Genomic DNA, 72,089 nt, shown 5'->3' with positions numbered 1-72,089 from the left:
GGGAACAATTCACGGCCTGAGCCCATGTGGCCACTTCAGGCAATTTATTAATGTAAAAGAAAATTTACATAAGCTTCTCTCATGAACGGTCACCCTACAAATGACCCTCCATGCTCTTTAAATAGAGATCATGGACCAATTGGATGTTAAGCCACAAATCAAGTGTCGGTAATACCAAGGAGAGAATGAACTGTCGGATCACTTCATGTCTAGAAAATTTCGTGACCGTTGGATTGTAAGTTACAAAAGTACATAGTAAAGAAACACACTTTACCTAACTCTGCACTAGACCAAGTTATACTTAACTATTTCCTATGTGTCAGAATATGCTAACATCCCCACTTAAGAACAAGTTGGGATAGGATTGAAGGATGTACAAATATGGCACAATAGGAGAAGGAAGGAGGCATTAGAGCCTATCCCCCTTTAGTGACAACTTATTGTACTCCAACCATAAGTCAAAGTTTAGTAAACTTCAGTTCTATGAGAGCCTTTGTAAAGATGTCTGCAACTAGATCATCTGTTGAACAATATTGCACTTTAAGAATATGGTTGTGAATGGGATTTCTGATGAAATTCATGTGTAGTTCAATGTCTTTGTTGCGCTGATGTTGGACTGGATCTTTTCATAGTTGAATGGAACTTTTATTATCACACCAAAGTGTATTCGGATGTTTCTGTTGAAAGCCAAACTCTGACATGATCTGACAAAGCCACAGGGCTTGCTTACTAGCTTTTACGGTGCCACAATACTCTCCTTCTACTGAAGAAAGAGAAATGGAACTTTTTTTCTTACAAGCCCATGTAACAGGTCTATAACCAAGAGTGAACACATAACCTGCAGTAGACTTCTGATCATCAAGGTCACCCGCCCAATCAGAATCAGTGAAACCAACCAATAGAGCATATGTTTCTACATTGTAATGAATCCCAAATGGAATTGTACCCGAACATAACAAATTATACTTTGAGCTGCTTTCCAATGACTTTCATGTGGGTTTGGCATAAAGAGAGTAATAAGGCCAACAACAAAGGAAAGGTTAAGACAGGTATGGGTCAGATACACAAGTTTTCTGACAAGCTGATGATATAAGGTAGCATCAACTTTAGGGGATGGACAAGTGATTGAAAGTTTGGCTCTAGAATGAAAGGGAGAACGGGATGGCTTATAATCTTCCATGTGAAAGTTGCGTAGAATATCACATGCATACTTGGACTGGGAAAGGGAAATGCCTTCCTTGGATTGCAAGACTTGACGACCAAGAAAATAATGCAAGTGTCCTAAGTTTGTCATTTCAAACTTCTTTTTAAGGTTGGACTTCACATGGTTTATAAGGTTGGGATCACTACCAGTAAGGATAAGATCATCAACATAAAGAACAAGAATGATAAGAGACTTACCACTTTCTTAGTGTAGATAGTATTGTCAGAATGACACCTAGAAAAGCCAATATATAAAAGAAAGCTATCCATTTTGGCATACCTAGCCCGAGGGGCTTACTTGATACCATAAAGGATTTCTTAAGCCAAAATACAAGGCTGGAGTCTGTTTATATAAAGCTAGGACGTTGTTCCGTATAGATTTCTTCATGTAAGTCCCCATACAAGAACGTAGATTTAACATCCATCTGATGGACTTCCCATTTGAAAGAGGCAGCAAGGGAAAGAATAAAGCAGATAGAGTTCATTTTGGCAATAGGGGAGAAGGTTTCAGTATATTCAATGCCTTCAACTTGTAAAAAACCCTTAGCAACAAGATGAGATTTAAGTTTATCAACTTTTCCATCTAGTCCAAACTTGGTTTTGTAAACCCATTTTCATTTAACAAGTTTTCGTCCCTTTGGAAGAGGAACAAGATCCCATGTATCGTTTGCTAATAATGAACGATATTCTTCATTCATAGTTTTTTCCCAATCTGGATGGCCTGAATCTTCCACAAAAGTGTCAAGATCATAATCCAATGAAGCTTGAGCCAGTAAGAAGAGGCTCTATCAAACTGAGAACGCGTATGTTGCTGATTTGTAGGATCACCTGCAAGAGCACTTGCTGCATCCCGAGTAGCATGGATCCATTTTGGAAGCTGAGGAGCTAAAGGAGGATCTTGAGAAGGTGGGGGAGGATTGTCATCCTCGCTGTCATCATCTAAAGAAGAAATATTTTCAGAAGTAGAAGGGATAGAGAGAGGTGGCACATCCACCGAACTAGGCTCATAGGCCGATATATTTTCAGCAAACTTTACATCTCTTCTAATGATAACATTTTTGGACTTAGGTGAAAGAAGTATATATCCTTTGACATCTTCAGAATATCCAACAAAAATACATTTTTCACTCTTAGGTTCTAAGGCTTTATGCTTCTCATCTGGAATATGGGCCCATGCTTTACTTCCAAAAACACGAAAGTGATTTACATGTAGTTTAATTGAGCTCCATGCTTCTTCTAGAGTGATATTCTTTAAAACCTTAGTAGGAGTGTGCTTTACTATGTAATTTGCATAGTTAATTGCTTCTGCCCAAATATTAAGGATAAGTCCTTTAGATTGAAGCATGCAATTAGCCATTTCTTTTAAGGTGCGATTCTTCCTTTCAGCTACACCATTTTGTTGTGGAGTATATGGAATAGTATGTTGCATTTGAATTCCATGCTCAATGCAAAAGTTGATGAATTTGTTGTTAACATATTCTCTGCCATTATCAGATCTTAGCTTAAGAAATTGATGTCCAAATTGTTTATCAACAAAGGCCTTAAAGGCTATGAACATGTTAAATACTTCACTCGAGTTTTAAGAAGTATACCCAAGTGTGTCTGGAGAAATTATCAATGAAATTTAAGAAATACTTATAGCTAGAGAATGAAACAACTGGAAGTGGACCACATAAATCACCATGCACAAGCTGTAAAGGGGTTGAGGCGTGCCAAGAGGCAAGCTTTTCAAAACTGTCCCGATGATGTTTTCCGAGTACACATCCAGCACAAAAACCATCTCACCAAGATACCATAGGAAGACGTGTCACCATATTTTCTTTACATATATTTTGAAGGGAGTGATAGTTTGAGTGACCAAATCACTCATGCCAAAGTTTGATCACTTCATCATTATGAGCAACAAATATCGATGGAAGAGTTGATGAACCAAATTTGTTAAACTTATACAACCTTGTAGAATCATCAGCAATGCGAGTAGCTAAAACCTATCTAGGGTCTCTTAGGTCCATAATTACAACATTGTGAGGTGAAAATTCAATGGTTTTACCTTCACCTGAATGAGTTATCTGATATATAGATAGAAGGTTGTAGGATAATTGGAACACATAATACATCATTAAATTGACCATTGTCTAGATGAATAGTTCCAGTCCCTACAACACTAAGAGATCTATCATCACCAACATATATATTTTTGGTGTTACAATCATTTAAAGAAGAAAACATGGCTCTTTTTTTTTCCATGTGATAAGCAGCTCCAGAATCAACCAGCCACTCATAAGAATGAGAAGACAAAGATACATTTAGTGCATAACAAGACCGAGATGCTTGACAACCACATGCATGAAGTGTTATTACTAAATATGAAGTTGAAGTTGAAGAGTGTTGCAGATGGATGTTATGCTTCTTCATTGCTTCTTCCGAGGCTTCCATCTTCTTAAAGCATTTGGATTCTAAGTGGCCATCTCGATTACAAAAGTTGAAATGCCTATGAGTATTCTTCCCTTTGTTTTTATTTGCCTTATCACCTTCTTGAATTGATTTTTTCATTTAGAGACTAAAATTGCTTAGGACCCTTATTTGGTTTAGGACCATTCTTTTTAGGATACTGCTTCTTAAGATTCTTTGAATTTGGTTGTTACTGGGCGGCTAAGGATTTTTTAGAAGAGTTTCTAAGATTAGGAATACCAAGATGTAAGATTTTTCCTTGTTCTCTTATTAAATAATCACAAAAGGCATCAAAATAAGGGGACTTGTAGTCTTGTCCTTGAGAAATAAAGGATTCTCTAGTAGAATGGAAGGTGGAAACAAACATAGAGTAGGTTGGTACCAACTTAGTAAGAATGTAATAGATAAGACTACCATCTTCTTTCTTAACATTAACACCTTCCAAGAGAACTCTAAGGGTCTTGAACTTGGACAAAAAAACTTCAATGGAAGAAAAATTATTGGGGTCCAACATAAGAAACTCATTTTCGAGTTGATGGGCTTTAATTTTATTTTTAATTCCAAAAAATTTAGTGAGCTATTTCATTGCTTCATTAGGGGTATCAAGTTTTGTGAGATAGAATATAAGGTCTGGAGAAATAGACATCCCTATCAACCCAAATGCTTGATCTTGCCTATTTTCCCATTTGGCTACGTTATCTTCATCTTTAGGTTTATTTTCTTGGCGTAAGGCTATTCTGTAAAGACATTTACTTCTAAGTAAATCCAGAATGTAGGACCACCATTGGAAGTAGTTGGTGCTGTCAAGAATAACTTGGCATGGACTTTCCATTTTAACAAAAACTGAAGTTGTAGATGTTGAAACTAAGTGTTCTAATGGAAAGATCTTGAAAAATTAGGCCGATTAAAAAAAACAGCTCTGAAAACGGCTTCCGGATGAAGAAGTTATGGCTTTTTGAAGAAAATTTATTGATAATGCTCACGAAGTGCGTGAATGTGCGAAAGTGAATGATAATGTTATATTTTAAACCACCCCCCCCCCCTCCAAACTTAATCTAATTAGCTCACTTTTAAAAAAAAAATAATGTGGCCCATTTTTATAAATAAGTGAAAGTCACATTTACAATGGTACTTTATGGGCTATCCACTAAATTGTAACTCAAATAAAAGATAAAAAGACTTTAGAATTATAAGTGACTCACTTTTTATAATCGGTGAGAACAATTTTACATAAAATAACTTTAAAACATAAGGTACATGTGTTTTTTGAAAAAGTATCTCAAGAAAAAGAAGACTTGAACTCAAGACCTCTATTCTCATAAAGTAACTTTGGACCAAGTGAGCTAGCTTAAAAGGCTAGTAATTTTTGGAAAAGAGGAAGGATTTTTTTTTTTTTTTTTAAACCACTGAAGCTTTGGGGTGCATGATTACTTGAAAAAACCCTTTTTCCCTACAAAACAAAAACCCACACAACCCAACACGGACATACAAAAAAAACAAACCTTATGGCTTGAAGTTAGCTTTCGTCAGAAACTAAATATTTTCCTCAATGTTTCTTATTTTTTGAAATCACACTAAGGCGCGGCGGAAAAGAGCATACGCATGACAAAAATCCTTCCTTTTTGTTTCTGATTTTCCCAAATCGCACAGAATCACGGGGTAAAGAGCATACAAAGAAATGAAAGGTCTAAATCCGGTAATAAAAATAGAGAGATAAATAATCTTAAATAAACAGAGAGATAAATAACTAAAACTGCAAATTAAGATTGTATACTTCTAGATCTTAGAGATGATGTAGCTAGGGCTACCAGAAATCTTTTCATGTGAAACGAAAGGGGTTCCTCACTGGAACAGATTCTCCTAACACAGTAGAGCAATCTTCTCAGCCCGAAAGTGGTCAAAAACAATAGATCTAGGAAACGACAGTCGGATGCAGTTGTACCGGCTTTCGATTTGGATCACCAACGACTGCGGCCCTCAAATAGCTCTGATACCATGTAGGAATTTATAGGGTAAGTTCCTCATATAGAACACCAAAGGACACCGCTTACAAATAGATCACAGATCAATACCAATATTCTTGATGTGGTTAGAACCCTCAAAGATGGAAACAATCCACGCTCTTAGCCAACGTGGCCACTTCAGGCAATTTATTAATGTAAAAGAAGGAAATTTTACTTAAGCTTCTCTCATGAATGATCACCCTACAAAGACCCTCCATGCGCTTTAAATAGAGATCATGGAGTAATCGTTTGTTAAGACACAGATCAAGTGTTGGTAATACCTAGGAGAGAATGAATTGTCAGATCACTTCATGTCTAGAACATATCGTGACCATCAAATTGTAAGTTACAAAACTACATAGTAAAGAAACAAACTTTACCTAACTCTACACTAGAAAAAGTTATACTTAACTATTTCCTATGTGTTGGAATATCCTAACACTTGAGAACTTATTAGATTTGTAGTGATAGGGACTACCTTGGATCAACGATGAGAAGGAGGATAGAACTAATGGGACATATGGTAGTAGATCGCATGGTGGTCATAGATCAGATAGAGATGACACAATCAGAGATGGTGGATTGTTGGACACTCTAGTTAGGAGAGGGGATAGACACAGGTAAGCACTATGATTATCGATATCATGCTTACAATAGGAGTGTGAAGGGGTATTTTCCAAATGAGTTTAAGAAAGAAAAGCCACCTAATTTTGATGGAGAGATAAATAAACCACAAGATGCTGAGGCATGGTTGCTAGGCATGAATAATTTCTTCATATTGCATGACTATTCAGAGAACTTGAAAGCTAGAGTGGCTACATCCAGTCTCAAAGGAAAAGCAGACATTTGGTGGGAAGGCATGAAGAATGTCAGAGGTATAAATGAGGAAGACTTGACTTGGAGTGATTTTGATCGGTTATTCAAGAAGAAGTATATATTAGAGAGATACTTGAATGAAAGAGAAAAATAACTTTATGAGCTAAAGATGGGATCCATCACAGATGATGAGTAGAGTAGCAGATTCTTGGAGTTGCTAAGGTATGTACCTTACCTCAAGGAGGAGAAGGCTAACATTCGGAGTTTTGTTAGTGGATTACTTGTTACATTCAAAGATAGGATTGAGTTCGATGAGCCTAGATTACTAAAGGAGGCTATCTAAAAGCTAAAGCATTGCTATGAATAATCAAAGCATAAAACTGGGACTAAGCCATAATGAAGAGGTAAAGCAAAGAACAAAGGAAAATGGGACAAGAAGAAAGTAAGACCATAGGATACAAGTAACAAGGAGAATGTTGCACCACCTAAGAAGTTCAATACATCAGATAGAGGACATGGATTCCGAATAGGATAACACAATAATGAGACAGGATGGAAGCCCATAGAGTGTTGTATTTGTTGCAAGAATGATCGCAGGAGAGATTGTTCATAGTATTAGGGTGGTAGACCTTAGATATATAGTGCGCAAGAGGCACAGACTACTGGGGATGTTGGGTAGAGTATTCCATGTATCTATGAAGATTTGGATAAAAAACATGCATATCATTAGGCATCTATCATTGAGATGGACAGTAAGATTTGTTATCAAGTTATTTCTATTTGATTTACCCTAGATCTAATTATAGTTATGTTAGTCCTAATTTAGTGGAAAAGTGTGGCTTGAGTAAGGAATTGCATGCAGAGTCTTGGTTAGTGCAATTCCCTATAGGTATGAAGAAACACGTTCATCGTTGGGTAAGAGCTTTTCCATTTTATTTAAAGGGTATGCCTATTGCAACAAATATAAATGTATTATTGTTGGGATCATACAATATGTTTTTGGGAATGGACTGGCTGTATCTTCAGAGAACCAAGGTGGACAGTTATGACAAATCCATTGAGTGTGTTGATGACAATGGGGAACCAAGAGTCTTACAGGGTAAGAAGATATCCACATTGGTTAGGATGGTGACATCTATACAAGAAAAGCATAGTCGAAGGAAGGGGTGTAAGTTATTTACAGTGCACATTTCTAGTGATAAGGGTAAGGAAGTTAAGGATGCAGTTGTTTTTAGTAGGTACATAATTTTGCAATAGTTCAAGGATGTATGCCCTGAGGACATTTCATAGTTTCCACCTCACAGGGAGGTAAATGTCTCTATTGAGTTAGTTCTAGGGGCATCTCCATCATAAAAAACACCTTATAGGACGAGAACACCTGAGTTGGTTTAGTTAAAGTTTTACCTGAAGGAAATGTTGGATAAGGGATACTTTAGGCCGAGTGTAACACCATGAGGCACACTGATGTTGTTTGTCAAGAAGAAAGATGGTGCTCTTAGATTATGCATTGATTACAGGTAGTTGAATAAAGTGACTATCAATAAAAGGTACCCATTTCTGAGGATTGATGACTTGTTCGATCAGTTGAAGGGAGAAGTAGTGTTCTCGAAGATTGATCTGAGATCAGGATATCATCACGTATGCATCAAAGAAGAGGACATTTAAAAGAAAACTTTTCAGACTAGGTACGTGCATTATGAGTTTGTCGTAGTTCCATTTGGCTTAACTAATGCTCCAACTACATTTATATGCTTGATGAATAATGTGTTGCATCTATACTTGGATAAGTTTTTTATTGTGTTCATTGATGATATACTAGTATATTCTAAAAATGATGAAGAGCATGTCGAACATTTAACAACAGTTTTGAGGTTGTTGAGAGAGCATCAGGTGTATTCTAAGCTCAACAAGTGCAATTTAATTCAGACTAAGGTACACTACTTGTGGCATGTTTTCTCTAAGGAAGGCAGTGCAATAGATCCAGAAAATATAATAGCCATCATGGAGTGGGTAGCTCCTAAGAATGTGGATGAGGTGAGATCTTTCATGGGTTTAGCAGACTATTACAGGAGGTTCATTAAAAACATCTCATAGATTTCTTATCCTATCACATCATTATAGAGGAAAGGTAAGAAGTTCGAATGGACAGAGGAGTGTGAGGCTAATTTTGAGTAAATCAAGGAGTTGTTGACACAAGTACAAGTGTTAAATATTGCAGATGCAGAATAAGATTTTGTAGTATCCAGAGATTCTTGCAAGAGATGACTTGGTGGAGTCCTTATGCAGCATGGACAAGTGGTATGCTATGAGTTGCAGAAACTGAATGAGCACGAGCATAACTACCCCACACATGATCTTGAGTTAGCAACGATTATATGCGTTGAAGATGTGGAGACATTATCTTCTAGGTAGGAGATTTACATTGATGAGTGATCAGAATGCTTTGTGATATCTATTTGACCAACCAAATTTGAATGGTAGGCAGGCTCGGTGGTTGGCTATGATTAGTGAGTTTGATTTCAAGATCCGATATATCAAAGGTAAAGATAATAGATTGGAAGATGCTCTTAGAAGGAGGATAAATGTAAATCACTTAGCAGCTATGATCTCCTATGGGACAAAGCTATAGGATAGGATCTTGTAGGCAGGTCAGTAGGATGTGAGATATCTGGATATTTTTCATAGGTCGCAATAGAGTATAGGTACAAGTACAGGTGATGGTATAAGTACAGGTGATGGTACAGTTACTGGTGATGGTACATGTGCAGGTACAGGTATAGGTTTAGGTGCACAAGAAGTGGACTATTGCCTTACGTGAGATGGGTTGCTCGGATTCAAAGATAGGATATATGGGCTAGATACCAATGATCTCAAGAAGGTGATATTGAAGGAGTTTCATGTGGAACCTTATTCAAGTCACCCAGGTTATCAAAAGACATTGATAGCAGTGAAGAGATTTAACTATTGGTCGAATCTGAAGAGGGACGTAGCAGAGTTTGTGGCTAGGTGTTTTCATAATTAGTTAGTGAAGGTGGAGTGTAAACATCCAGGTGGACTGCTATATCCGATTATGATTCCAGAGCGGAAATGGAAGGTCATTTCCATGGAATTCATCACAGGGTTTTCGAGGACAATGAGACACCGTGATTCCATCATGGTCATTGTGGATAGGTTGACAAATGTTGCACATTTTATCGTGGTAAAGTCTACATTTTCAGCTAATGATGTAGCATAGGTATTCATCTGTGATGTGGTTAGATTACATGGTGTTCTGAAGAAGATTGCATCAGAGGGATGCAAAGTTCACTTCCATGTTTTGGAAGGAGTTATTTGGAGGTTTGGAAATAGATTTAGCCTTCTAGATAGCTTATCATCTGCAGACAGATGGACAAACGGAGAGGGTCAATAGGATATTGGAGGACATGTTGAGGATGTATGTGATGCATCAACAACGGAAGTGCCAGGAGTATCTTCCCTTGGTATAGTTTGCATACAACAATGAGTATCAAGAATATTTGAGGATGAGTCCTTTTGAGGTATTGTATGGGCAATCTTGCAATACTCCTATCAGTTGGAGTGATCCGGTTAACAGGGTATTGATTGGACCAAATATGTTGGCAAACATGGAACACAAAATGTAGGTGATCAAGAAAAATTGAAAGGTGACACAACATAGGAAGAAGAGATATGAAGATCAGAATAGGTTATTCAAGGAGTTCGAGGTTGGGGAGTAGGTTTACTTGCGCATCAAACTGAAGAAGAGCTCCTTTTGGATTGGATCATGTGCCAAGCTAGGACCACAATTTTGTGGACCCTTCAGTATCATTATGAGGATTGGGACAATATCCTTTCGACTTGGACTCCCTCCAATAGTGAAAGTCCATGATGTTTTCCATGTATCATTACTTAAGAAGTATGTGTTATAGACATTTTTGGGCATTGCAACCCCAAGCATAAATGTCCATAAACCAAGGGCTCCTAAGTCCCTAAAGGTGTTGTTCCAACCCCTAGAAGAACAAGGTCAACTGATTACAGCATCTCCCAGAAGTTCTCCATGAAAAAGTACTCAGAACTGGTCAAAACTGGACCATTTCACCTGCTCCATAGGCAAAGTGCGTTGCATCCCACCTAAATACACACAGTAGGTGCGTTGAATTTCAAAAATCCCTTCTATGGGGTGTGTTGGGCGAGAAGGGACAAATGGCAGGGTCAATCCGCAAGGTGGAGAGGCATGGAATCTTCCAGAAACTTCTCCTGTGACACTTGCCTCTCTGAGTTTGACCAGGGATGAGTAAGAGATCATCAATCTCCAAGGGGAATCAAGAACTATCAGAGGGAAGACACTAATCAAATCTCAAAAGCTGACTCACCTCCTTTGCAGACTTCTATATATGGATCCCTCATCCCAGAGATCCAGAGGCTGGAATTTTGTATCTTGTAAGGAAGTACTGCTGGTTTATTGGTGCAATATCATAGTGTTGGGTGATATAAGCTTTTCATGAGGTGAAGAAGGGCTTCTTGCTGAGAGGATGATGCTGGGTCAAAACAATTGGTTGTAATTCTCTTGGCTCTTTCTTGATTATCAATAAAGCTATTCAAGTTTTCCTCCATACACTTGTGTGATTGATGTTTTATGCATTTGTATGGTTAATATACATCTGATCCTATATTTCTTATGATAATAGATCTATGTTCTTGTATAGTGTTTTGTTGCTTTGATTATACAGGTACTCTGTGAAGCTAGGTATACAAGAAAGCAAGTAGCAAAGGATTATCAGAAGAGAGAGGAATCAAGCAAGGAACCAAGCGCAAGACAGAGGTTGGTCTCCTTTATTCTTCTCTCATCTATTTCTCGTAAAGGAAAACAAAAGTAGTTTTAGTTTGTTTGTTTCTAAGGTAGCTACCAACCTTAGTGGGATTAGCAGCTCTGCATAGACACTATTCCCGGTAACAAAATTGCGACTCCACTGGGGAGTGAGTAGATTGTTTGTTCATCTACATTTGTTTACTTTATAAACTTACAGACGGAACCTGAAGTCAAGCCAGCTAGCCTTCGAACTGCATTTGCTATGCAAGTGCAAAGTAGATCAACGTTGCTTCAGTCAATCTCTGGGTTTTGCTTATGAATTAAACAATTGATTTACAAGCTCTCTAATTGCCCTTGTGGTGGCTCTAGTAACCTCCTTAGATCTACCCCTGTGATTGATTTATTGATTACCACTTACTCAGCCAAAATCCTTGAACTGAACTGCAAATTGTGACCCGGAACCCAATCAAAGTCTCGTCCCTGGTCCAGCGCACTGTCTGTTCTGTGAACTTCAAATTCAGCGCACTTCCCGAGTGTAGTAGGTGCGTTGCATTTCAGTTTCACTGTGTTACAGGTGCGCTGATCAAACAAGGCCTTGTTCCTAAATTTTGGTTTCTGTGTTCACTCTTTTCAGATCTATTCAGGAGTTTTGCTGCCTGTAGTCAGTACACCTCTATTTGAAACCCCTTTCCTTACTGTTATTCCGCCTCCATTGTGCAAAGAACTGTAAATGTTTTTATGTATTTTTTGAGTCATTTTCAGTTCTCCTTTACAAAGAAGTAGCGTAATTGTACTGTCATTTCTTGATTTGAAAGTGTCGCAAGTGTCGTTTTCAGTCATAGAAGAGAATCTGATTGTTCTTGATAGTCGGTTACCCCGTTACTCTTGTATTTGATCTGAATTAGTAGTTTTTCTAGTGTCGAAAGCAAGTTTTCAATTCCAAATCGCAAAGTGTTGTCATTGTCCTCATTTTGTCTTGAAAAGAAACTTGTTAGTAATTGTCGCTTTGAAAAATAATTTAGATTTGCGCTTAGCTTTCTTTTTATCATTTACACATTAAGAAGGCTGAAAACAAATACATGCATGTGCATTTGCATTTAGACTGTTTGTTGGTTTGATTTAGGATAGTGCATATAGTGTGTGATCTTTGCTCTTTGCTGAAAGAACGCCATTTCTCTTTCCTTAGTAGCTAGGATTTTCATTTGCAGAAAAGAATATTAAACGACTGTTTATCATCTTAGATTGCATTTTAGGAATTGTACATCTACATCACGCAGTGAACCTAAAAGGCAAATTTCTTAAGCAAGATCAACTATAAAATAAATTTAATGAATCTAAAAATGCTTTGGAACCTAATGCACAACATCTAGAAGTCTAGGCTAGAGACGTATTCCGGCGTCATAAAGCCTGGTAACTGTTGTTTTCACTGTTGGTTGGGTGATTCCTCCACTTTGAGACGATAAGTGCCAGTACGGACTGGTGCTCCCATGTACCGTCGAGTATATTTTGGGAGACCACAATAGGCTTAATCCTTTATCCATAGGAAGCCGTGTCTGCCGCCTTATCGATTGCAATGCACTGAACACAACATTCAGGAAGATTGACTGCCGTACCGTAAAAAGTATTCTGCAGTTTTGCGATTGGTTTGGTAATCCCTCTGTCTAGATTTCCATAGCAGTCCCTTTCGTTCCTTTTCAGACTCCTTAACAGAAAAGGTCCATCTAAGCACTTGTCACTTCTGGCTCATTAAAAATCGAAGGCGACTAGAGTCATCTTTTGTTTTTTCTCGACTCTTAAAAATTGAAAAAACAAGTTGTGTCCAAGCGTCTAAAATTTATTTTAAACAGAATAATTATCACCTTTCCTACGTTGGTCTTAGGTTGAGGAAAATGGAGTCCACCAACCAAGGAGTTCCCCTTGGAGGAAATCCTAGTCCCTTCTCCTCTTGGGGAGATGTTGGTGCACCCCATATGGCCACATTGTCGCTTCCAGGATTGACAATCGGCTTGCCTGTATGGCTTTTCTCAATCTCCGTCATTCAGAACACCGCGATTCCTGAACAATCGAGTCAGCAACTAAACGATACCAGAGTTACCCCCCAACCCTCTACTTCGTCCAATTCTTCCTCTCCTCCTTCCTCTTCGCTTGATGAAGATGGTAAAGCCAAAAATCAAGTACCTGAGAAGAAGAAGGAAAAGAAGAAGAAAGAAAAGAAGAAGAAGGAGCCAAAGGCGAAAAGGGGCAACCAAGCATCGTCTAGCGAAAATCCACACACTGCACCGACCAGGCCTAAATCGCCATGTGTCATTTGCAAAGGATACCACTATCATAGAGATTGTCCTTGCATCCCTCGGATCCTAAGGGACTGGTCTCCTCGTTTGCACAACTTGGTGTCGTCAACCTCTGATGATCATGTTGAAGATACACTGTCAACTAGTGAAAGTGAAGCCCCTGAACAAAAAGGAAAATGTAAATTTCCTTGTACACTGTGTGAAGGCGATCACGCTGTCCACCGTTGTCCCTTCTTAGATGAGGCTAAAAGAGTTTTGGACGACCGTCCGGTTTCACCGTTACGGCTTCCTCCTGGATATAAGAAACTCTTGCCGAGTCCGTCACTAGTTGAAAATCCGACTGACACGCCCTTGTGGTCGGCCGAAGCATCTATCATTGAAGATAAACCATCTGAATCCACACCAGACGAAAGTCAAAAGGTCGAGGCGGCAGTTGACCCGGTCTTGCCTTCAGAGGTTCCATCTTCAGATGATACAGTCACCGAAGAGAACAAGGATCACATCGTCCAAATTCTTTTCGTAAGCACAGACTCCGATGAACATGGGGGCAACTTACCCGTTCCTTTACCGCAGGAAGGAAGTTTGTCAGAGTCGTACCCGGCCGTCTATTCGGTCCCACCGCCAAGCAACCTAGTTGTTTCCTTTGACTGGAATCAACTAAGCAGACCCCGTTTACCGGCTAGTGTACCGTTTCGAATCATTACTCAAATATATAGAATGGTCATGGCCGGTACCATCATAGATGAAGGGGCTTCTGTGAGTATCCTTTCCTCTACTACTTGGAAAGCGCTTGGTTTGCCATCGCTTTTGCCTGAGATGAGAAATCTAACAGGCTTTGACAAAGGAACCAGTCGACCATTAGGGATCCTTCCCAATGTGCCCATAACATTGAGAGGGAAAACCGTTCACCTGAACGTAATGGTAGTCCAAGGACCCCTGGATTATAATCTACTCCTTAGACGAGACTATATTTATTGCATGGGAGCCATTGTCTCATCACTATTTAGAGTAATGTGTTTTCCGCACGAAGGAAGAGTGGTCAAGCTCGTAGACCAGCTTTCATTCCCCGGTTCACGCATAGCAAATAGTCATATACCATCCCTAAATGGTCTTTTCACGCAAGGAATGTCTCATCAATCCCCAGTCCGTCCGCCTGATGAGCGCGAGTGATTCGGGGGACATGACTGAAACCCAGGGGGCATGCACCCTGGTCTGCTTCGGCAAGAGAACCTTGGGTATAGGGTTGATTTCCGCGAGGGATATATGACTAATCTGGCGAACCCGTCCTTACAGGAAAATGGGAACAGACTGGAATAAGATACCTTCGTTAAGGTTATGCCGGGTGACACCACTCCCCTTTGCCTATTTCGATAGGCATCGCCGAGAAAGAATTTTATCCGCTATGCGGATGAAACTTTCTTGGTAACCTGGAAATTTTTCTCTATACCTGGGGGCATGCAAACCTTTTGGCATGCAAGCGAAGAGCGACCATTTATTTTTTAAATTTGTAGGTCCTCTAACCCTTTAAACTCGTAGGATTGGTCGTTTCCTAACTTGCATAAAGAAAGGATCCGGAGCAAAGCTTTGTAAGGTGCAAGCTCCACAAAAATGGCATCTTAGATGAGACATCCTTATTATACGACTGGATCGAGCAGTTTTAACGCGGACTTCATGCTCGTTAAAAAATAAACATAAGCAATGAGCAAGTGTTTCCCCCAGCGTTTAAGCTCATTTTAAAATAAAAAATGAACTAATTTCCGGTAAATAACCGTCGTGAATGTAGTACTTCAGCCTTTAAAGCCTTGGTCGTGTTCTCATCATCACCTCCACTCTGTATTGGCCGATCATTCACCTCCACTTGATTGTTTACCCCTTTTGAGGAACAACTGCGAAGAGTGATCCTGTTAGCCATCCTTGTAACACTGCCGTGATTGGAAAATTCCAAACCTTACCTGGAATCAGCTGCTACCCGAATTTATCACTCGTTCCTCAAAGACAAGTCTTCTTTAAGCTCTTTTCAACTGACTCGTAAAATATGAAAATATTGTCGAGCCATTGGCCTCTCCAGCTCGTTAAAGTGACCGGAAGATTTTGGACTTGAGGGATTATTACACAAAAAGATCAAGCGCTTGTTTTGTTCGGCTCGTTAAAAGTACCGAAAATTCATCCCTTCTGTATTATTTTATACTTTTTCGGACTTAAGGGATTAGATGATGAAAAACGATTTTTTGGAGTTTCCTTCACGTCCCTTTTCAGACTCTCTAAAATTGAAAAGGATCGAGTTATCTTTGTCGTTAAACTCGTTAAAACCTAATAGCGACAAACTTGTCCATAGCAGATAAGAACGAGTTTCACTATCGCTAGGCTCGTTAAAACATAGCGATGGGTTTGCCCGAAGGGAAAATTATAAAACAAGCATATGTTATCCTCCTCAAGCTTGACAAAAATAAAGAGGTGTTGGTCAGCGATGACTGGGGAAAAATTGGGAAGAAAACTTGAAGAAACTTTGTTGGTAGCAAGTCGCTCTTGAACATGACACTTTCACTCCGCATCCAAGTCGGGTTGGGTTGTTCCATTCACTGGTCACATCACCATGGTTCCATCACACCATCCACATTTGGGGTAATGCTACCAATCCATCATGTCAGTGTCGCCAATATGTTCAAGAGAAGTCACTCAGAGAATTCACCTGTGTCTCACCCACTGCAATACATTTACGCTCCATTCTTTCATGACCGCCACCCTGAACCTTATATCACCAGATCGTTTTCACCTCCATTAAAATCATTTGCTCCGTTCCGTGTCATTGATGTGGGATTCACTAAGGCCCTCCTATGACAGATCGCTTCTTGTCGACATCAGCTCATTATCCAAGAAGTCGATCTAGGAACAACCCTTTCAGTACTTTGAAGCTTGCATGCCTCAATGGCAAGTTTCTCACTTCCGGCGACAGGTTTACATCAATGGCCTTCGACCGAAAGATTTTGCGTGGTGTTCGACGCCAAGTCCTTTATTCACACCACGTAAATTGTACTGTAGTACCTTGAGGGTCATCATCATTATCGGTGATTCCTCTCGCGCCTGTTAACGACTTACATCATTGGCTGGTAATCAGGCGATGTCTTTCCATGTTCGACTCCAGAACATCTCTCACATGGATCGACTTGTACTTTGAGTGAAGATCGAACAAGATTGAAGACCTCGGATCTAGTTTCATCCATGCGGGCTGCGATATATATTCAGGAAAATAAAGACATCAAATGTACATCATTGCTGCACAGATAATCATCCAATCTAAGGGATGATGGCTCTACCAGAATCATCAGTCTACACTCAGACGATTGTCTGTCTCATGTACATGAAAAATGAATTTATAAAGCTGAGCATGGGAATGCCCGCCTCAGCTAGATCATGAAAATATTATGAAGATAATGTATTGTATTGTATCTTATTACAGGTCTCCTTCCAGCTTGTAAGAACTTCAGATCCTCATGATAAAGCATTTCACCTGACATCAAAAAGATTAACGACCTCATGCTTTAGGGGGCAACTGTTATAGACATTTTTGGGCACTGCAACCCCAAGCATAAATGTCCATAAACCAAGGGCTCCTAAGTCCCTAAAGGTGTTGTTCCAACCCCTAAAAGAACAAGGTCAACTGATTACAACATCTCCCAGAAGTTCTCCATGAAAAACTACTCAGAACTGGTCAAAACTGGACCATTTCACCTGCTCCATAGGCAAAGTGCGTTGCATCCCACCTAAATACACACAGTAGGTGCATTGCATTTCAAAAAGCCCTTCTATGGGGAGCGATGGGCGAGAAGGGACAAATGGCAGGGTCAATCCGCAAGGTGGAGAGGCATGGAATCTTCCAGAAACTTCTCCTGTGAAACTTGCCTCTCTGAATTCGACCAGGGATAAGTAAGAGATCATCAATCTCCAAGGGGAATCAAGAACTATCAGAGGGAAGACACTAATCAAATCTCAAAAGCTGACTCACCTCCCTTGCAGACATCTATATATGGATCCCTCATCCCAGAGATCCAGAGGCTGGAATTTTGTATCTTGTAAGGAAGTGATGCTGGTTTATTGGTGCAATATCATAGTGTTGGGTGATCTAAGCTTTTCATGAGGTGAAGAAGGGCTTCTTGCTCAGAGGATGTTGCTGGGTTAGAACAATTGGTTGTAATTCTCTTGGCTCTTTCTTGATTATCAATAAAGCTATTCAAGTTTTCCTCCATACACTTGTGTGATTGATGTTTTATGCATTTGTATGGTTAATATACATTTGATCCTATATTGCTTATGATAATAGATCTATGTTCTCGTATAGTGTTTTGCTGCTTTGATTCTATAGGTACTCTGTGAAGTTGGGTATACAAGAAAGCAAGCAGCGAAGGACTATCAGAAGAGAGAGGAATCGAGCAAGGAACCAAGCGCAAGACAGAGGTTGGTCTCCTTTATTCTTCTCTCATCTATTTCTCGTAAAGGAAAACGAAAGTAGTTTTAGTTTGTTTGTTTCTAAGGTAGCTACCAACCTTAGTGGGATTAGCAGCTCTGCATAGACACTATTCCCAGTAACAGTATGTTAAAGATGTTGATCATGTGATTGACTGGTTTGTATTGAACGTGGAACCCGATGGATAATTCCAGCCGGAGCCTCAACATATACTGCATAAAAAGGTGCTCATGCTCCGGAACCAAGCAATTGGGCAAGTTAAGGTGCAGTGGAAGCACTTTTGGCCCAATGAAGCTACATGGGAGATGGCATATCAGATGTGGGCTATTTATCCTTCCTTGTTTGCTAGTTGAGGCAAAGTAGTTTTGGCTTTGTGTTTTGGTGTGGTTTTTGGTATATGATATGGTATATGTTTTTATGATGTTGGTTTATGTACATATGTATATGGACATAAATACCACCATGAGCTATGTTATAAAGCTGAAATAAGCGATATGGTTGTCATGTCATTATGATGTTATGTTGTTATGTTTTCGTGATAATTTTCTTTTCAGTAGGTTGATCATTGTAAATACTCCATCAAGCTAAGTTATAAAGCTCCATCGACAATATATTTTTCTAACAACAATTTTATGGTTATAGGTGTTGTTGAACATCGAAGACAATGTTCCCCGAAGGCGGAGGGTTCTATAGAATCCCTGGTGAAAATTCCATATAATAAAAGTCAATAAAGGCAAAATAATAACCATGGATGATGGGACACTTATTCCAAGCTGAATTTTGGGCAAAATCCAAGCACTAGTAGAAAATGATGAAATTAGTGACTAGGTGAATAAAAATGTTAGTCACCGTAGCGTTTCCAAGTGAAATACTACCAAAATTGAGCAATATCAAATGACTCTACTAAAAACGAGTAACATAAATTACTAATTTAGTCCCAGGTAAAAATATATGACTAGCTAATAAGTAATACAACTAAAAATGACTAACACGAATGACTAATTTAGTCTACGAACAAAAATATGACTACCTAGCAAGTACTACAATAATAGAATTTGGTCGTTTATCTTAGTCATTTTAATTGTGTCACTTCTCCAATCTAAACTTACAAGTGCTAGGGGATTTAAAGGTTGTTATAGATTGGCTGAAAGGTTATAATTCCTTAAACACTTCTTTATTGGATTAGTGGATGATTACAATTAGGGAGTTGATTAGAATATTCAAGGTTATATCCTTTGAGAACATTCACATGGAATGAAATTCAAGTCATTTGTCAAGTGTGCATGCACATAACATCCTTAATATGAACCATCAACTTTAACAACAAACTCACATTTCCACACATCATCTAGCAATACTAATTGACAAATACAACAATCCCAACATCCAACAAAAACACATGTAATGAAGAGGAAACACTAATAAACACACATAGAATCTTCAATCCTTGGTTCTAAATATTAATTACACAACCCATGATGCTCAAATCAATCAAGAAAAATCTAGGCTATGGATTATTAATGTGGTAATATGAATGAGAAGGGAAAAAATATTAGCAAATCATCGACTCCAACTTCACTCTCACCCTCCACATAGCACCAAGCACAACAATTGTTCCAAAGAGTATACAATACTAACAAGCAGGAGAAAATTTGAGCAATGCAAATAATAATAATTACAAACAGTAGCAAGCGAGATCCATCCAATTGTAAACCACAATGGTGATGATTGCAACATCAACAACAAAATAAGTCACCAAAATCTCTCTCTCTCTCTCTCTCTCTCTCTCTCTCTATATATATATATATATATATATACCCATTCAAACTTTCAACTTGAAATATACCTTGGTTTTTAGCTTTAAAAATATTAATAGTTTCACTTTTTATTCTCAGATGTCTATCATAATTATATTTAGCCTCTCTAACATGCTCTTGGTTTTAATGTATTGTATATATGAGTTCACTCTATATCTAGCTTAACATTATAACAAACACTAATATAACGATTTTAATTTGTAAAAACTAATAGGATATTCATACTCAATGAAAGAAAACATTGGATTATAACTTACAAATAAGAACATCTTTTATATCATAGTAATCACTATTTTGAAATTGTTTTCCATGATGAATCGATTTAATTTAATAATTTGTGTTATCAATACACCAAATCATTTTTCATTTTACTAATAATGAAATCAATACATCTTACTGATTTGCATTTTTTCTTTTTTCAAGGTAAATGTCTTTTTGCATTGTATCATTAGTGAAATCAATGCACCTAATTCATTTTCATTATATCATTGTATTTTTTTCTTAAGTGAAAGTGTTTTCATTCCATCGAATCATTATTTTACATCAAAATAGGCTGAAATATTCATGGTATGCCACTATAGAAACTAGACCAAGCATAAAATTCTGTTTTCCTTAAGAGCCACACAAAAAGTTTGCTAATAATGTACCAAAAAACAAACAAGTTTGTCAAAAATACATGGGCTATAGGGATATATTGAAGCGAAAAAACAATGTAAGTGGGACTTGATAGTAAATAACTAGAGAACATAGTTAACATTTAATATTTTCTATATTTTAAGGCTTCCATAGGGATATGGTCCCTTTTACTTCCTAGAGAACAACCTAAATTAGGGGGAAACTCAAAGTGGGCTTTAATTTCTTTAGTTTTTTCTCCATGGAACACACTAACACATACAATTCATCAAATTAAAAAATATCTCTTATTAGGTAGTGTTCTTTTCCACCACAATGCATTCGAACAGTAACCTGATGTGCGAGTAAAGATTGACTATATGTATATAGTGATTAAGGAAACTCTATGAGTGGCCCATGTTTAGAACCCATCTATGCACCTTAGTAAGCACCTCAAAGTTATTAATGCATTGTATTTCATCTCTGATGTCATGTTTAGCTTGGGAAATTTCCTCTTGAACACTTCTAGGTGTAAACTCATGATAATTAGAAGTAGCAAAGATTTCAACTCATTCTTGGGTTTTGGGGCTTCAAATGTCCCTTTAATACAAATTTCCATGGTAGACCTATGCTCTTTGCCTCATCATGGTTTCCATAGGAGAAGGAAACTATAATAAATCATAAAGAAAGAGTTTCTAGGAGGTACAATTCCACAAATATACGCTAGTGGGAAGTGGAAGGTGAAAGTGGTGGGCGTTGATGAGGTTAGAGGGCGAGATTGTGTGCCTGGAAAGGGGAGAGGAATTCAAGTTAAGAAAATCTAATAAGGAAGTAATTAGCTAAAGGGCAAGAAAAAATGATGAAAATTCGATAGAAGTAGCTTCGATGGATTGGGGGAAGGCCTCAACATTGCAAGTTCAGTAAGAAATTATAACACCAAATTTGCTGAGGGGGATGAATCACTACAGGGTGAAAAACATAAAATGGTACAAAAATGACTAATATTCCTTCTAAATACCCATGATCGAACTCGAAACTCCCAAAATATTCCAGACAACCTAACACCAATGTACAATAAACAATTGCGTACAAAATATTAGCCCAATCCTCATGCATAGAGAGATGGCTCAGGGGCCATCATAATTGTTTACCTCCTAGAATGACTAATGTGAAAATTTAAAGTAGAATTACAAACCATGCTAGTCTTCTAAGTACAAGAGGAATTAAAAGACTAATGAACCAAGGGAAATATGACATTAGATAGACATGGGTGACATGACTAATGGGGTGGTAACATAGTTATGGCACATAGATAAACCAATGAAATTGCATGTGCATTTTAATTCATTGGGGGCAGTGATGGAATGTCTCCCTCCTCTTGTAGCGAGTGGGACTGTGGCCTCATTCCCCCCCTCTATCTCATGCTAGAAAACCCATCTAGCGATGCATTATATGATTATTGAAATCAATGCAATTACTTGGTTTTTCTTAGGCTTATTTGATACAATGCATATATTGAATGAGTGATAAAATGGATTGTATTTTCACTAAAATCAATGCATCTCATTCATTGGTTAAATGGTTTTCATAAAAACATTTATAATAAAAGACTAGTATCGCACAAACAAAGTGTTAGTCTTTACGTTCTAATAGAATATTTATTTTATAACATTATAATATGTATTTCTAAAATTGTTTTGCAATATATTAGTTTTGAAATCACTTAGTTTTCACTATATTACTTAGTGGTTTTCCCACTACTCTTTCTTAAATCAATGCATATAATCATTTTTCATTATACAATTACTTAAATTAATGCACCCAATCTAAGCTTTGGATTATTAATATGGTAATATAAATGAGAAAAAGAAAAATATTAACAAATCATAGATTCCAACTTCTTTCTCACCTCCCACATAACACTAAGCACACCAATTGTTTAAAAAATTCTACACTACCAAGGGGTAAGCGCAACCAATACAAATAATATTATTTACAAATACCAATGCAATCCAATTGTAAACCATAATGGTGATGATTACAACATCAACAACAAAATGTCTCTATGTAATCATCCATTTATAAATTGCAATAGAGAGCCTTGTTACATCATCCCTTAAGTTTTTTTTTTCAGAAATAAACGCTGAATTGTATTATAATGAGTGTGTATAATAGAGCATTCATACAAAATATGAGGAATATAATCCATAGGATGACTCTGAACAGAGCATATACCCTGGACACATTAGCATACCTCCCCAGCACCAGTTGGGACCAAAAAAACGGAGATAGTTGTGACATAAAACAGATACAAACATATGCCATGACAGATCTTGACGACATAAACAGATATAAACATATGCCAGGACAGATCTAAGGAGATAAGCAAAAGAAAGGCATAGAGGAAACCAAAAAAAAAGAGTCGGAATCCCGAAATACAAAAATCAGAAATACAAAAGTCCTCTATGATATAGGATTCCCGTAAGTTCATAAGTTCATTTCTAGGGAACACGAGCTCTAGTTTTTGGCGCTAATATGATTAAATTCAAAGTACATTTCAATAAAATGTTGAATCTGTGCGTTGCATTTTTTTTCCAATTAATCAGTCTAATGGATGACTATGGAGCTCCTACGTTCTTCCCTGAACTAGATTTTGAATCGAAACATTGGTCATTCGCTCTTGGGTTTGACCAGGATGAAGGAGAATATGAAAACCCAGCCATTTCTAACCAATAGCATGAAATGAAATGCCAGCCAGATATCATTGACATATCAGAATCGATCTGGGAACCTGGGGTTTCCTACGACAGGGATTGAGCCCAAGATCTCAACTTTTCCTAGATCAATACATGAAGATCTACAGTGCTGCAATGTAGATATGATTCCAAGATTAGATATACTAAGGTGACGCCCCCACAAATGATAATATGATCCCTACTGCTAAATCCCATTGTCAAACTTTAGGTCAAGGGGTCGTACTCGGAAAACCCCAGATCGATTTCGATGATGATTGAGGATTTTTCCACCGATGACGAGTTTTTCAGAGGTTAGTTGAAATTAACCCTCAAGCAAGAGAAATTTTATGTTTTAACCTCTACCTTGAACTCCAACACTCTCACAACTACTGAAACCCATATGGAGAATCCCAAAATCCTTGTATGGATAATCACTACGGAGGGCACAAAATGGGCAAGGATTTAACACAAAATTTTCATAATGTGGAGAGGCAAACATAGCACTGAGTGTTGATACATTGTTGGCTGCCAAGCTTGTATCCATCAAATATATGCTGGATGAAACCACGGTGAATCAGCTATCAATGTGGACTTCTGGAACCTTGCCTGAATCAGCAGTCACTAAAGTGCATGATGGAGGGACATCTTGGACAGCTAGCCAACTTCTTCAGATGGATTTACCTCCGGAATTGAAGTGTGAGGAGAATGGGCTTCTCACAAGAAATAGTGAAATACTATTATTCAATGGTAATAAAACATAATTGCTGCGTTTTTCGACTCAATTTTTTACTGAAATTGTTAAGTGGAAAGGTCCAGGAGCGACAGTGAAGTGCTTGAATTCAGTTGAAGGTTTTTGATTGAATTTTTATCCTTAGATGGTTTTAGTGGAGGTTTGGATGATTTGGTTCTTGCTCACTCTGTTTCTCGGAGAAATATATTTACGGAAGAACTAGGAAATGAACTTACTGAAATTTCTGGGCGGCTTATGAAGCATGTGAGGGGAGGAAGATATGATAATTCCATTATTTCCCAAGTGGAGAAGAATCTACTTCGAGTGCAGGAAAATGTAACCAAGCCTATTTCTTCTTTAGGTTCCTTTTTTCTTGATGGTTGGCAGTGGAAATGTAAGATCTGCTAAGAAAGTAGTTCAATAGCTTGGCTTCGTAGGGCTTCAAATATTTTAAGAGAGGAAAACTTTTCCTAGAGATTGGCTTAAAAATATTTCTTCACGTCTTCCATCGAATGGTTCTCCTCCTTTGGATCCACACAAGAAAGATGATTCGCCTGAACTTTGTGGACTTGTTAAATCGTCGTATGTTTTTGAATTAAATCCCTACGAGGAATTTATTCATTCTATCTATTGTAGAGGTGGTCTTTTCTGTTAGAAGATGGGAATAAAAGAACCAGGAACACCTTTAAGAAGGGAATGAATGGTCTTTCTACTTGATCTGATGATCTGCTATGGTGGGATAGTCATAGATGCTTATGGAAAATTTCTCTTTTAGTTTGAATATGGCAACAAAAACTCTTCAGTGGCATGTAATTCCTTAAACAAGAGGGAGTCTAGGAGTAGCTTGGATCATTCATCTCTAGCAGAATGCGTAGGGACTCTGGCTGCTACAGCAATTGCAAACTCAGCTTACAAAGCACTTGTTGATTCCTTTCAAAAAAAATTCCCATTGGGACATCCTTAAGGTAGTTGAGATCATCCTCCTTTTCTGTCATTAATGTTTTATTTTCAGTATGATTTCGTTTTGTAAGAAGTTGTTATATTATTCAACGATGCACCTCTAAGACACCATCGAGGCTTCTAAAAACATTTAAGTAATATGGGTTCCCTCTATGTAAATCAGATTATTCATTCCTCCATTTGCATTGCATTCTTTTCATGGTTGGCAAAAAGTACATGGACAGGGACAACTTTGTCGTAGAAACTTGAAAACGTCTTATGGATAGATATACATCTTGATATTTTTTACAATATTTTGTATTTTGAAACTCTACTACATCTTTATCAGATACCTCGAAATGCAAAAAGTAAAAAATTAGATTCAATTAGTAAGAGTTGTAATCTATCATCTCGATGTCTTGTCACTGGAGATGCATATAGAAGGACAAATGAAATTGGTATAACTATAGAGATAGCCAGGACAGTAACATTTGTGGACTGTGTAAATATTTACAATAGGGAAAAATTGCAGAAATTTGTAGACAAAGGACAATGTAGAACCTATGTTGCAAAGGAGGTAATTATTGACAATGAAGAAAGCTGAAATTGGTGAAGTGGTTAACCGTGGACTTCATGATGGGGATTTTGTTTTCATTAATCATCCTCCAAGTGTCCACAAATATTCATTACAGCCATTAAAATCATACGTACATCCGAGCTCTAGAGTGATTATTAACCCTTTCATATGTTGGCCACTAGGTGCAGATTTTGATGGGGATTGCGTTCATGTTTCTTTATCCCCAATCTTTAGAATGTCAAGTTGAGCTTTCTCAGATTCTAAGTGTGGCCCAAAAAATGTTTAGTTCATAATGTCGAGAGGCAAACATAGCAGTGAGTGTTGATACATTGTTGGCTGCCAAGCTTCTATCCATCAAATATATGCTGGATAAAACCACACTCAATCAACTATCAATGTGGACTTCTAGAACCTTGCCTGAACCAGCAGTCACTAAAGTGCATGATGGAGGGACATCTTGGATAAATATCCAACGTCTTCGGATGGATTTACCTCCGGAATTGAATTGTGAGGAGAATGGGCTTCTCACAAGCAATAGAGAAATACTATTATTCAATAGTAATAAAACGTAACTGCTGAGTTCTTTGACTCAATTTTTTAATGCAATTGTTAAGTGCAAAGGTCCAGGAGCGGCAGTGAAGTGCTTGAATTTAGTTGAAGGTTTTTTGATTGAATTTTTATCCTTAGATGGTTTTAGTGCAGGTTTGGATGATTTGGTTCTTGTTCACTCTATTTTCGGAGAAAGATATTTACAGAAGAGCTAGGAAATGAACTTACTGAAATTTCTAGGCGGCTTATGAGGCATGTGAGGGGAAGAAGATATGATAATTCCATTATTTCCCAAGTGGAGAAGAATCTACTTCAAGTGAAGGAAAATGTTACCAAGCCTATTTCTTCTTCAAGTTCCTTTCTTCAGATGGTTGGCAGTGGAAATGTAAGATCTGCTAAGAAAGTTGTTCAATAGCTTGGCTTCTTAGGGCTTCAAATATTTGAAGAGAGGAAAACTTTTCCTAGACATTGGCTTAAAAGGCTTTCTTCACGTCTTCCATTCAATGGTTCTTCTCCTTTGGATCCACACAAGAAATATGATTTGCCTGAAGTTTGTGGACTTGTTAAATCATCCTATGTTTTTGAATTAAATGCCTGCGAGGAATTTATTCATTCTATCTATTCTAGAGAAGGTATTTTCTGTCAGAAGATGGGAATAAAAGAACCACGAACACCTTTTAAGATGGGAATGTATGGTCTTTCTACTTGATCTGATGATCTGCTATGGTGGGACAGTCATAGATACTTATGGAATATTTCTCTTTCAGTTTGAATATGGGAACAAAAACTCTTCAGTAGCATGTAATTCCTAAAACAAGAGGGAGTCTAGGAGTAGCTTGGATCATTCATCTCCAGGAGAACATGTAGGGACTATGGCTTCTACAACAATTGCAAACTCGGCTTACAAAGCACTTGTTGATTCATTTCAAAAAAAATTTCCCCTTGGGACATCCTTAAGGTAGTTGAGATCATCCTCCTTTTCTGTCATTAATGTTTTATTTTCAGTATGATTTTGTTTTGTAAGAGGTTGTTATCTTCTTCAACGATGCATCTCTAAGATACCATTGAGGCTTCTCAAAACGTTTAAGTAATATGGGTTCCCTTCTATGTAAATCAGTTTATTCATTCCTATATTTGCATTGTATTCTTTTCATGGTTGTAAAAAAGTACATGGACAACGACAACTTTGTAGTAGAAACTTGAAAAAGTCTTTTGGATAGATATACATATTGATATTTTCTACAATATTTTGTATTTTGAAATTCTACTACATCTTTATCAGATACCTGGAAGAAAATTGCCAACAATCAACTTTCTTGGAAATGCAAAAAGTAAAAAATTAGATTCAAATATGTGGTTCGACAAAACGTGTAGTATTTTTGTTAGTAATAGTTGTAATCTAGCATCTCGATGTGTTGTCACTAGAGATGCATATAGAAGGATAAATGAAATTGGTATAACTGGAGAGATAGCCAGGACAGTAACATTTGTGGAGCGTGTAAATGTTTACAATAGGGAAAAATTGCAGAAAATTGTAGACAAAGGACAATGTAGAACCTATGTTGCAAAGGAGGTAATTATTGACAATGAAGAAAGTTGAAATTGGTGAAGTGGTTAACTGTGGACTTCATGATGGGGATTTTGTTTTCATTAATCATCCTCCAAGTGTCCACAAACATTCATTACAGCTATTAAAATCATACGTACATCCAATCTCTACAGTGATTATTAACCCTTTCATATTTTGTCCACTTGATGCATATTTTGATGGGGATTGTCTTCATGTTTTTTATCCGCAATCTTTAGAATCTCAATCTGATCTTTATGAGATTCTAAGTGTGGCCCAAAAAATGTTTAGTTCATAATTTGGAGATGCAAACATAGCACTGAGTGTTGATACATTGTTGGCTGCCAAGCTTCTATCCATCAAATATAAGCTGGATAAAACCATGCCGAATCAGCTATCAATGTGGACTTCTGGAGCCTTGCCTAAACCAGCAGTCACTAAAGTGCATGATGGAAGGACATCTTGGACAACTAGCCAACTTCTTCAGATGGCTTTACCTCCAGAATTGAACTATGAGGAGAATGGGCTTCTCAGAAGCAATAGTGAAATACTATTACTCAATGGTAATAAAACATAATTGCTGAGTTCTTTGACTCAATTTTTTAATGCAATTGTTAAGTGCAAAGGTCCAGGAATGGCAGTGAAGTGCTTGAATTCAGTTGAGGGTTTTTTGATTGAATTTTTATCCTTGGATGGTTTTAGTGCAGGTTTGGATGATTTTCTTCTTGCTCACTCTATTTCTTGGAGAAAGATATTTACAAAAGAGATGGGAAATGAACTTACTGAAATTTTTAGGTGGCTTATGAAGCATGTGAGGGGAGGAAGATATGATAATTCCATTATTTCCCAAGTGGAGAACAATCTAATTCGAGTGCAGGGAAATGTTACCAAGTCTATTTCTTCTTCAAGTTCCTTTTTTTCTAATGGTTGGCAGTGGAAATTTAAGATCTGATAAGAAAGTAGTTCAATAGCTTGGCTTCTAAGGGCTTCAAATATTTCAAGAGAGGAAAACATTTCTTAAAGATTGGCTTTAAAAGCTTTCTTCACGTCTTCCATTCAATGGTTCTCCTCCTTTGGATCCACAAATGAAAGATGATTTGCCTGGAATTTGTGGACTTGTTAAATCATCCTATGTTTTTGAATTAAATCCCTGCGAGGAATTTATTCATTCTATCTATTCTAGATAATGTCTTTTCAGTCAGAAGATGGGAATATAAGAACCAGGAACACCTTTTAAGATGGGAATGAATGGTCTTTCTACTTGATCTGATGATCTGCTATGGTGGGACAATCATAGATGCTTATGGAAAATTTCTCTTTCAGTTTGAATATGGGAACAAAAACTCTTCAGTAGCATGTAATTGCTCAAACAATAGGGTGTCTAGGAGTAGCTTGGATCATTCATCTCCAGGAGAACTTGTAGTGACTCTGGCTGCTACAGCAATTGCAAACTCGGCTTACAAAGCACTTTTTGATTCCTTTCAAAAAAAAATTACCCTTGGCCCACCACAATTACAGAGAATTGGATGGATGTAGGTTCAAAGAATAGAGCAAACTAACTTGTGTACCCTAGAGGCTTGGGATAGGCACCTTATAATTTTCAAGGATAGATAAGGGAGGGAGCTTCACTTAAGTCACCTCAAAAGAACTTGATGAAATTTTTCCCCAAGGAAGATAATAAATTAAAAGTACCAGCAAAAATATGGTGAATATTCAAAAACCTTTATCCATAAACTTGAACAGGATAAAGAAAGATAGATTACTCAATTTGTCATGCATCCATCAAAATTAACCAGTAATCATCCATGAAAAGAAATCTATCCATATCAACAAGGCTTTCCTCATCAAGATCTACCAATATCCATCAAAAAGAGAGAACTATCCACATTAACACAAACTCCTTAAGAAGCCACTCAACTCATCCATCCATATCCAAAATTAAAAAAAACAAGAGAAAGATTCAGAAATTTCATACTTACTAAGAAATTTCTCCTCCAATCCCACCATGAGAAAATGAGAAATGCACCACTATTTATAGTATATACAGGAGGTGCTCAGCTTCTTTTACAATTAAAATATTAATTTCTAAGCTAAATTCCCTATTCTAGTCTATGTAGGGGAAAAAAATCCCTCTTGTACAATTAAATAATATAGCAAAATACAAAATAGGGGCTTTTCAAGCCATATACACAACACTATGGGGAAAATCCCCAACAATGACATTAATTCCAATGAAGGGGAAAATTAGGGGTTCCAATGCAAAAGCATCCAGCCTCCAAAGGTCCTTCAACATAGCAACATCCATCCTCCAAAAACCCTTCAAGATTACTTCATAAGTCATGCAAAACCAAATCTAAAATGCCTTCCATGGGTGGCCATGTCGACCTCCAAACTCATGAGTCATCAGTGAGCCTGCATGTCATCCAGTGACACATCTACCAAAGCAGAACCCCATTCTTTCTTCTCATGTGGACATAAGGACTTTCAACACAACATGCAAGGGTTCCAAAGTCTTGCATCATCTCCCAACACAGTAATAACACTTCTGCAAAAGGATAACTTTTTCCCTTCAAATTGATCACAAGTGTAACAAAATTCTCAACTTATACAAGGGTCGGCTCAGCCTTTACACCACAGGTCGGCTCAACTATCCAAGCTCATATTTGAGGTCAGCCCCATCACAAATCTAGTTCACAGCTACGCACACATATACATAACCTTTGTTCATCTCCATTTGCTGAGGTGTTATATTTCAGAATTGGGTTGCACTTCTGTTCATTTTTAGCGCAGTTCTGGCTTGGTTCGGGAAATCAGAACAAGTCTGAAATAGTGCTACAACAGTCCTACCTTTTGATCTTTTACTGCATCTACCTCAAAAATGTGTGAGAAGGGGGCTCAATATTCTATGCAGGAGGGATGCCACGAGAAAAGAAACTGTAGGCAATCACATCACTACCTAATCTCATGACACTCTCATACATTGCTGCATGTAATCAGGATCCATTTCACCTCCATTATCTTGGAAAATAAGAGTTGGATTGTTGGGCCTAGGGTTTTGAATTTTGTCCACAATGACAAAAGTTGCACCACTTGAATCTCACCAACTGCATTATCAAGCAAATTCTGGCCATTATCTAGAATAGGAGAGGGCATCCAGAGAGCTAAGGCCACACACTACCCCTCCTTGTCCATGACTATTCTTATGAAAAATGCTTCAATGCTCCCCCTGCCAACAACTCTAATAGTGACCAAAGACTAAAACCAAAAATCTCAATTTCTTATAAGAACAAAACATCCCGCTCAATGCTTCAAATAGATTGCAAATGTGTGCACATCTTGTATTCGCTAAGTCATCCTAAACATTGCTAGGGGAGGAAATGGATGAAATGTGTATAGATTGCAAGCAAAGATCCATTGTTGTGAAAGTTCATGTAGTTGAAAACGTGTATACAAGACTTCATGTTCAAGTTCCATTGTGGGAGAAAGATCATTTGAGTTTGTCAACCTACTATGTTTATAGGGAAGAAGAGCAACTTTGTCATGTGGGTTGTGAGTTTGGTGTTGAACCAAAAGACCATACTTTATCTGGATTCCAGGTTTCAAGCATAGCAGCCCATTGACTTCCCCACAGGATTGGCTCTGATTCCTTTTCCTTCACCCAATCATGGTCCACCCATCGTCCCTATGATGACTATGCTAAGGCTGGAGCTGAATGGAGAAGTTGTCGGTTGTGAACCTCATGCATTGTTGGGAAACCTTCTGGCTTATTTGGCATGAAGGTTGCATCAATGAATAATCTTTGATCAAATGATTAGGCAAATAACAGGTAAACATGGATTCAAAAGATTAAGGTAAATCACATTTGAACACGTACTAACCCTGGTAGATGTAACTGAATTTCTGATGGTAAATTGTGTGAGAGATCTGTTGGAACACAAACAAAAGCACTAGGTCTCATAGACCAGCCCTGTCAATTATCCCCCACTAACAAACAACCTATGGATTTGATTTTATCTATATTTGCATCATTGCATGGCAATGTCCTCGCAAGTGTGAAATGTTGTGATGCATATTCTAGCGAAAATCTTTGCACTAGCATTGGACATAAGCAGCACCACCTGCAAAAATCCAAGTGCCATTAAGTACAATTCCATATGCTGGTTCTTCATAGCCAAATACAACACAGATATAGCCTTTTCCCAGCCCCATAACGATTCAAAATGCCACCCAAGTTGGTTTTTAGATAATCGGCAAAGTCAGGCATGTATTTATTAATTCATAGACACCCATAAGTTGTGGGACATCCTTAAGGTAGTTGACATCATCCTCCTTTTTTGTCATTAATGTTTTATTTTCAATATGATTTTGTTTTGTAATAGGTTATTATATTCTTCAACGATGCACCTCTAAAATAAAGTTGAGGCTTCTTAAAACATTTAAGTAATATGGGTTCCCTTCTATGCAAATCAGATTATTCATTCCTCTATTTGCATTGTATTCTTTTCATGGTTGGAAAAAAGTACATGGACAGGGTGGAAGTTTTATAATGTCAGCAAGCTACAATGTTTTGATTATTATCCTCGTAGCTCTAAAACAATTATAGGTGAGCCCCTTTGAGATGTTAAGTGTTTAATGTTTAGTGAGTTACTTTGACATTTTTAATTCCTTGATACACATTTTTTCTCCCATGAAGAAAACCTCGTGGGGAAACAACAATGTTTGCACACCTTTGTGGATGACATCCTTATTAAACATGAATGTGTAGACTAGTGCCTCTAATTTAAGGGGGGATTAGAACTGGACATCTAGTGGCATGGAACTCACTAAATGCCTACCAACAATGGTGACTATTAGTTGAGTTAACCCTTGGGTTCAGATGTATGGAACACTTAGCCCCACAATTGACCACATAAGCAAGAATGCAATAGTTGGTAGCAATAGTTTGGATGTTTAGTGCAATAATCTATTGATAGCCTCTATGGAAAACTAGGCTCTAGGTTGTTGCAATATTTGTTATGCACATCGAGATCTGGGTCACTTTTTTTGTTGGAAACCTCATCATTGATCCTTTCTCTACTAAATATATAGTTTTGCAGATCAGTTTCCTCCACGTATGGGGATCCTCTACAATTTGGAACAAATACCTATTGTTGGAAATCTGGAACATCTCCTTGGATTCCTTCAAAATTATTGCTAGAATATCCTCCATATATTTGTTCTTCAAGGACAGTAAGAATGATGCCACATACTTCATCTTTTTTCAAATGCCGCAATATGAATTTCTTCTTCTTTAGTGCTTTCCTTAGCCAAAATTTCATCACCTGCTACGTGGATCAACATCTGGAACATTTTCTTGAGGATATGGAAAAGGATCATTGACATCAACAAAATCAGGGGAACACTCTCCTTGTATTTCCTCATGATCATAACTATGATAAATGGGATTTCCTTCAAAATTCATGATATATGACCTCATAATTTGCTGTGGAAAATATTTAAATTCTTTTTTACCGAAGTATAGGTCATTTTCTTCACTGATGTCTTCATATATGTGGCTGTCATTTTTGTCTTGTTCAAATTCTGGGCACAAAATGTTTTTAGTAGCATGTTCTCTATATCTTCTCTATCCTTTTGGGGAACAATTTTATCATCAGGGTTTTGCAAATCAATTGAAATATCATGATAATTTTCTTCCATTTTTGGCACATCTCCTTGGCCTTCTTCATGAGGCTTGAGTTTTACACCATTATCATAAAGGATTCAAAAGGAACCCTTTCTACCCTGACTGGAATACGCTTCTTAATGATTCCTCCATCAACTTCATGTTCATCACATAGCACCATATGGTATTCTTCCTCTAAGAAAGCTTCATCATGATCTTCATGAATGCCTTTATCTCCTTCCAAAGGGTAATGAGACCTTCTTGCTGTAGGGTTTCCAACAAGTGCTGATATATAATATATTTATATTCAAATTCTGTAATCTTGGGCGTCCATGCTTGCGAAATCTCTGAACCTGAGCTTTGAGACAAGGTGTGATATTGGGCTACAAGAGTGCTTGATCCATCTACAATCCCCTTGTCCCAAGGAAAGGGTAATTAATGTCATCGTGACATATTTGTGTATTTTCTCAAATTTTTAAATATGCCTCATAAAGGCCAATACATGTGGGACGATAGCCAAAGAGGCACCATCAAATGTTGTAAGCTTCTCATATAATTCCGAAAAATTCTTATTGGGTATCATAGGATATTCTAAATATCCAATACAAGAAACAATATGTGTAAATCCCAAGGAGATGTCTTTCATCCATGGAAGTCTTCAACTATGAAAATTCAAATATGCAATTCCATGCCTTTTTCGCAATCGAGTTTCCAAGATGAGCTGTCAAATTCCTTGGATTGTTGTTGTCTAAAGTTGAAAAAACTCTAAGGGTTGTTGTTGTCTAAAGTTGAAAAAATTCCTTGGCTTCCCTTAAAATTCTCCCTAGAATATCATCCACACATTTGTTCTTTAAGGACAGTAAGAATGATTCCACATACTTCATCTCTTTCACATCTCGCAATATGAATTTCTTCTTCTTTAGTGCTTTCCTTTGCCAAAATTGCATCACCTGCTGCGTGGATCAACATCTGGAACATTTTCTTGAGGATATGGAAAAGGATCATTGCCATCAACAAAATCAGGGGAAAACTCTCCTTGTATTTCCTCATGATCATAACTGTCATAAAGGGGATTTCCTTAAAAATTCCAAATATATGACCTTATACTTCACTGTAGAAAATATTTAAATTCTTCTTTACCCAAGTATATGTCACTTTCTTCACTGATGGCTTCATATATGTGGCTGTCATTGCTGTCTTCTTCAAATTCTGGGCTCAAAGCATTTTTATTATCATTTTCTCTGTATCTTCTCTATCTTTTTGGGCAATAATTTTATCATCAGGGTTTTGCAGATCAATTGAAATATCATGATAATTTTCTTCCATTTTTGGTACATCTCCTTGGCCTTCTTCATGAGGCTTGAGTTTTGTAACATTATCATAATGGATTCAAAAGGAACCCTTTCTACCATGACTGGAATACCCTTCTTAAGGATTCCTCCATCAACTTTACGTTCATCACATAACACAATCGGGTCCTCTTCCTCTAAGAATGCTTCATAATGATGTTCATGAATGCCCTTATCTCCTTCAAAATGGAAATGCAACCATCTTGCTGTAGGGTTGCCAACAAGTGCTGATATATATCTTCAAATTTCTGCAATCTTAGGTGTCCATGCTTGAGAAAGCTTTGAACCTGAGATTTTAGACAAGGTATGCTCTTTGGGTTGCAAGAGTGTTTGAGCCAGCTACAATTCCCTTGTCCCAAGGAAAGGGTAAATAATGTCATCATGACATCTTTGTGTCTTTTCTCAAATTTTGAAATATGCCTAATAAAGGCCAATACATGTGGGATGATATCCAAAGAGGCACCATCAAATATTGCAAGCTTCTCATATAATTCCGAAGAAGTCTTATTGGGTATCCTGGGATATTTTCAATATCCAATACAGGAAACAATATGTGTAAATCCATGGAGCCATCTTTCATCCATGGAAGTCTTCAACTATGAAAATTCAAATTTGCAATTCCATTCATTTTTCACAATCGAGTTTCCAAGATGAGCTATCCAATTCCTTGCACGTTGGTTGTCTAAAGTTGAAAAAACTATAAGGGCTATTATTGTCTAAAGTTGAAAAAACCCCTTGGCTTCCTTCAAAATTATCCTTAGAATATCCTCCATACATTTGTTCTTCAAGGATAGCAAGAACGATGCCACATACTTCATCTTTTTCACATGCTCCAATATGAATTTCTTCTTCTTTAGTGCTTTTATTTGCCAAAATTGCATCACCTGCTGCGTGGATCAACATCTAGAACATTTTCTTGAGGATATGGAAAAGGATCATTACCATCAACAAATTTAGGGGAACACTCTCCTTGTATTTCCTCATGATCATATCTATCATAAAGGGGATTTCCTTCAAAATTCATGATATATGACCTCATACTTCGTTGTAGAAAATATTTAAATTCTTTTTTACCCATGTATAGGTCAGTTTCTTCATTGATGGCTTCATATATGTGGTTGCCATTGCTGTCTTCTTCAAATTTTGGGCACAATGTTTTTTTAGTAGCATGTTATCTGTATCTTCTCTATATTTTTGGGGAACAATTTTATCATCAGGGTTTTGCAGATCAATTGAAATATCATGATAATTTTATTCCATTTTTGGCACATCTCCTTGGCCTTCTTCATGAGGCTTGAGTTTTACACCATTATCATAAAGGATTAAAAAGGAACCCTTTCTTCCATTATTGGAATACCCTTCTTAATCATTCCTCCATCAACTTCGTGTTCATCACATAGCACCATAGGGTCTTCTTCCTCTAAGAAATATTCATCATGATCTTCATGAATTCCTTTATCTCCTTCAAAAGGGAAATGAGAACTTCTTGCTGTAGGGTTTCCAACAAGTGCTGATATATATCTTCAAATTTATGCAATGTTGGGCATCCATGCTTGAGAAAGCTTTGAACCCGAGCTTTGAGACAAGGTATGCTCTTTGGGCTGCAAGAGTGCTTGAGCTAGTTGCAATCCCCTTGTCCCAAGGAAATGGTAAATAATGTCATCATGACATCTTTGTGTCTTTTCTCAAATTTTGAAATATGCCTCATAAAGGCCAATACATGTGGGATGATCGCCAAAGAGGCACCATCAAATGTTGCAAGCTTCTCATATAATTCCGAGGAAGGCTTATTGGGTATCCTGGGATATTATCAATATCCAATACGGGAAACAATATGTGTAAATCCCAAGGAGCCATCTTTCATCCATATAAGTATTCACCTATGAAAATTCAAATTTGCAATTCCATACCTTTTTCACTGTCGAGTTTCCAAGATGAGTTGTCAAATTTCTAGGACTGTTCTTTTCTAATGTTGAAAAAACTCTAAGGACCGTTGTTGTCTAAAGTTGAAAAAACTCCTTGGCTTCCTTCAAAATTCTCCCTAGAATATCTTCTATACATTTGTTCTTCGAGGACAACAAGAATAATTCCACATACTTCATATTTTTCACATGTCGCAATATGAATTTCTGCTTCTTTAGTGCTTTCCTTTGCCAAAATTGCATCACTTGCTGTGTGGATCAACATCTAGAACATTTTCTTGAGGATATGGAAAATGATCATTGCCATCAACAAAATGAGGGGAACACTCTCCTTGTATTTCCTCTTGATCATAACTGTCATAAAGGGGATTTCCTTCAAAATTCATGATATATGACCTCGTACTTTGCTGTAGAAAATATTTAAATTGGTTTTTATCCAATTATAGGTCAGTTTCTTCACTGGTGGCTTCATATATGTGGCTGTCATTGCCGTCTTCTTTAAATTATGGGCACAAAGCTTTTTTAGTAGTATGTTCTTTGTATCTTCTCTATCTTTTTGGGAAACAATTTTATCATAAGGGTTCTGCAGATCAATTGAAATATCATGATAATTTTCTTCCATTTTTGGCACATCTCCTTGGCTTTCTTAGTGCTAGACCGCTATTATCTCTATTGTTATTGTCAAATTCAGAATATTTTATATTATTTTTAGTTTGCCATGTGGTGAGTTGACTGTTAGTCTTTGAGTTGTTGAGACATTGCAAGGTCTAACTTGTGTGCCATCAATTTATCTATTCATGGATGATGATGGAGGTGACAGAATGTCGAGTCGTTGGATGATAACTTCTGTTACTATAAAAAGGAATTTAATTATTTATATAATAATGCTACATCTGAGGCTTACAATAAGAGTGGATTTAAGACGCTGCTGCCACACAAGGACCTTACCAAATGACTTCTGATAGGTTCAGGAGTATGGTGTATTGAGGTGGTATCAATCATTGGCCACCATTGTAGTCTCTGTGGTCTTATCATCTCTTTTTGTGATCCAATTGGTATTCCTATCATCTTTTAAGAAATAGTGCTCCTTGTTCTCTAGAAATTGTGCTCCCTTGTGTCACACATTCAGTAAACTTTCTATGATTTTGCCTTGATGTAGTGGCTAAAAGTTCTTTTATTCATACAAAAAATCATGATAGTTACACATTTGTAACAGGTTTATTGATTTCTTACAGTCTGTCTTCTTTTCTTTTGTCTGGTAGCGCATGGCAGTTGTGGAACTTGAATCATTAAGGCAGATGTTGAAGGGCCACAAAAGCATGCTTGGAGGGATGAGTATCCTGTAAGCATAAACTTATGAAATTATTGGTTTGTGGAACTCCACAAAGATATGTATTTGAAGATGAATTCCTTGCAAACAAGTGCCTTCACTATTTCCATAGAAGGAATGTGAACTACTAAATAGTCCTCCTACAATCCAAATGCAGCAGGATTTATTCCCTCAACACTTAGAGATGCACCTAGAAGTGCAAACAACACAGATGTATTAAAGTTGGAAGTTGTCTTAAATAGAACCAAGTCAACAACCTTTAGTACCTTTGGTGATGAGAAAAGGAAATACTGGCATTTGAGGCTTCCTGAGACATTACACCAGATTTTGGACAAGATGCTTTGTAAGAGTCTGAGGGTTTTTTATCAGGATGTTTGACTGGCCATGATTATCCACGTGCTTCCAAATCTGAGGGTGTAATGGAAAGCGTGCAACTAGCTTTTGACAAGATGTGTCAAAGCGTTGATGTCAGTTTTCCCAATAGCAAGTCTAAATTTGCATTTCCTTAGCATGTGGAAGGAAGACCCAATAGTGGAATGGAACCTCTATCTGCTTCTAGTGGATGGGAGCAACATATTATGGGTCATGATCAATAGTTGGTGAAAAACAGAGATGGATATTTCAGTGTTGATGAGTGTGATGTTGGGTTTTTGAATGAATTGGTAGGAGAATAAACACTTTGAGACAATAGGGATATCAATCCCATGGAGCTTCTTGCTACAAAATTTCAGCCGTGTGAATTGACTGAGCTAAAGGTTGGCACACATGTCTTTGTTGTTTATGGTCAGAAACTTTATATTTGTTGAAATTCAATACTCCATTTTGAGTTGATTTCCACTTTTTCACTTGTGCATCAAGAATAAATATGGAACATAAGTTAGGGGAGTTTTAATATCTACCTAATAAAAATATTGTTCCCTAACTATTAATACAGGTAAAGATCAAACAATTTGGCTGTAATTTTATGGTAATTGGTGTAATTTTTTTCTTTTCAAGGTGATAACTTCTTTAAAAGTGCAAGTTATACAATAGAAGTTGTTTGTGATGGACCCTTTTCTGAAGCATCAGATAAAATCTGTGAGGAGGCCAAAATTTTTACTAAACGTATTGAGCTTTCCAAGTATGAAGTTGAATATACGGAGGTGAATATTTACATTTAGATGTGAGGGGGAAAGTTTGTTTCATAAGTAGTCATTGCACCTAAGGAATATTTACTAAGTAAATTCGCTGCATGGTTTACTTCTGACAGGTTTTTCCTCAGTTTATAGAAATAGCTGCTAGATATTATGAAGAAAAACAAGTTGTGAGTTCATCTGCAGAGCTTTCAGATTCAAGTGATTCTTGTCACATACTAGTTTCTCATGTTAATACGAATTGTGGTGCAGATGTTGATTATTGTATTCATGGAACTGTTATTTGATTATCATAAAAATTTTCTGTTTATTTTGATAATTATTATATATGAGTTTCGCTTATGGGTGCATCCTTAATGAGTCCTATGACTTATATTCTTGCTTGGCATCGATCAGGGCTTAAAATAGATTGAAGTCAACTGAACAAGGCCTTTGGACTGTCCATTTTATAAGAGTCCAATAATATATTGACATATGCTTCTGGTTTCCTGACCACCATGCCTTTGCCAAAAATACGGTTTTAGGATGTGGTTTCTCTAAAGCTTGAGCTTGCTGACTTTTGGAATATTGTGCATAAACAAGCAAGTTGTCCATACTCAAAATAGTTTCTAGACCCCATACACTTGAAAGGAATGTTCTTACTGTCTAGATATTGTACCCATGAATAGTCTAGAATTTGTAGTCTGGTCATTGTTTATGTTTGTGATTTTTATTGCCTCTTCCTAGGCCATCAGAAAGGTTCACATGGTATTCTTTACTTGTTCAATATTTAAGCTCACCAAAATTGGGAATGCAAAGCTTGAAGTACACATTCCAGATCTGAAGGAGAGCCTTTGAGAGGGTTGAACCAGACAGTCTAGTGGTTCATAAACAGTTTGGCTATTTCCATATTCAAAGACCGCCTTTAAAGACCCCACCTCTCTCTTGGGTCCAAAAAACACCAAGAAGCAACTATGTGGCAATTGTTTGATAACCCACCATTATGAACTTTCATGTTTTTCTTTATCCATTTCACTATTGTTTCTGTTGAAGGCCATATATCCATGAAACGACATATTAAATCCTATTTGTGCAGTTCTTAACATGTTCTAACAACATATGATGATTGGAATTTGAGAATGAGATTCACTATTTCTGAAATCTGAAGACTCCATTTTCTTTAGACAGGGGAAGTTTTGGCCCTCATTTTAAATAGCCGAGATAGAATCCCAATAGAAAATGTTGAGGGTTAAACTTCATCTTCCTTTCCTCTCATGCTTTATGGATTTTGGTGCCTCTAATGCCCATCAAAATAAAGAGAAAGTCAATGCCCCTATGAGAAGAGACCTTTTGGCGAAATTGTCTGGGATCATGGAGAAAAATTAGGTTGCAAGACATGTTCCACCATAGAGGATGCCCACTAAATACCAGCACATGTGCACAAAGCTTATGTTAAGTAAAATGAAAATGAAATAGCTAGATCCATGGTTTTTCAGGCCCCAAAACCTACCTGCCTCAAGCATGGAGATTAATCATGAAAAATATGCCTTCTAGATTATGAATTTCTTGAGGTCCCTCCCTTTCATGTAGAGGATAATTTTCCTTTTCCCCAGAAGGACTTGGACTCGGGTTTCAAATACTTTGGTTTCTTTCTATTGTTACAAGTTTGCACATTTGGTATCTTAAATTGTGTTGCCTTTAACTTTCAAAAAAAGGTTTGGAAATTCCCTTTGGCCTTGACTTCGTAGATTTTGCATGTAGCATTTGAAGATTGTATGGTTTTGTTGTTGTTTTTGGTTGAAGCATATTTTTGTTAATCCTGATTTTATGTTGTACCTGGTTAAAATATAGAATGGACAATCTCTAAGACAAAATTACGAAGGATCTGTAAAATAAGCTAAAAACATAAATAAAAATGAAGTAGAAATGTGTTTTTATGTATTCAACAGTGTCAACAGTTAGATAAAAATAATATGCATTTGTTGTACATAAGGCAATTGTACTGCGTAGCTTTTAAAAGTAAACTGAGTTTCTAGCTACAAGTTGTAAGATGCATGCTTATATCAGACGTGTATGTGCATTTCAAAATCTTTGGTTTAGTTATTTGTGTCTAATTATTGCTTCAAATGTGACCATGCAGTGGGATTTGACCTTTTTATTTCTCATGGCAAGAATTCTACACAATACTTTTATGGTGCGGAGCTTGGCATTTTTGGTGATAAGCTGTCTAATCTTTTTTGTTTTGGTCATGTCAAAAAGGAACTTATTTAATTGTTTTAAATACTTTGATTGAACATTTCACTGAAATATCAATATTTTTATAAAATGTTGTTATGAAGTGTATGAAGTCCTACTTCAAGCATGAGTTTGTAGATCCCAACGTTTTTTAATTTTTATTGTGGAGAACCATTAGAAAGTGTTTAAGTGGGGCCATTGTATTTAGTGCTTTTGTGAACTTTTCCATGTGCTGTAAAGGAAGTTCTAATCTCATTATATTGCAAATATTGATAAGAGTTTTAATAAATATTTTAATTAAAAAAGATGAGGTCATATTATTAATATTTAAATGAATAGCTATTGGTTGCAGATCAAAGACCTTGGATTCAACTTCCAGCCCTGGACTATCCAAAGAATGGAGCTTCTAGTCTTTAGCATGACTCTCGATTAGTGGATGCTATTAGTTACACAATTTTTAGAGGCAAACTATTGAATGATTTGAAAGGTGGAAAGACATGTACAATGTATTGAAAACATAGTTGGAATGCTTTGAAGTGATTAAACAATATTTCATATGTAAATTGTAGCCCAATGAATATTTAGTTGGAAACTCATATTGTAATACTTGGTTTTTCATATAATAAAAATTTTGGTTCAAAATATTTATGATTTTCTTTGATATTTTTTGTGTGTTGTTATCAACTTATGAGACTGCATGATTCACGTGTTTTCATATTAGATGAGCATGAATATTGTATGGTATTTGTTTAATATAGTTGCAAAATCATACTAATTCATTTGCGTTGATTAAAAATGAACACAAATAAAATGAATATAAAACTACTAAATTAGTAGTTTTATAGTAATTAATAATGAACACAAATAAAATGAATATACAACTACTAAATTAGTTGTTTATAATGATTATTAATAAAAGTAAATGAAATGAATATAAACTACTAAATCAGTGATTTACATAATGAATGTGAAACTATCAAAACAAGATAAATGACTACTGCAAATGATAAATTTGTGATTACAAACGACCACTAAATTTTTCATATATGCGACTATTAGTAGCTAATTTACAATATCTTATAACAGGATCAAAATTTAGTCATATTTCTTTGGTTATTAATTGGTTTCAAATGATGATTAAAATTTGCATATATATCACTGTTAGTAGCTAATTTACAGTATTTTATAACACTACCAACATTTTGGTCATATTTTTTTGGTTGTTAATTGGTTTTCGCGGGTGATCATATAGTAATATATTTTGTTGTATATTTGGTCATTAATTGTGGAAATTAATGACTAAATTAATGACCAAATTTATAACTAAATATACTACTAGATAATAAAATTGAGACAACCAATTAATGAGTAAGCTAAAAACGACTAAAAGTTGGTCGCGTTATAAGATACTGTAAATTAGCCACTATTGGTCATTGAATGAAAAATGGTGATTTATATGCAAATTTTAATCATTTTTTTAGTAACCAATTAGCCATTTTATACTAGTGTAGTGATGGAGATCACTTGTGACTTTTTATGGCTAAGGAAATTGGCAAATGCAATACCTAAGGCTTTCGAAAAGCAAAATGGAATTTTTGGCACATTTATTTATGAAAATAATGGAAATTAGGAGAAAAGGGAGGTGAAAGGTCACACGTTACATGTGAGGAGGAACATGAAGGAAAATAATTGAAAATGAATGAAATAGAGGCCTCACCCATAAAAAGGCTTTTGAGGATCAGTTGGTAACCTTTAGTCAGTTCAGTTTTGGGGCTCTCTCATTATTTTCTCTCTCTCATACACTTGGAGACTTAGAGTTTTCTCGGAGCAATCTTGGAGGGTGTGGCATACTTGGATTCTTGGAGAAAGGAGGAAAAAAAAGATAAGGAAAGCGCAAGAAGGCATCGAGATCAACAACTACATCATATTTTCTTGCAGGTATCGAGTTGTGTTTATTTTTCCTTCACTAGTTTTTTCATGCATGGCATATGCATGTGGATTTTTGGTTGTGATTTGTCGTTGGCATGGAGCATGTACGAGATTGACAGTGGATTACCTAGCCTTGCCATTGCTTAGATAGCCATGGTGATTGTGGGTTTACTTTCATTGTTTTTTTTGTTTGTTGGTTCTCATGTTTCCTTAGCTTGGATTTAGTTATTAGTCATAGAAGCCTCGGTTGGACAAATGCTTTGGAAGCGCTGTAACAGCTTGAGTTGAGTTACTAGTCCTGGAAGCCCTGGTTAGAAAAATGCTCTGGAAGCCCCATAATAGCTTGGCTTGAGTTATCAGTGTCAGAAGACTTGGTTGGAAAAATTCTCTGGTAGACCTTGATGTGTTGAGTTACTAGTACAGGAATCCCTTATTGGAAAAATGCTTTGGAAGCTCTATATAAGTTGTGAGTTGAGTTACTAGTCCTAGAAGCCTTGGTTGGAAAAATTATCTGGAAGCCCTATAAGTCTTGGATGGAAACCAATCTGATGATGGTTTTGGTGATGTCCAACTAGGTGGTGAATCACTGTTTGATGGGTTGAGGTGGATGGCCTCTGGAAGCCCTAGATGAGTTTTGATTGATGTGTTCTATGAGATCCCATAGTGATGCTTGGAATATGGCACAGGGGTGAATATATGAAGAGATATTTGGCTGAGCCATTCTACAGTAGAGTGGAACGTGAAAGTCACATCCTGAGTTTGGATTTTGCATCATTAATGAAAGGTTACTTTTCCTTGTATTTCTATGAGAATTTTGATGGATTATATGTGGTCTATATGTTTGTACTTTCATGATTATTTCTGCTACTATATGTTGGTTATGTATGTGGTTTATGACAACAACATTGTATGGGTTTCACCTTGTTTTTTCTTCTAATTGAATGATCAATGTATCTATTACCTAATTGATGGAATGGCAGTTTATGTGTTGAGGCATCAATGGTTCTTAGTGATTCTCAGCTAAGTATGAGACCCCTATGCTCAGAAGCTGTTTACACCTGTATTTTGCATATTCGTGACATCTTTGACGAAATGTCTTTCCTGGTTAGTAGGGGTCTATCAAGGTTTTATTCAAGAATTTTCTTTAGTACTATAATTTCCATATTCTTTTAGTATTCTAAATGTGTCATGATATTCTAGGGAGTGACATGTGCTCTCGGCCTAAAAACGTGGCTCAAATATCAGTGACACTGGCATTGCACCAACGAATTTAGTCTCTGGACGCTGGCGGGAAATCCTATGAGAGCGACTTTGGGTTTCTTGACACTTTCATGTCTATAGCATGAGAGCGAATGAGGGTTAAGTTGTCAAAAATTTCAATGAGACCCAAGGGCAAGCTCTTTAAAGTATTGGATCTATTCCTAAGGGTCTTGTAGTTGATGTTGAAGGTTTTATGGTGTGTTTCCATCAGTTCCACTTCCTTAATGTGACTTAGGAGGTCAAATCCTATCATAGTGGCTTCTCGTTGCATGTTTACCTCGGCTGGTCAGTTGCTTGGGTAGATGTGGGAGGAGGGTGTTACACTAACCATCACTAGATTGGTTCCTACCCAAGCTCTATAGGGCTTGATCTAGATGGATATTGGTGGCCACCCTCTTATTCCCCCTAGACATTCGAGCAGTTTCATCTGTTTCCTTGATTATAGCATCACTTACTATGTTTAGCAGTTTTTCAGGTCTTCAACTTCTAGCGCTGTTTTGACCCCCTAAACAACATTTTTTTGAGGTCTGAAGTAGTCTGATTTCCATGGGAAATGGCCTAAGGAAAATATTGTAGTGCTTGGAGAGATATTTCCACTCAGCTATCACATGTGCTAGAGAAATATATTATGACCAATTTATGGCCCTAGGAATCTGGTTGCCCAACTAACCCCAATAGGGTCCACAAACTCTTAGTGTTTCATCTCCTCAGATTAGCATTTTGGTTGTTTAAGGTTTTTATTTGTTTTTCAATAATAAAAATTTCCTTGAGCTTCATTGTAACATAGTTTAGATGCATGTAGCCACCACATTTCTTCTTAGAAATAAGCTACAATCGCCCTAGTTAGTTTATTTCCACTGTGTGTGTAAGTAGATTTCAGTTATTTGATATTAATGAAATGAAGTTTTATTTCTATTGAATCCATGTGTTTATGTTTATATCTATATTTTTTTTGTGTTCCTGCATAACTTTAGATCAGTGGTATCATAGCTCTTTCTCTGTTTTTCTTTGAATGTCCCAAATGAGGTCACAGTATAAGGAGTTAGAGCTCAAATTGGTTGAACCTTTGTAATACCAACCTTGAGAACCCCGAAGACTGCCCATGGCAGAAGAAAAGAAAGACGATGGAGGAGGAGATCCTTTGAAAATATTTCTTGAGGAAAACCTTGAATGACAGAGGAACACGATGATGGATAACTTTGCCCAAATCCTTCAACAACTACCCACACATCTTCATCCAACAACCACTTTGGAGGAGCTAATCCTTTTAAGGCACAAGTTAAATTTGATATGCCCATATTTGAAGGGCGGATAGATGCATATGTCGTAGATAGATTCTTAAAAATGTTGAAAGGATATTTTTTGGTTCATGAATTTTCCAATCGGGAAAATATTACTTTTACACTTCTCAAATCTACCCCCCATGTTAAGGATTGGTCAGAAACCTACTATTAACAAAAGGGCAAGTGGGAATCCTTACTGTTTTCAGCCACACCCAATTGGAATTCTTTCCAATATTCCATCAAGGAACAATATTACCCTGTCGAGAGCTATGAAGATAAATAGATAAAGTGGACGATGATGCCGCAGTGAAGGGACCAAAATGTGCCAGAGTTCACAAATACTTTTCATATCCTTTGCATGAAGTTGTGATGCAGGAGGAGCATCAGGATTAGCCAGCAATGTGAAAGCTTGTTCACATGTTGTGGCTAAATAGGGTGAAATTCATTGACTGTTGGGTCAAAATCAGTGTTACTGAGAGGGTGGGACTTCTCAAATAGTTTGTTATAATTTATAAGTGAGAGACTATCTTATTTTAGATTTAGAGATAGAGTGTTAGCATAGGTGTGCATGAGAGCTAAGAGATAGAAGATTGCTGTTAGATCTCTTAAAAATAGAAGATTGCAGTTAGATCACTTAAAAATAGAAGATTGCTGTTAGATATTGTTAGAAAAATTATTTGAGTAATAAAAGGAGGAAAAATGTGATGAGCGAGGGGGGAGAGGCTTGGAGTGGAGTGAGAGCTCAGAGTGTGTGGGTGGATTGTATTTTGTGTAACATAGGTCATTTCCTTGTGTAATCTGGCCTAAGGCCGAGACTCTGTTCTTCTGTATCTTATGAATAAAATTAATGTTGTGTGCATAATTGTATGACGAGCCGTGGAGGCTTGAGTGCTTGCTTTTCCATGGATTCGATTGAAGTGGTTGTGGCTTGTGTTTTTGTTCTTAACTGTAAGAATCACCGTGTTTAAGGCAAATCTGGCATAACTTGGGTCCGCGAGCGGAAAAGCCTGTTAACACAGAGAATCGGCGCAAGAACACTTAGCGGCATCATTGAATGGACTTGAAATAATATCAAGTTTGATTTGGGACTCATCGGGTCCGTGTAACCCCATCGCATTGGCCTTTGTAGTGTTCCCATATCACATCACGTTATAAAAGGAGTGGACGCGAAAGATTATAGAGGATGTTTTGAAGTGATATCGGGTCCGGCGGATATCACATCGCTTACGGGAAGCGACATCCAACCACTGCGATGGGCGATCGTCGATTGGCATCGCATCGCGCCATCGGAACGAAACCCACATATATATAAAAAGGGGACATTGCTAACTGCGATTGCGATAGCGATATCTCATCGGGACTGTGGAAAGTGCGATAGTTGTAAGCTGGTATTGCCGACCGCGATACCGTGATTAGATTCTGACCGTCCGATCGGTCAGACCCTGATCTGCGTTATAACCCTATTTATGCATTAAAAGACATAGAAATTGTGGTTTAAAAACAGTTTTGAAGGTTTTGGGTCCCGAAGGGGATTACAAAGCCGATTAATCAGTTTAAAGGGTTTTGGGTCCCGATAGTGAGGCAGGGTGATTGTTGGGTTGTAAAGATCCATTGTGGGTTTATTTAAATCCATTGCTGCCGCTGCGTCAAATTTTTGGTATCAGAGCAGAAGAACGAGGTGTTTGTAGCGAAGATGCCACCAAGAAGAGGAATTGGTCGAGGAAGACCAGAACTAAATGCAATTCTGTTGGAAGAAGTGTGGAGTCTACGTGAACGAATGGAGACAATGGAGACAACCCAAAGAAGAGCACTTGATGATGGAGCTGAGAGTTCTTCAGAAGAATCTGCTGCAGATGTGGGAGAAGTAGAAGAAGACAATGAAACTGCCAAAGTCCTCAAGATGCTGGAAAAAGTTGGAAGCAAACCCAAGATGGAGATTCCTATGTATGAAGGGAGTCTGAATGCGAAGGAACTTATGGATTGGATCAGATCCATAGATCAATACTTTGACTATGAAGAGGTTGAGGAGAATAAGAGGGTGAAGTTTGCAGTCACCAGATTGAAGGGTCATGCAGCCATCTGGTGGGACGAGGTACAGACATCAAGAACGAGGAAAGGGAAATCTAAGATCAAGCAATGGGATAAAATGGTAAGTAAACTGAAAGCCAAGTTTTTGCCTAAAGACTACTATTTGAATCTTTTTAAGCAAATGCAAAATTTGAAACAGAAAGGAATGTCTGTTAAGGAGTATACAGAAGAATTCTATAGATTAAATATTAGAGCAGGGCATGTAGAAGATGATGTGGAAAAAATAGCTAGATATATAAATGGGTTAAGGTATGAGATACAAGATGAGATTGGCTTGTTAAGTTTGAGAACTGTTGAGGATGCCTATCAAGCAAGTGTGAAGGCAGAGGAGAAAATGTTGAGGAAACAGAGTCAAAGGAATAGAGGAAAGAGCTCAGTGAGAGGTAGAGGAGCTGCCAGATCCAGAGGAACACAACATCAACATGAAACAGGAAGTTCGAGTAGCAGATCACCACAGAGGGGTGAATCTAGTAGAGGAAGATTCGCGCCCAGAGGAAGAGGGCGAGGGAGAGATGTTAGGTGTTATACCTGTGGAGAATGGGGACACATGTCATGGGACTGTCCTCATAACAAATCAGCAAGCCAGAGGGGTGAAAATGTGGCTGAGGCAAAGCCAGAACCACCTCAACTTGTGGAGAAAGAAGAACCCCCTGAAGAAGGTGAATCACTGCTATTTAGAAGAACTTTTCTTAGAGCAGAAAAGGAGACTGGAGAACCTGTGCAAAGGAAGAACTTGTTCAGAACCACATGTAAATCAAAGGGTAAGTGCTGTAAGGTCATAATTGACAGTGGGAGTACTGACAATCTTGTGTCCACAGAGATGGTGGAAAAGCTTGGGTTAGCAAGGATGACACATCCTGCACCTTACAAAGTGTCTTGGTTACAGAAGGGCCATCAAGTCATTGTGACAGAGCAATGTAATGTGGAAATGCAGATCGACACATACAAAGACGTAATCCTATGTGACATAATGCCCATGGATGTATGTCATATATTATTGGGGAGACCATGGCAATTTGACCGGAAAGCGATTCATGATGGGAGAAGGAACACATATACCATAGAGAAGGATGGAACTAAGCACACGTTGTTGCCAGTGAAGAATGATGTTGATAAAGGACTGCCTGAAAATAGTATCATGTTGATAAGTGGTAAAGAATTGCTACAGGAGGTCGACAAAAGCGAGGAGTTGCACTTCGCTATCATAGGGAGGCCCAAGGTAATCTTAACCTCTACGAATTTAAATGATTTTCCTGAAGAAATTCAAGCTGTGTTAGATAATTTTATGGATATCATCGTGGATGAATTACCGAATGAATTACCACCGGTTAGAAGTGTTAGCCACCATATCGACTTAATACCAGGAGCAAGTCTACCCAATAAAGTTGCATATAGACTAACTCCCTAGGAAAACGTAGAGGTTGCAAGGCAAGTACAGGAACTGATGGACAAAGGGTTGATCAGAGAGAGTCTGAGCCCGTGTGCTGTGCCAACGGTACTTAGTCTGAAGAAGGGAGGAGAATGGCGCATGTGCACAGATTCCAGAGCTATCAACAAGATAACAATCAGGTACCGATTTCCTTTGCCCAGAATGGATGATTTAATGGACTATTTAAGTGGATCTAGGTACTTTACTAAGATAGATTTGAAAAGCGGGTATCATCAGATCAGGATTCGGGAAGGCGATGAATGGAAAATGGCTTTCAAAACAAATAGTGGATTGTATGAGTGGTTAGTGATGCCTTTTGGGCTCACTAATGCACCTAGTACATTCATGAGACTAATGAACGAGGTCTTGAAGGAGTATGCAGGTAAATTTGTCATTGTTTACCTTGATGATATTCTGGTTTTTAGCAAAAGTAAAGAGGAGCATTTAGAACATCTGAAGTTGGTCCTGAAAACTCTACAGAAGGAAAACCTACTAATCAATTTAAAGAAGTGTAGTTTCATGAAAGAGGAGCTGGTGTACTTAGGATTTGTGGTTTCCAAAGAAGGCTTGAAGATGGATTCGGAGAAGGTACAGGCAATCAGGAACTGGCTTACTCCCAGAAGTGTATTTGAGGTAACAAGCTTCCATGGACTTGCTATTTTTTACAGAAAGTTTATAAAAGGGATTAGTCAAGTTTGTGCACCAATCCTTGAGACAATCAAGGAGGTCAATCAGCCATTTTGATGGACAGAAGCAGCGGACAGAAACTTTAATCTACTGAAAAAGAAGATAACAGAAGAGCCAATTCTAGCATTGCCTAATTTCAAGAAAGTCTTCCAAGTAGAAACCGATGCAAGTGGAGTAGCAGTTGGTGCGGTACTGAGCCAAGAGTAAAGACTGATAGCATATTTTAGCGAGAAACTAAATGATGCCAAAAAGAAATATTCTTCTTATGACAAGGAGTTTTACGCTATTGTGCAAGCATTGAAAAAGTGGAGGCATTACTTACTGCCAAAGGAATTCATCTTATATTTAGAGAATCACGCTTTACAGTTTATTAATAACTAGCCAAAGCTAAATCAGAAGCATGCCAAATGGGTGGAATTTCTGCAAAGTTTCACTTTTGTAATAAAGCATAAAAGTGGTAAGTCTAATAAAGTAGCAGATGCATTGAGTAGGGTAAATTTTCTTTTGCAAGAGTTTAAAGTGGGTGTTGTAGGTTTTGAGGAAATGATAGAAATGTACAAGGATGATGAGGATTTTAGAGACATCTACACAACAGTTCAGAATCCAGTGAGCCATAACAAAAGTCAGTGGATGGACTACCTTATTCAAGGAGGCCTGTTATTTAAAAGCAACAAGTTATGTATTCCCAAATGTTCCATGAGGGAGAACATAATCAAGGAGAAGCACAGTGGAGGGTTATCTGGTCATTTTGGACAAGATAAAACCTTCGCTCAGGTGAATGCTTTTTATTACTGGCCCAAAATTCAAATTGATGTTAAAAAGTTTGTTGAGAAATGCAGGGTATGTTAGTATGCCAAAGGAAGGAGTCAGAATACAGGACTATATCAGCCATTGCCCATACCAGATCGACCATGGGATGCTGTTAGTATGGATTTTGTTCTGGGTTTACCAAAAACTCAGAGAGGAAACGATTCTATTTATGTTGTAGTAGATAGATTTTCTAAAATGGCACATTTTATTGCTTGTAAGAAAACTAGTGATGCAACACACATAGCAAATTTATTCTTTTCAGAGATTGTAAGATTGCATGGTTTACCTGTAAGTATTGTATCAGATCGAGATACTAAATTTGTAGGGCATTTCTGGAGGACACTTTGGAAGAAACTAGGAACTAAACTCAATTTTAGTTCAGCGTGCCATCCTTAGACAGATGGACAAACTGAAGTAGTGAACAGGAGCTTGGGGAATATACTAAGGAGTTTAGTATATCAGAATCCCAAACAGTGGGATTTGGCATTAGCTCAAGCTGAGTTCGCTTACAATGATACACCAAACCGAAGCACTGGAATGAGTCCATTTCAGATTGTCTTTGGAATGCATCCGAGAGGAGTATATGAGCTTAGGGACTTGGGAAAACAGGAAGCCAGGAGTGCAAGTGCTGAAGATTTTGTCGAACAAATGCAGAAGTTACAGGAAGAAGTCAAAGGTAAATTGCAGGAAAGCAGCAGTAGATACAAGCAGAGAGCAGATCTGAAAAGAAGAGAAAAGGAGTTTCAAGTAGGAGATTTAGTCATGGCATATTTGAGGAAAGAGAGATTTCCTACAAAAACTTATAACAAACTGAAAATGAAGAAGATAGGACCTTGTAAAATTAAAAGGAAATTTTCAGCCAATGCATATGAGATCGAGTTGCCAGAAGGGATTGGAATATCCCCCATTTTTAATGTTGCAGACTTATATCCATTCAGAGAGGCAGAGACCGAGTTGCAGAATGAAGCTACAGGTGATGAAGTTCAAACCGTGGATTGGGAGGAACAGGTACCAAAAGCATTCAAGAAAGAAGTTGAAGCTATCTTGGATCAAAGAATATCCAAGAAAACCAGAGGGCAGACATATTTCCAGTATCTAGTCAAGTGGAAGGAGTAGCCAGTGGAAGATTCCAGTTGGTTGACAACAACTGAACTACAGAGATATGGAGTAAGTCCTAAAAGTTTGAAGGACAAGTCTTTTCTTCCCCGGGAGTCTCATGCAGGAGCATCAGGATTAGCCAACAATGTGAAAGCTTGTTCACATGTTGTGGCTAAACAGGGTGAAATTCATTGACTATTGGGTCAAAATCAGTTTTACTGAGAGGGTGGGACTTCTCAAATAGTTTGTTATAATTTATAAGTGAGAGACTATCTTATTTTAGATTTAGAGATAGAGTGTTAGCATAGGTGTGCATGAGAGCTAAGAGATAGAAGATTGCTGTTAGATCTCTTAAAAATAGAAGATTGCTGTTAGATATTGTTAGAAAAATTATTTGGGTAATAAAAGGAGGAAAAATGTGATGAGCGAGGGGGGGAGAGGCTTGGAGTGGAGTGAGAGCTCAGAGTGTGTGGGTGGATTGTATTTTGTGTAACAGAGGTCATTTCCTTGTGTAATTTGGCCTAAGGTTGAGACTCTGTTCTTCTGTATATTATGAATAAAATTAATGTTGTGTGCATAATTGTATGACGAGCCGTGGAGGCTTGAGTGTTTGCTTTTCCATGGATTCGATTGAAGTGGTTGTGGCCTGTGTTTTTGTTCTTAACTGTAAGAATTCCTGTGTTTAAGGCAAATCTGGCATAGCTTGGGTCTACGAGCGGAAAAGCCCATTAACACAGAGAATCGGCGCAAGAACACTTAGCGGAATCATTGAACGGACTTGAAATAATATCAAGTTTGATTTGGGACTCATCGGGTCCGTGTAACCCCATCGCATTGGCCTGTGTAGTGTTCCCATATTGCATCACGTTATAAAAGGAGTGGACGCGAAAGATTATAGAGGATGTTTTGAAGTGATATCGGGTCCGGCAGATATCGCATCGCTTACGGGAAGCGACGTCCAACCACTGCGATGGGCGATCGCCGATTGGCATCGCATCACGCCATCGGAATGGAACCCACATATATATAAAAAGGGGACATTGCGAACTGCGATTGCGATAGCGATATCTCATCGGGACTGTGGAAAGTGCGATAGTTGTAAGCCCGTATTGCTGACCGCGATACTGCGATTGGATTCTAACCGTCCGATCGGTCAGACCCTGATCTGTGTTATAACCCTATTTATGCATTAAAAGACATAGAAATTGTGGTTTAAAAACAGTTTTAAAGGTTTTGGGTCCCGAAGGGGATTACAAAGCCGATTAATCAGTTTAAAGGGTTTTGGGACCCGATAGTGAGGCAGGGTGATTGTTGGGTTGTAAAGATCCATTGTGGGTTTATTTAAATCCATTGCTGCCGCTGCGTCAAGTTGGGTATCATACATTCTGAGCAGAATTTGGTACGCAAGTACGCGAGTATCTACACAAGTACATCTAGGATGAGATGGATTTCTTGGTCATCTCCCTGCTTAGCATCACCTATCGATATGCTGTCAAGATCGAGCAAAAATTTAAACATAAGAAGTGATACTTTGGATCTGCGAATCCGAAGAAAGAGAAATGCGTGTTGGGTTGTGTTATATTCTTTCCATGACTAACCCTCATAGTTAACCGGGGGGTTAGAGGGGGGGCGAAACCCCCCTTCGTTGCGCCGATTGGACAGTGGGGGGGCGACATCTCCCCTATCCAGGGGGTTTGAGGGGGGCGGGTAGCGCCCTAGGAAATTTTTTTTTGGACCCTATATTAGTTGGGCGAACCTACCTATGGTTTTGTGAGTGGTTTTCACACATGGTTTTGGGTGTGATGGTTTTCAAACCATGGTATTGGATTCTTCGGCATGTATATATATGTACTGTACCATATGAGAGAAAAATCATGAAAAATCAATCTAGTAGTCTCGGTTTTGGGATCTACGGGAAAATCTCTATGTATATGTATTTTATGTGTTATGATCTCACGTTGTTTATTTCTGTGTTTTAGAATTCGTATGCAGGTAATTTATGTACGAGGTTAAAACCAACAAGGTGCCCCCAAACCAAAAGCAAAGAAAAAAGCCATGAAGACAAAGGACACACAGAAATGGTGTGTGCTTCATAAGAGCTCCACTCACAAAACAAGTGAGTGTTGAGCCAGGAAGTCACTGATGGTCGATATGAAGGCTTCCGAATCAGATGCATGTTCCAACTCCGATCTAGAAACTAACAAGGGAAATGAAAAATGGAAGGAGATTATTGATAAGGAGCATAGTGTCACCGTTTCCACCACTAAGATCTTGAATATTGAGCCCGAAGATCCAGAAGAGGGGGATCGTCTCTTCCACTCACAAATTGGGATGAAGAGTTCTGTGTTATAGTTCATTATCGATAATGGAAGCCAAAAAAATCTTATTTCTGCAGAGGTCATGAAGTAGTCGGGCACATGGATCACACCACAGCCACAACTATACACCATCGAGTGGCTTCGCTGAGGGTGAGATCTCCATGTTAGTCAACATTTTTGTCTTCCCTACAGCATCAAGCCCTTCACGTACAAGGTAATGTGCTATGTTTCTACTCTTAAAGTTTGTGATGTATTATTATGCAAACCATACTTGTGGAAGCAACATGCTCTGTATGAGTTTAGGCCTCACAGTGTCATTATTTCTTTGGGAAATAAGTTATACATGATACCAGAGATAGAAACTCCTACCATCATCTCTTTGATCTCTATGAAGTAATGTAGTAAGATAATTTCCCAGACCAAGAAATTTGTCTTCCTTATGTTTCACCCTCAGGGGAAGAAGAAAAATATGGCTACATCCACAGCCTTCAGACGGGGCTCCTCTGCATGGCAGCAACAGATGGACAAGGTTGAGGAAGTGTACCAGGAAATATTCACCTCAGCCATAGAGGTACCCCTAGACTGTCAGGTCAAACACTCCATCACTCTAACCCTAGGCATGCAACTACCAAATGAACTGATCTATCGATGCTCTATTCTAGAGAACGATGAAATTAAGAGGCAGACTCAGGAGTAGTTGCAGAAAGGGCATATGAAGCCAAGTTCATCACCATGTGAAAGTCAAATCTTCTTGGTATATAAGAAAGATGAGACTTTATATTGACTATTGGGTGCTGAATAAGATCACTGTCCTGAATAGGTATCTAATCCCATGGATTCACGACCTTTTGGACTAGCTCAAGGGGGCCAAATATTTCAACAAGATTGACTTAAAGTTCAGGTATCACCAAGTACCAATTGAACCCTCCGATGTGTTGAAGACTTCCTTCAAATCCAAGGAGGGCCTTTTCAAATGGCTAGTCATGTCTTTTAGGTTGACGAATACCCCCACAACCTTCATGTGATTGATGGATGACATATTGCGGTCATTTACAAGATCTTTCGTGGTAGTGTAGCTGGGTGACATCCTAATCTTCAGCCAGAGTTGGGAATAACACATACACCATATCCAACATGTCCTCCAAGCCTTGTGACAACACAAATCTTGTGCAATTTGGAGAAATGCACATTTGGTATGACCTAGGTTCAATATCTGGGGTACATCATTAATGCGAAATCTGTGCATATGGACCTAGCTAAGATACAAGTTATTCGAGATTGGCTAGCACCAACCACTCTAAAATATATCCACATCTTTTTAGATATTGAAAACTTCTATCACAGGTTCATGTTGGGATTCTCTCATATCACTTGGCCTTTGAGTCAGGTCACCAAGGGTGGAGTAGAAGAAAAATTATTTGCTCACATTACTAGAATTGCAAAAACCATTTGAAATTGAAAAAAATGCCTTTGACTATTCTATTGGTGCAGTTTTAACCCAACATGGGCATCTGGTGACATATCACAATGAGACACTTTCAGATATAGTCCAAGAGTATCCCACTTCTGACAAAGAGATGTATTCTATTGTGCAGGCTCGTCGATAATGGAATAATTGCATTATGGGGAAGGAAACAATCATCCACATAGACCAATGATCCCTACAATTCATTCATATAGAAGGGAAGTTGCAAAACGATGTTTTCAGCAACAGTTCAATTTGAACATCAAGTAAAAGAAGAGAAACACCAATAATGTTGCAGACTATCTCAACCGAACACCAGTTATGGAGTTGACCACTATGCTCGACTCTTGTGGACACGTGACTTTGGGGTTGCCAAATATTTACAAGAGCGATCCATAATTCTGAAACACATACCACATGCTCCTGGAAGGCAAGCAAGTTCTATATTTTTACCTAGAGGGTGCATTGTTATGCCACCTGGGACACCTTTGTGTTCCTACAAGCGAGCGTACCGAGATGATTTGGGAGGCACACTACAATCAATTAGGTAGATATTTTGGAGTAGAGAAAACAGTGGCAGTGTGCAGAAGTATTTTTATTGGTTGAAACTTTGATAGGCTGTCAGGAAGTACGTCAGATATTGCACTTTTTGCGTCATTGTCAAACCAACAATAAAGAAGCAAGGCCTATATAATCCCTTACCTACTGCTAGTCACTCTTGGGAATCCATCTTCATGGATTACATGTTGGGCCTTCCTTCTACTAAGCATGGAAACAATTGTGTGTTCGTGGTCTTCGACAGATTCTCTAAGATGGTCATTCGAGTTTCCTGCAAAAAGAGTGTCACTCCAGGAGCCACTGCTAAGCTCTTCTTTAAATGAGTGTGTTTACATTTTTGGATCCCATGGTCCATTATCTCAGATCAGGATAAAAGGTTCCGAAGTACATTTTGGTCAAGCCTCTAGTGGATGTTGAATACCTTTCAGGTGGGGTTGGGATTCTAGCCACTATGTCCCATTGATGTTGCCCTACTATTTGAGGCTACTCAAGCAGATTCAGCTCATGTCTAGTCTGTAGTCTCCATGTCTAATAAGTTGATTGAGCACATTCAGCACATTCACCAGCAGGTCCATGAAATATTAGAAAGAACCAATGCTAAGTACAAGCAACATCATGATCAACATGAAGTGCCACATAATTTTGAGGTAGGTGACAAAGTTTGGTTACATTTGTAGGAGTACCTCATTGGGAACCATTGAAACCTTTGAATGCACCAATATGGGCCTTACACCATCTCCAAGATGATAGGGGATAATTCCTTTGAGCTCAAGATTCCACCATTCCTTGGTCTACATCTAGTATTCAATGTGGACCAGTTGTGACCATAATTTCCTCCATTGTTGAACACATCTAACATTGTTGAGCAGATGACACCAACAAAGTTCAATGCAAGCTACATTGAGTAGACCACAACTGACAGGATCATGGACAGACATATCAAGAATACTCATCAACAAAGGATCTAGCTATATCGAGTTGTCAAAGCAGTCCAACACCTTCACCAGGGCAAGTGGTTGACCGGGGACTAGGTTCAAAAAAAATTCTCACCTCATGATGGCTCTGCATGTAATGGGGACCATTATGTCATAAGGATGGAGTGATATAGGTGGATATTGGTGGTCACCTGCCTATTCCACCTAGACCTCTAGTCAGTTTTATTTGTTTCCTTGATTATAACAACATTTACTATTTTAGCAGTTTTTTGGGTCCTAAACTTCCTAAGCTATTTTGATCCCTTATACGACACTTTTTTAAGGTCTGTAGTAGGTCCATAGCCATAGGTAGGTACCTGTGGAAAATCTTGCAAAAAATACTCAGAGAGATATTTCCAATGAGGTATCACATGGGCCAAATGAAGATAATATGACTTAGTTAAGACCCCAGGAAGTTGGTTGCCCAACTAACCCCAACGAAGCCCACAAATTCTTGGCGTTTCATCTCCTAGGGTTAGTATTTGGTTTTTTAGGCTTTTTCTTTATTACTAATTAATAAAAAGGCTTGTGAGCCTCATTGTAACATAGTCCAAATGCATGTAGCCACCACATCTCTTCTGAGAGATAACCTAGCATCGTTCGAGCTACTTTATTTCCATTATGTATATAAGCATATTTTACTCAGGGAAGATTTTAGGGGCTAATATTCGCCCATGGGCTAATTTTCCATACTCTTTCCAAAAAAAGATTCGCTAATTTCCATTTTTTGTAAGAATGATTCACCCAAATTTTATAGAATGAAATTATTTTACCTTAAAAATCGCCAAAACTTTACATATAGATTATATAAAAATATTATAAATTTGAATATTTTTACAAAAATATCTCCAAACATTTTATAGATTTCATATCATGGGCTAGTGGGATTTGCCAAGGTTTCTAAACTTGAAGATAAAATTTTCCCTAATTTTAGCTCTTCAATATTGATTAAATGAAGTTTTATTTCCACTACATATCTATGTTTATATATATATATATATATTCTATTGTGTTCTTGCATAAGTCCGGATCAAGTATGGAGATCATTTTTTCCAACCAGAGCTTCTAGGACTAGGAATTCAACCCACAATTGTTGTGGGGATTCCAAAGAATTTATTCAACCCTGGCTTCCAGGACTAGTAACTCAACGCACTAAGGGATTCTAGAGAATTTTCCCAACCAAGGATTCTAGGACTAGTAACTCAACCCAAGCTGTTACATGGTGTCGAGAGCGTTTGTCCAAACAATGCTTCCAAGAACTAGTAACTCAACCCACAGCCATAAGGAAAATTGAGAACCAACCAGAAAAAAAAAGAAAAACGAAAGGAACCCGCAACACCATGGATACCTATGAAATGGCATGATTAGGTAGATCCACCATCAATCCAAGCAATCCTTCATGCTAATAATAGATCATAACTAAGAAAGCACATGCATGTGCCATGCATGCTAAAACTAGCAAGGAAATCATACATGAAACTTGGTACCTACAAGAAAAACGTAATGTAGGTTCTAATCCTGATGCCCTCTTACACTTTCCTAATCTTCCTTTTCCTTCTTTCTCCAAATCCCAAGTATGCCACACTCCTTCAAGAGTGTTCCAAGAAAACTCTAAGTGTCCAAGAGTATGAGAGAGATAGTAGAATAAAGAGCTCCAAGCTAAAACTAACAAACACTAACACTAACAAAAGCCATGAAATGATCCTCAAAAGACGTTTTTATCATTGAGGATTCTATTTTCTTCATTTTCCTCCTCACATGAAACTTGTGACCATTCACCTTCCTTTTTTTTTTTTGTTAAAGCAAGCGCCGATCCTTCTATTTCATTAAATCAAAAGAAAAATTACATAATGTACAAAAACTCGATACCTTACAAGAAGACGGGAAAAGGACTCCTTGCCAATGTCAATGACCCCTCGCCCTACTATGGTGTGCACCCATCTTAAGAGAAGCTGATGTGGAAAGGCTGCAAGAGCCCCCCCACTAGGGAAATTACTTACAGATACATTCCCCAACGCCGACCAACAAACATAGACATCCCCAATCGCGTGAAACCCACACCCCGCAAAAGAGGGAAAAGACGCGCCAAAAAAGCGTGATGAATAAAGCCCACCTGGCCCCACAAAACTAAACAATCCATCTCTGCCGTTGATCCTGGCTGCTGGATCCAACGGCTAGGAATCATATCGCACCTCCGAACATGTTTGAGAGATAATGTGTGATCAAGGGTGGTTTTAAAGTCAATCCCTCGGCCACGTGTAGCAATCCCAATGGGATCGCTTCCGAAACTAAAAAACCACAAACCGCTAATGAGACGAGCGATCACCAGAGAGCCAATTCGGGCGTGGTTTTCAGACCTGAAAGCTGGAAGGGGGAGAATACCAACAGCCGGAAAACCAATTCTCATTTTCTGTCTATTCTTTCCATGGCTCCTGTCCCCGATACTGAGCCTGTTTGAGAAATGACCCCGTAAATTGTCTTCCGAGAACCTGAGGATCCCATTCACCTGACCCCGGTAGAGAGTGAGACATAACCTGGCCTGCCTTTCTACCATATGCATTCAGAAAGATTGAGAAAAAACTTGCCAGATAAATCAATTCATACTTGCTATCCGGGTCCGATAACGAAACATTTCTCTGTCTTCTGCAGCTTGTTCATCACAGAGAGCCTTTAAACAGTTTTGAGGAATTTCCCGCCACTTGTTCGCCATCCCACAATCTGCATTGTTCACCCCTTGGTTGGCTAGAAGGTCCGCTAGTTTATTAGCCGAACGTCGAACAAGGTTGAAACTCCTCGTTCGAAGCCCTTAGAGGTAAACATGGATTCTTTGGTAAACCAGGATTAGTTTCCAGTGATTAGATACTTTCTCCAGCCGAGTACCACAATTAATACTTTTCACAGAGTTAATAGTAATCTCCGAGTCCGCTTCAACAATGACGTTTGAGCAATGGTTCTGGATCAGAAACTCTAGACATTGTTCTAGAGCCATTAATTCTGCCATATTATTTGTGGCTCTGCCTAGATGATAGTGGAAGATAAAAATAATTCTGCCCTCTTCATCTCTTAAAACTCCTCCAAAACCAGCTGTTCTCGGGTTGCCTTTTGAAGCCCCATCAATGTTGTATTTCAGATAACCTTTCGGTGGAGGTTGCCAGAACTCCTTCCCTAAATCCATTGTTGTGTCCTTTCTGATTAGACCTTGGGGAATAATCCCTTTCATTCCCAATTGTTTGAGAATTCTCAGCTCAGACAAAGAGGGAGGATTTTTGGGGAGATTGCGAGCTGTGGTACTTACTGTCTCCCGAAGCTGTTTCAGTATTAGATCAAATAGACAGTGTGGGGTGGACTTTTCATTTTTAAAAATAATTTTATTCCTTTCTTTCCAAACATTCCAGATAATGAAGCTTGGCGTGAAGGCCCAGGCCAGATTAATGAACTCATTCTCTGAAAAGTTTACTCTCCATTTGTTTAGGGTATTAGTGATACTACTTCTGTCCCTATCTGACTGATGGAAAATGGAAGAGAAGGAATCCCATAACCAGGTAGTAAAAGAGCAACTGTTAAGAATGTGCTCCATTTTCTCCTCCTGCTTTTCACAGAGTTGGCATCTGGAAGGCCCCATAACACTCCTTTTCCTATTGTTGTCCCAAGTTAAAATTTTCTTATGATGAACCATCCACATGAAAAGCTTGATTTTCATCCAACCTTGGTGCTTCCAGAGGAGCTACCATGTCTTGTATGGAACCCTATAATCAAGCCCAAGAAGAATACTTTTGGCTTCCTTAAGATTAAAGTTACCTTTATTGTTATTACCCCATCTCAATTGATCCTACCCCTCTGTAACTAAAATCATCCTTTGTTTAAGCAAGCTCCCAAGAGCCTCTGCCTTTAATTTAACGGGGCTATCATCTCTGTAGTCAATTTTCCTCCAGCTTCTCCATTTTCCTGAGGTCTGAGCAAGATCCTAGAAATCCTTGACTTTGTTTAACCCTTGGTGGTCTGTTTCCTGCTTGAGACTAGCAAAGTCCTCTGTTAACAGTGTTGGTTCTTGCTGCCACTTGTCTTCCCAAAAGAGTGCAAGATCTCCTGCTCTGATTTCCCAGAAGTTGTTATTTTGAACTAGGCTTCTGTTATCCCAAGCTCTATTCCAGATGTGAGAACCTTTTACATTACCAGACATTCTTATGAGATCCTTAGTGTGCCAAGAGCTGGCATATTTTTCTTTCCAGATTCTTTCCCATTGTGCTTTTGGCTCTTGAACCCAGCGCCACCAAAGCTTGGCTCCTAGAACTTTATTAAGAATCTCCTGATCATCCAAACCTAGTCCACCCTGTCTCTTGGGTTTACAGATTTTGTCCCAAGAGACCAGGGCCCATTTCTTCTTAGTTTCTTCCTTACCCCAGAGGAAATCTCTTTGAATGCTTCTGAATTGCTCTAAAACACCTTTGGGAGCTGGGAGAGCAGATAACATGAAAACTGGGATAGATCGCAGGACCACCTTTGTCAGAACCAACCTGCCTGCCAGGTTCAAGACCCGGAAGGTCCAATTTTTGACTTTGTCTTGCAATTTATTAAGCACCGGTTCCCAGATACTTTTGTGCATTGGTCTATCTGTGAGAGGAATTCCCAAATACTTTGTGGGGAGGGAATCCCTTTGGAAGCCCAGAATTCTTGAAATGTTTCTCTGAATAGCAATGTTAGTGTTTAAGAAGAAGATTTTTGACTTAGAAAGATTGACTTCCATACCTGTGGCCAAAGCAAATTCCTTCAGGATTTGATTGTAGGCTGAAGCTTCTTTGACTGTGGGGAGCCCTTGCAGCATGGTATCATCTACAAATTGTTGGTGAGTCAGAGCTTGACCATTCTCAGATAATTGAAGACCTTTGATTTTTCCCATTGCCTTGGCATGCTTAATAGATCTACCAAGTCCCTCCATCATAAGAATGAAAAGAAAGGGAGAGAGTGGGTCTCCCTGCCTGAGGCCTCTAGAAGGAATGAAGATCTTTGAGGGAGAGCCATTCACCAAAATTGAAAAGCTGGAAGAGGTCACCAGAGCCATGACCCAACGGATCCAATTGTGGTCGAACCCAAAAGCAGTGAGAATCTTTTTGATGTAGATCCAATTAACTTTGTCATAGGCTTTGGCTATATCCAATTGCATGATCATCCCCGCCTGTTTTTTACTGGTAAGCGTGTGGACCACCTCATGGGCTTGAATAATGTTATTTAAGATTTGTCTGCCCTCCACATAACCTGATTGTTCTTCTGAAACTAAAGAAGGAAGGAGAGGTTTAAGTCTATTTGCCACTACCTTGGAGATTATCTTGTAAATCACATTGCATAAAGCTATGGGTCTGTATTTGTTTGCAGTTTGAGCTGATTCCTGTTTGGGGATCAGGGAGATGAAGGAGGTGTTGAGGGCTTTCAGGATCGTCTTGTTGGACCTGGAATCCTCCACCACTTCCAGAATATCCTGTTTGACAATATGCCAACAAGCTTTAAAGAAATCCACATTGAAACCATCTGGACCTGGTGCTTTGCAGTTCTTCATGTCTTTGAGAACCTCGCTGACTTCCTCTTCAGTAACAGGTCTATTGAGATTAAAATTTTCCTCTCTAGACACCAACTTAGGGATATGCCTTGTAATTTCCTTGATGGAATGTTCCCTGTCTGGATTGTTTTCTCGGGTGATGTTTCAGAAATACTGAACAAGCACAGCTTCAATATTCTTATGGGTGTTCTGGAGCTGTCCATTCTCATCCTTTATCATTGAGATTCTATTGTATGCTCTGTTAGCCATAGTGGATCTGTGGAAGAATCTTGTATTTCGCTCTCCTTCCTTGAGCCATTGAACCCTAGACTTCTGTCTCCAGAATGTTTCCTCTTGTTTGCATAAATTATCCCATTCTTGGTGATGCTTATCAGCCTGATCAATTTTGACTTTGTCAAAGCCGTCTTTGATCAGAGTCTGGTTGAGTTCCTGTAATTTGATTTCCAATGATCTTTTGTTGGCAAAAAGATTACCAAAATCCTTTTGTTCCACTCTTTTAGCCTGAACTTGACATGCTTTAGTCTTTTATGAAGGAGGTACATTTTTGAGCCCTGGAATTGCAAGTCCTCCGACCACCATTTTTCAATGTTGCTGATGAAATCCGGGTGGGAGAGCCAAATATTCTCGAATCTGAAGGGCCTATTCCTAGGAGAAATTAAACCCTTGATTTCCAATTTAATTGGCCAGTGGTCGGAACCTCCAAAGGGAAGGACTGTTGCTGTTATTTCTTTATCTGTAAGCAAAAGCTCCTCTGAAATCATGAACCTATCCAATTTAGAGGCTACCTGTGCCTCACCTCCTCTTTTGTTGTTCCAGGTAAAAAGGCCATTGCTTAGGTCTGAATCAACCAATTTCATCTCATCTATGAAAGTCTAAAACACTAAGGAGTCTTTGTTGAGCGCTCTGGTGCCTCCTTTTTTTTTCCGAAAGAGATTTGATAATATTAAAGTTCCCTCCCATGATCCAAGGAATCCTAGCCTCTCTGTTCTTGAGATCAATTAGGGATTCTAATAATTTGAGTTTGTCATCTATTCTTTGAGGACCATAAACATTTGTGACCAGGAAGGTTTTTGAATCCCCCACTGGTTGAATGACCACTGATAAGTAGTTTCTAGATGCTTCTGCATCTGTTATATTGATTTTCTTTGGATTCCAAAGAGTTAGAATGCCCCTTGCTGTGTTTTCAGCTTTAACCTCTAGGAACTCAAATCTATTGAGCCATTTGTTGTGAACTTGTTTTATTTTCTGGATGGAACATTTCGTTTCCTGGATGAAGATAACATCTGGCATTTCCTGTTTCATTCTATGACTAAGCATTCTTTGTTTTCTTTTACTCCCTAGACCTCTGATATTCCATGACGTGAGCTTCATATTTAAATATTTGTAAATGAGTAAATGTTAGGTCTTTCATCTTACCTGAGTCAATCATTAACTTTCCACACTCCATCAAGAGGTCCTTCTGCTTTTTCTTGCTTCTCTTCTTTCCTGCATTTCTGGTCGCTAATCCTGGAGTTGATTTCATTATTTTCACTCCTCTGTATTCCTGTTTTTCAATGGTTTTTTCTTTATCTAATCCTCTTTCCTGAGTTTTCCATAAGAATAGTTGCTGAATTTTGTTGCAGTATTCTTGGGGTAGTGAGTCTATCCCTCCCGTGGACCCCTGCATCAAGAACCCTTCCAGATCTAGATTTTCCTTATCTAGAATTTCCTAAAGTTCATGATCTTCCAGATCTGTTTCACTCTGGGTCATTTCCTGATCCATCTCTAGTTCTGTTTCACTCATTATAGTTTCTTTCTTATTATTCGTCTCTTATGTTGGGTAGTAGTCTTCTTTCGTTTCCGTTTCCTTTTCATTAGGGCCATCCTCCATAGATTGGTCTTCATTTTCCATTTCTACATTCTCTTCTAGTGCTTGATACCGATTTTCACTCACCTTTTGGCCCTCATTACGAAGTTGCCTTGGTCCCTTTTTGCCACCTTTTCCTCTACTTGTAACTTTCTGGAAGCTATCTATGTCCTTCATTTCCTTAGGTTTTCCCTTGTTGTCTGTTTGACTAAGAGGGCAATCTCTGAACAAGTGTCCATGTTCATGGCATTTATGACATCTGAATGGGATATGATCATAGTCTACTGTTTGCACCCATTCCTCATCAAAAACTTCCAGGATAACTTCATCCGGAAGAGCTCTTGATAGATCCATTTCTACACAGATCCTTGCATAGGAAGTGTATTTGCCTCTTCTTGTGGTTTCCGAAGCTTTGACAAAACGTCCTAGTTTGTTGCCTATGGTAGCAAGCAATTCCGTTTGCCAATAATAAAGAGGAAGAGAATAGAGCCTTACCCAGACCGATACCGAAGTGAAAGTTTCCTGCTGTGGAACAAAGTTCATCTTCCAAGGCCACATATAGAGGCCAACTGCTGCATAAAAGTAGGGTCCTCCTTCGGATATTCTGTCTTTTTCTTCGATGTTTGTGAACACCACAGTGAAAAACCCCTTTGACCCAAGATGAAGATCTATACTTCCTTTGGGTTTCCAGTGATACTTGATCCATAACTATAAAGCCTTTTTCATGGTCCATAATCCCATAAAATTGCAAATTATAGCGTAGGTCCCCATATCTTCCTTGTGTGCCTGCAGTGCAGGATCGTTTAACACTATTCTAGGAGTAATCTCCATTTTGGGTTTACACGGTCCCTTTTGTTTATTATTCCTTGTGCCCTGGCTTTTGTCTTCTTCCTTATTGTCTTTAGTACTGACATTTTCCTTGGGCCTGCCCCCGTCTGTCTCCTTTTCATTATTACTCTTTTCCTCTTCCACAAAATCTTTGACTTTGCCCAGATGGGATTTGCCTCTGCTGGCAACAACGCTTTTGTAGGAGGGAGGGGAGCTCCCTCCTTTGCGATCCTCCATTAGGAGCAGGCATTGAACATTTTTGAAACCCTAGATGTGCGTTTTTAGGAGCAGACATTGAACGTCTTACTGCAAAATTTCAAGCACTCTCCCCTCTTCCAATTCTCATTCTACATCCAAAAAAAATAAAATAAAAAATCATTCACATTCCTTTTCTCCTATTTTCCATTTCATAAATAAAATGCCAATTAATGCCTCTTGCCTTTTGAAATCCTTTGCCATTTCCTTTTCCAATTTCCTTTATCCATAAAAACCAAATGAATGCCTATTAGGATGTTTTTCCCACCATTTAGCTTGGAATAGGTGTCCCATGACCTTGGTTTTATATTTTTTACATGGATTTTTAACCAGGTCTATTACTAAATCAATATTATATGATCTCATGAAGAATATGAATGCCTGGGAACTGTGGTTCCTTTGATGAAGGAAATATGTATATAATGTCTTATGGAATCAAAATGTGGAGAAAGGTGAAAGAAGAGTTCATTAAATATGTATCTATAGTCTGTTATGAAACCAGCTCACAAAAAGATAGAAAATATAGATCAACGCCTTAGAATTCAGCCTCTTCGAGGGGGAAACCTCCTTTACATTATACAAATGAACAATTCTTGGATGATACAAATGAAAAAACTTCATTTCTATATATAACAATAATAATTAGAGCTGACATAACAATAATAATGTAAGGGCACAATAATAACAAAGTGGGCTTCTATGGGGCACAATAATAACAACATGGGGACTATATGGGCACAACAATATAATAAGTGGGTTGTACTAATAACAACAAGGGATTACACTAGTAGTATAGGGACCTAACATGCCCCTCTCCTTCAAAAAGTGTTGTCCTCAACGCTTGAGTAGTTCTTGATGCTCCCATATAAAATTCTTCTCCTCCCATGTGGAATCTTCAGTTGGTAAGTTCTTCCACTTGATGAGATACTCTAAAATTGATTGATTTTGTAGCTGTCCGGTTCTTGTTTCTATGACTGCTCCAGGCTCCAATATGATTTTTCCTTCCTCGTCAAGTTCTGGCAATATTGTTTGAACTAGGATCTTCTGCAACTTTTGAATGAGTGGCCACACTTCTTCATCCTTCTTCCATTCATACCTTGTTTCGTTTATCCAATCTGGTTGGATAATAGAAATGGCACACAACAATGCTTCCACATCCTCATCCTTTCTTGAGAGTGCATCTGCCACAACATTTTGCTTCCCTTTTTTGTAGATGATTTCAAAGTCATAACCCAACATCTTTGTGACCCATTTTTGTTGCTCTTCAGAGGATAATCTTTGTTCTAAAAAGTATTTAATACTATCATGATCCGTTTTACCTTGAAGTGTCTTCCCATTAGGTAAGGTCGCCATTTCTTAAGTGCGTGTAGTATTGCCAACATTTCCTTCTCATAAATAGATTTCTTGAGGGAAATTTGTTTGTATGTATGTAACCATAAAAATACCTAATTGCCTACATCAAAACTTCTTTCATTGCGATGTTGATCTGCCTGTTGTTTCATTCGATTCTACACCAAAGTGGCATTATCATTTAAAAGTTGGAGGACTTGTTGTTGATGCTCGATGTGATCTTTCACTGCTTGAATATTTTTCTTCTTGATATTTCCTTCTATATTTAGAGTTTGAGGAGTGGTAATTTCTTCCAGTGCATTACAAGATATGGTCTGATTCATTTCTTGATGCTCTATGTGATCTTTCACTTCTTGAACATTTTTCTTCCTGATATGTCCTTCTATCTTGATAGTTTGAGGAGTGGTAATTCTGGCTATTGCATTACAATATATGGTTGGATTCATTTCTTCTTTCTCCGGGGTTGGTTCCTAGTGTATATACTCTTATTTTAACGTTTCTTGATCCTTTTCTTCCTCCTCTCCACAATCAATGTAAAATAATTTCTTCTCAGCACACTTATGACCTTTAATGTATTTTTTATCACAATTGTAACAAAGCCCTTTTTCTCTTTTTTCTTCCAATTGTTGTGGTGTAACCCTTGTAGGTTGTGGAAGGCTAGGAGAAACAATACTTCCATATTTATAGTTGTGAGGGGTATACTTTCTTTTTGCCATAATTTTTCTTTCCACTTTGTAACAGAGCCTTTTTTCTCTTTTTTCTTCCAATTGTTATGGTGTTTCTCTAAAGAATGTGTTGCTCTTTGTATCCTCATAATGTGCTATAATTTCCTCCGTGAAAATTGACCACGTAACAAGTGGTTTACGAGAACAAATCCATTTATACCATAAAAATTGATCTTGTTTTAAATATGAAGATGCAATACATACCTTTTGTAATAGTGGTACACCATGTAGATCAAAATATTTCTCCATCTGTAGTATCCAATTTACCAATTCCTTGCCATCAAACTTCCTCATCTCGATTTTTCTTGATTTTAGGAGCTCGATATTGAAACGACTGTAACTCTGTAATTTCATATCTCCAAGTTCTGAAATTTCTTCTTGTGGTAGCTCTCTTAGTTCGCTTTCTAACCCCACAAGTTCGATCAAAATTTGATTATCCAAGAAAATGTTATGCCAAATCTCCCATGGTGACCTGATTATAGACTAGTTCAGTAAAGCGAAATTGTACAACGTTTTGCGTCTCACTGTTTCGACCTTAGAACTTGAAACTGATATACACAAAACTATAGGCAACCCTCTTTTTGAAAATTCTTACGAAATTTCAATCTGATGCTCAGAAGAAAAGTTATGATGATTTTCCCAAGGTGACCTGTTTGGAATGTAATTCGGGGGTCTGCAAAAAACCTAACTTCCTCAGATTATATCTTTGAAAATATAGCGAGACAGGTTCTGAAATTCGGAGCCGAGGTTCAGAACAATTTCATCTCAAATGGGTTTTTCTTTTAGTTTCTGAAACTTCGTAGTGAAAGTGTTATAGTGAAAATTCCACGATGATCTATTTTAGATGAAATTCTGGAGCTTGCACAAACCCTAACTTCCTCAGACGATATCTCTGAAAATATAACGAGAAAATATCTGAAATTTGGACGCGAGGTTCAAACTGATTCTTCTCAAATGGGTTTTTTTTGTAGATTCTGAAACTTCACAGCAAAAAATTTATAGCGAAAATTCCATTATGGCCTGTTTGGGGCATCGAAACCTTAGAATCCACAGCTCTGATACCAAATGTTATGAAACCAGTGCACAAAAAGATAGAAAAGATAGATCAACACCTTAGAATTCAACCTCTTTGAGGGGAAAACCTCCTTTACATTATACAATTGAACAATTCTTGGATGATACAAATGAAAAGACTTCCTTTCTATATATAGGAGTCTAAGGGGTCATAATATAAACAGAGCTGACATAACAATAATAATGTAAGGGCGCAATAATAACAATAGTGGGCTTCTATGGGGCACAATAATAGCAATATGGGGACTACATGGGCACAAAAATATAATAAGGGGGTTGTACTAATAACAATAAGGGGTTAGACTAGTAGTATAGGGACCTAACATGTGGTTCCTTTAATGAAGGAAATATGTATATAATATATTGTGGAATCAATATGTGGAGAAAGGTGAAAGAAGAGTTCATTAAATATCTATCTATAGTCACGTCAAATAGGATAAGTGATTAACATGTGATAACATGAAGGAGTAGCTATGAAATATTCATGGAGAAGGTATGAAGACCTTAGTATGTATGTTGAAGAAGGAGATAGTAGAATAAAGAGCTCCAAGCTTGAAGAAGAATATGAATGCCTGGGAACTCTGGTTCTTTTGATGAAGGAAATATGTATATAATATCTTGTGGAATCAATATGTGGAGAAAGGTGAAAGGAGAGTTCATTAAATATGTAGCTATAGTCACGTCAGATAGGATAAGTGATTAACATGTGATAAAATGAAGGAGTAGCTATGAAATATTCATGGAGAAGGTATGAAGACCCTAGTATGTATGTTGAAGAAGGAGATAGTAGAATAAAGAGCTCCATGCTAAAACTGACAAAGACTAACACTAACAAAAGCCATGAAATGATCCTAAAAATACTTTTTTATGATTGAGGTCTCTATTTTCTTCATTTTCCATCATTTTCCTCCTCACATGAAACCTGTGACCCTTCACCTTCCTGTTCTCCGAATGCTCTTGGTTTCGGAACCGGATCAAGATCAACTGCTGCTACCATTACCTATGCTTCGATGTCCTATACCTTAACCTCTGTTGGTTCAACTGCTGCTTGAACAAGGTCAAAAGAAAAATACCAATTAATGCCTCTTGCCTTTCCAAATCCTTTGCCATTTCCTTTTCCAATTTCCTTTATCCATAATAACAAAATGAATACCTATTAGGATGTTTTTCCCACCATTCAGCTTGGAATACGTGTCCCATGACCTTGGTTTTATATTTTTTACATGGATTTTTAACCAAGTCTATTACTGAATCAATATTATATGACCTCATGAAGAATATGAATGCCTGGGAACTGTGGCTCCTTTGATGAAGGAAATATGTATATAATATCTTGTGGAATCAATATGTGGAGAAAGGTGAAAGAAGAGTTCATTAAATATGTATCTATAGTCACGTCAGATAAGTGCTTTGTGATACCATGAAGGAGTAGCTATGAAATATTCATGGAGAAGGTATGAATAACCTAGTATGTATGTTGAAGAAGGAGAACCTTGGTAATGGATGTGTTGGAGATAGATTCATGGAGTGTGCCAAAGGATTTTGATGTTACAAGAAGCAGATGTCATGAAAAAGAGCCATCATGAAGAGGTAATGTTTATTTGATGTTAATATTTTATTTTTGAAAGGAATCATCTGGTTGAATTGGAATAGAGCTACAAAAAGAGGGTTGTAGAAGTTCACCTACAACTAGAAGACGTAATACTTGGATGGAAAATCCTTGAGACAACATGACTTGGAAGAGGTAGCAATATAAAATATAGTGAGATGATGACAAGAAGGTCACTTTCTGATGAAAAAAATCATGACATTACTATTGGTTCAACACTATGTTTCGTTGAAGGAAAGTGATGGAGAATATGGTCGATTGCCTACGAAGAAGTTAAGAAAGATGATGGCTCCATGATGAAGAGGTTGAATTTCATCCATGACATGATGATACAGAAATTAGGAGCTCTAAAAGTAGTTGATAGTACCATGATCTCCAATAAAGAGCAAATGGTTGTTGTTGTAAAAAAGTCCCTTTTTAAGAAGGAGCTTCGACAAGTTCCTAGTTAAGACAAAATTATAGGAATGAATATATCCTACCCATTTGAGAGATAGATATAGATAGATCACTCTTATATTCTTTATGAAGAAAGAATGGAGGATTGAGTAAGAGCCTAAGGCTGATATCGACACTCTTTGAGGATGAGGTAGGGCATCCAATAGGTAAGAGTAGTCGAAGAGTTAATTCCTTGAGGATGTGGTAATCCAAGACATGAATGGTACTAGAAAGACATACCTTGTGAACATCCAGATGGGATATGTTCCTTGAGATATAATGATTAAGGTGTCTATAAATCATTGTCTCCCTAGCATTCTTCTCTAATGTAGTGGATAGATAGAGTTGTTAATCAAGACCTTGCTATATGACAATGCTAATTAATATGATGATATGCACTGATACAAGCGAATAAGATAGCTTATGATATGGCTTACCAATATGAGAATGTCCATGTACCTTGAATGTATTATGAATACCTCCCTAGCTAATAGGGAGTGTTGAAATATGTAACTAGGTTCGGTATTCATAATGTCTTATGTAATCATGATTTTATCTATTTGATGTAAAGAGAAAAATAAAATTTGTTATTGTTAGTTTGTAGCATGGGTTTCATGCTCAAGGTGATTTTATTTATAGTTCAAGCGCCCATTGTGAGATTCTACAACATTGTCATAATGTTTGGGAGTCAAAGATTCATTGTAATGTATAAAATACCATATTGGGCATCATGTACCAAGACAAAAGAATTTACTTGAGTCAAATTTATGTCTAAAGGCACTCCAATATCAAGTCATCCTATCCATCAACAATTTGGCCTATAAGAGAAGACAAGTCGGCCTCATGATGGTAATTCAGCTCCAAGGAAACACTATATATACAAGGTATTCAACCTCATTAGGAGATCATCGAAGAAGCTTGTTGAATAACAAGAAAGAGACCAAGAAATAAAACAAAGAAGAGGAGAAAGAAATTAAGGAAGAATGAACATTTTCAAATATTGTTTCATGGCTATTTCATCTCACATGTGTGAGGAAGCTAGGGAAACGTTTTTCTGCAGAAAGACCAAAAATTGTAGTCATATTGGAAGGTCAAAATCAGGTGTCAAAAGGGTCATCTTGCAAGTTGAGTTACTATGGAAGAATAATTTCCCCAAGTGAAGGAAGAAAGAGAAATATTTCACCATATTTTTGCACACATTCCAAGTTATGATTTCTACAATGGAGGCTAAAAATTGCAGTCCTAAAGCAATATTTGAAATTCTAAAGAAGAGGCTAAAATATGAAGTGTTGAAGAAATTTGACTTGGGTTGAAATTGTGAAGGATAAGTTCATCAAAGAAGAGTTTG

The 72,089-nt window shown here is 37.8% G+C and overlaps 1 protein-coding gene across 7 annotated transcripts; it reads left to right on the top strand.

Moving 5' to 3' along the window:
* The first annotated feature begins 22,859 nt into the window (after nt 1-22,859).
* Nucleotides 22,860-41,824, top strand: LOC149206129 (DNA-directed RNA polymerase V subunit 1-like). 7 transcript variants are annotated; one of them, XM_089395324.1, is made up of 3 exons: nt 22,976-23,944; nt 41,075-41,128; nt 41,522-41,824. In XM_089395324.1, the coding sequence occupies exons 1-3, from the start codon at nt 23,749-23,751 to the stop codon at nt 41,584-41,586; spliced, it is 315 nt and encodes a 104-aa protein (XP_089251450.1). In that variant the 5' UTR covers nt 22,976-23,748; the 3' UTR covers nt 41,587-41,824. The 7 variants fall into 7 exon arrangements, 2 of the variants coding, with proteins under 2 accessions (XP_089251450.1, XP_089251449.1); XM_089395323.1 differs by having other exon boundaries at nt 41,075-41,149; XR_016252529.1 differs by lacking the exons at nt 41,075-41,128; nt 41,522-41,824 and adding exons at nt 26,146-26,950; nt 37,755-38,531 and having other exon boundaries at nt 22,981-24,892.
* The last annotated feature ends 30,265 nt before the right edge of the window (nt 41,825-72,089 follow it).

Source organism: Pinus tabuliformis, chromosome 1_2 (assembly GCF_031772625.1).
Source record: "Pinus tabuliformis cultivar Carrire ecotype Pingquan chromosome 1_2, CPIR1, whole genome shotgun sequence".
NCBI lineage: Eukaryota > Viridiplantae > Streptophyta > Pinopsida > Pinales > Pinaceae > Pinus > Pinus tabuliformis.
The sequence above is the reverse complement of the archived record's forward strand: the minus strand, read 5'-3'. Positions and strand labels throughout refer to the sequence as shown.

Excerpts from the sequence above, each read along its gene's own strand:
- LOC149206129 (XM_089395323.1), top strand. The coding sequence starts at position 23,749 with ATGCTGGATGAAACCACGGTGAATCAGCTATCAATGTGGACTTCTGGA. Across the intron at positions 23,945-41,074 it reads TGAAATACTATTATTCAATG|TGGGATTTGACCTTTTTATT; the intron begins GTAATAAAACAT and ends GTGACCATGCAG. Across the intron at positions 41,150-41,521 it reads TGCGGAGCTTGGCATTTTTG|ATCAAAGACCTTGGATTCAA; the intron begins GTGATAAGCTGT and ends TATTGGTTGCAG.